Source organism: Rana temporaria, chromosome 5 (assembly GCF_905171775.1).
Source record: "Rana temporaria chromosome 5, aRanTem1.1, whole genome shotgun sequence".
In the NCBI taxonomy this organism is placed as follows: domain Eukaryota; kingdom Metazoa; phylum Chordata; class Amphibia; order Anura; family Ranidae; genus Rana; species Rana temporaria.
The window spans coordinates 91,207,394-91,279,482 of NC_053493.1; the positions used below are offsets into that span (position 1 = coordinate 91,207,394).

The window sequence follows — 72,089 nt, forward strand, 5'->3', positions numbered from 1 at the left end:
TTGGATTTTCTCCCCAATTTCTTGTGGTGTAATCGGTACATCTAGGGGGTTCTGGAAGTCCTTAATTTTTTCCTCCATGTCATTTAGTCTTTTGATGATGTCTTTTTGTTCTACAGTTAGAGCCTCCTATCACTCCAGTACTGACTTGTCTCTGCAGACACAATCATGGTGGTGTCAGTACTGTACTGATTTTATCACTGCAGACATGATTCTAGTTGGCTGACTATGTACTGATTATGGTTCTGCCAAAAAAAATCTGTTTTTCTCTCTATGATACTGATTGCAGTTCTGCAGACATGTTTCTGATGGTCTCATGATGTATTAATTGTGGTTCGGAGGACGTATTTTTAGTTGATGCACAATTACACTACTTGTGGTTCTGCAGGCATGTTTCTGGTTGTCTCATAATGTACTGGTTGTGGTTTTGTAGACATGTTTCTAGTAGATGCACTATGATACCGACTGTGGTTCTACAGACGTGTTTCTAGTTGATGCACTATGATACCGACTGTAGTTCTACGGACGTGTTTCTAGTTGATGCACTATGATACCGACTGTGGTTCTACAGACGTGTTTCTAGTTGATGCACTAGGTTGGATTGTGGTTCTGTGGACATGTTTCCTGTTGTCTCACTAAGATACTGATTATGGTTCTGTGAAGATGTTTCTAGTTGGTTCTCACTATGATACTGATTGTGATTCTGTGGACATGTTTCCTGTTGTCTCACTATGATACTGATTGTCTCACTATGATACTGATTGTGGATCTGCAGACATGTTTCTCGTTGATGCACTATGATACTGATTGTCTCACTATGATACTGATTGTCTCACTATGATACTGATTGTCTCACTATGACAGGGCTCGACAAATCCCGGGCGCCAGGGCGACTAGAAATAGGGTCCTGGCAACTTGGCTTGGAAGGGGGGGCAAAACAATTTTTTTTTTGTGAGCTGGCGCCATCTGGTGGTGAGCCGTTGGTATTACAAGTTAAGCATTACAAGTTAAACAGCAATTCTAATGTAATTTTTCACTATTTTTCACTAGTTTCACTGCCATCTTCTTCCCTCTAATTAGAACCCCCAAACATTATATATATTTTTAATCCTAACACCCTAGAGAATAAAATGGCGATCATTGCAATACTTTCTGTCATGCCGTATTTGCGCAGCGGTCTTACAAGCGCACTTTTTTGGGAACAAATTCCCCTTTTTTAATTAAAAAATAAGACAACAGTAAAGTTATCCCCATTTTTTTTTATATTATGAAAGATAATGTTACGCCGAGTAAATTGATACCCAACATGTCACGCTTCAAAATTACGTCCGCTCATGGAATGGCGACAAACTTTTACCCTTTAAAATCTCCATAGGCGACGTTTAAAAAATTCTACAGGTTGCATGTTTTGAGTTACAGAGGAGGTCTAGGGCTAGAATTATTGCTCTCGCTCTACCAATCGCGGTGATACCTCACATGTGTGGTTTTAACACCGTTTACATATGCGGTCGCTGCTCACGTGTGTTCGCTTCTGCGCTCAAGCTCGTCGGGACGGGGCGCGTTTTCTGGCTCCTGACTTTTTTAGCTGGCTCCTAGATTCCAAGCACATTTGTCAACCCCTGCACTATGATACAGATTGTGGATCTGTGGACATGTATCTGGTTATCTCACTATGATACTGATTGTGATTCTGTGGACATGTTTCTGGTTGTCTCAATATGATACTGATTGTGATTCTGTGGACATGTTTCACATTATGTCACTATGATATATATGAAGTGTTGTGGCCCACCTGTCACCCTGCCTGGCCCGACGTTCACCTCTCAGGCACTCCAAGACAGAAAAACAATCCATATGCTTGTTTTTATGTTTTATTGAGGGATTTGAGCTTGTATGGGGTATAGGAAGTATGGGATGCCCAATGGAATTTCGCCGAATTTGCTGGGACAACTATATACACTCAGGTATATACACTCCATTTCTCCTCATGCACATCACTTCATTTCTAATGTTCACTACTCTCCCCTTCTGCACATCGCTTCCTCTGTAATGTTCACTCCCCTTTTCTCCTGCACATCGCATCCTCTCTAATTTTCACTCCTCTCTCCTCCTGCACATTGCTTCCTCTCTGTTTACTCCTCTCTCCTCCTGCACATCTCTTCCTCTTTAATGTTCAGGCACAGCTAGAACAAAGTGGATAACCCTGACCCTGGCTCCACCAGGCCTTAGCAATTGCCCTTTACAGGCAGGGACCATGGGCCCCTATAGTGCAGCAAAAGAGAAAGTCTCTGTTGCTAGCTGTCCTACATGTGGCTACTGAGCCCAGTAAGCCATATTCAGGCCCTGCCAGCCCTCCTGGCTGCAGCTGCCCTTCTCCACTGCCAATGACACCACAGTCCATTCCTTTGGTTCTACACCCATCCTAGACTGTATCCTCCCAGCCAGGCCTGCCTAAACCTACCTAAACTATAAAAATCATACCTCTAGCACCTACCTACCTAGAGCATAGGTAGCAAACACAAGGCCAGCGGGCCGAATGCGGCCCTCCAGACCATTTCATGTGGCCCTCGCACCTCTCCTGCAGCTGCAGCCCTCCTCTGGTCTTCCTCAAGATCCTTACTTTCTGCTTTTAAGCAATGCATCCAGATTCTTCCCAGCAGCAGCATAAGGAAAGGGGGGTGCACTGTGATGTATGGGAGAGTGGGGAACTCAACTTCTGATGGTGGGTTAGCTCTTGGCGTCTAATGTAAGGAGAGGGGATGCGCTGGACATCTAATCTTATACATACAACCGGCCCTTTTGAGGGCAATCATAATGCTGATGTGGCCCACGATGAAATTGAGCTTGACACCCCTGACCTAGAGGGTGCTACATATACTACATGGCCTGCACTATATACTCTGACCTATATTATGTATAGTACACGGACTACACCATATACTCTGAACTGTATTATATATACTACACGGACTGAACTATATACAGTATATCACAAAAGTGAGTACACCCTTCACATTTTTGTAAATATTTTATTATATATTTTCTTATGACAACACTGAAGTAATAACACTTTGCTACAATGTAAAGTTGTGAGTGTACAGCTTGTATAACAGTGTACATTTGCTGTCCCCTCAAAATAACTCAACACACAGCCATTAACGTCTGAACCGCTGGCAACAAAAGTGAGTACACCCCTAAGTGAAACTGTCCAAATTGGACCCAATTAGCCATTTTCCTCATTAGTGTTACAAGGTCTCATGTGTGAATGGGGAGCCGGTGTGTTAAATTTGGTGTTATTGCTCTCACTCTCTCATACTGGTCACTGGAAGTTCAACATGGCACCTCATGGCAAAAAAACTCTTAGGATCTTAAAAAAAATAATTGTTGCTCTACATAAAGATGGTCTAGACTATAGGAAGATTGCGAAAACCCTGAAACTGAGCTGCAGCATGGTGGCCAAGACCATACAGCGGTTTAACAGGACAGGTTCCACTCAGAACAGGCTTCGCCATGGTCGACCAAAGAAGTTGAGTGCACGTGCTCAGCGTTATACCCAGAGGTTGTCTTTGGGAAATAGATGTATGAGTGCTGCTAGCATTTCTGCAGAGGTTAAAGCGGTGGAGGGTCAGTCTGTCAGTGCTCAGAACATACGCCACACACTGCATCAAATTAGTCTGCATGGCTGTCTTTCCAGAAGGAAGCCTCTTCTAAAGACGTTGCACAAGAAAACCTGCAAACAGTTTGCTGAAGACAAGCAGACTAGGGACTGGAATCATGTCCTGTAGTCTGGTGAGACCAAGATAAACTTATTTGGTTCAGATGGTGTAGCACTAACCAACAAGACCAGTTTTGTGTTTTTCAAGTGTTGTAGTGGGGCTGAGTGATCTTTGGTGACCTTTAATAAATCATTAATAACACACAAATTATAAAATATAGAACAGAAATTTAAACAGCACAAACCAGCACAAACGTGACACTAACCAACCAGCCCGGTTTCGTGTCATTTGGCCACTGTAGGGGGGCTAGGTGATGTCATAGTCTGGAAAAAACAATTGCTAATATCTTAAAAATAAAAGTAGCACAAATGTAAATATTTACGGCACAAACCAGCACAAACGTAGTACTAAAGAAACACACTTAAATTTTTATTTGTGCTGATTGTAGGGGGAAAAAGTGGTTGGGGTTTGATATAAAAAAAAGTGTTATAACTTAAAAACCATAACAGCACAAATAAAAATGTTAGCAGCACAAACCAACGAGACCAGTTTTGTGTCTTTTGGGTGTTGTGGTGGGGCTGAGTGACCTTTGGTGACCTTTAATAAAACATTAATAACGCAAAAATGATAAAATATAGAACGGAAATTTAAACAGCACAAACCAGCACAAACGTGACACTAACAAACCAGACCGTTTTTGTGTCATTTGGCTGCTGTAGGGGGGCTAGGTGATGTCATAGTCTGGAAAAAACAATTGCTAATATCTTAAAAATAAAGTAGCACAAATGTAAATATTTACGGTACAAAACAGCACAAACGTAGTACTAAAGAAACACATTTGTGCTGATTGTGGAGGGGCCAGCTTCGCTAAGCTCGTGCTCACACTTTTAATTTAGAATTGTTCCCAAGTTAATTTACTTTCTTTTCAAAATGAAACTTTGCAGTAACTTTGATGTTAAAATTGCCACCTTGAAATGAGTTTCTTTTTATAAACTAATATATTTTTCACTACAGGGAAGAATAAAGTCTCTGTAGTATTATACAAACGTTATCACAAAAGAAATGAATTTTAATGAAGATTAAAAGCTGTTTAAATGCCATTCAGTAGTGTAGTGAGTGTTAAGTAGAAATTTCTTGCTGTTTATTATAATTAGAATTAAATCTTAAATCGACAAATTCCAGAGACGAGTCCTATCATTTTTAAAGACATGTTTACCACGGGTCTCCGAAAGAATGAAAAGTTTTACTTCTTTTTGAATATGATGTACGATTAGGAAAAAACATTCTAAGTTCTAGAGTCAAACCTGGATTTAAACAGGTCAGGTAAGGTGTAGAGTAAAGCTCCATAAAAACAGGTGAAATTAGAAGCCTGGGGATGTAAGTGTCAGGATCTTCCTCCCATGTAAATTCATTTTTTTATATTTAAATCCAGATTTGCATGGTCCATGCCTAGGCAATCACTGATACAGAACTGCACAAACCTTTATGGATTGCGCAAATCCTAATTCAGACCCTCAATGAGAAATGCAAATTAAAATTCATATATGCAAATTCAGTTTTGCAATCTATTGTTTTCTTCATAATCCATTCTATTAAAGGTGTGTAGAGGGGAGGCAAGGCTTACAGTCTAGTAAGAAAGATGGCAATCTTAAAGCGGATCTCCGCCGGAATTTTTTTTATTAAAAGCCAGCAGCTACAAATACTGCAGCTGCTGACTTTTAATATTAGGACACTTACCTGTCCTGGAGTCCAGCGCGGTTGGCAGCAGAGGACGAGCGATCGCTCTGCTGCCCCCACCACCATCCACAGTGAGGGAACCAGGAAGTGAAGCATTGCGGCTTCGCTGCCCGGTTCCCTACAGAGCATGCACGAGTCGTGTGCGCCGTGCTCACTGGTCCCCGCTGTGTTCTGGGAGCCGTGTGTTTCCCAGAACACAAGGGGGGGATGGGATCTGACGTCCTGCCCGCAGTCTACCCGCAGACTGTGTGGCCAGAAGTGGGTGCAAATACCTGTCTTTAGATCCGCTCCGTGTGTCCGCAAAGCTCAGCGGGGATCCTCCGTAAAATCTGCTGACAGGGCGGTCCCCGCACACTGTGCAAGGACCGCCCTGTGTTTCCACCGTTCTCCCCTATGGGGGGTCGGACGAACACGTATGTCCGTGTTCATCCGATCCGGCAGACAGAAGAAAATTAGGATTTCTTCCGTCCGCAAATGCAGATCTTTGCGGAGGCAGACAAATTACGGATGTCAGCGGATGTTCATCCGTTGACACCCGTAATCACATAGGGACCCATGTATGTCCCGTTTTCATCCGCAAACGGACGGATGAAAATACGGACATACGGTCCGTACATGTGAAAGGGCCCTTTTTCTTAGAGGTAATTAGAATCTTTAATATTTGCAAACAAAATAAGGTTTCCTATTTAGAATAATAAGCTGTCAGGTTAGTAAAACATGTATTAGAACCAATTCAATCATACAGTTGGCAATGTATATAGGTTTGCAAAACAATGGGATAAAGGAATATTCCTGAACTTTGTTTTAGCTCATGGTTACTGTCAGGGGAGGGCTGGCAGCCTTAGGCCTGGGGGGCAAGTCTAGTCGAGTGGCCCATAGAGCGTGGAAAAATGATGGATCGAGGAAAACAGTCTAAGATTTTTCATGATCACAAGAGTCCACACAGAGGCCCCCCTTACATCAGAGTCCGCACAGAGGCCTCCCCTTACATCCGAGTCCGCACAGAGGCCTCCCCTTACATCCGAGTCCGCACAGAGGCCTCCCCTTACATCTGAGTCCGCACAGAGCCCCCCCTTACATCAGAGTCCACACAGAGGCCCCCCTTACATCAGAGTCCACACAGAGGCCCCCCTTACATCAGAGTCCGCACAGAGGCCCCCCTTACATCAGAGTCCGCACAGAGCCTCCCCTTACATCAGAGTCCGCACAGAGCCTCCCCTTACATCAGAGTCCACACAGACCCCATATACATCAGAGTCCGCACTTCCTGTCCAGTGCCCACACATGCCCGGGGAGTGTGGGCCGGGCAGACTCAGAAGGAGGAGGAGCAGATGAGCTCTATCTCTCCTCGTGTCTGTGCAGAGAGAGAAGGGGATGTCAGCGCTGGTGTACGCTGAGGCTGAGCTATGTGTGAGACGAGACATAGCTCAGCTCTGCAGCCATCTACCTCGGAGCTGACACAGGCACGGCTGCACAGTGGGAGGTGAGCAGCGGTCGTGACCTGTGTTAACAGAGCTCCAGCAGGCATATTCCTGCTCTGCAAAAACAGCATTTGGTAGTGGCGGCCGGAGGCTGTGCATAGTGTCACCAGCCTGGGGGGAGATTTCTACCCTGCCCCCCCTGCCAGCCCTCCCCTGGTTACTGTGAAATTGGATGAATGCATCAATGCAGTGCATGTTATCTCAGCTTGCAGAGTTTGGATTCATTAAATGAGTTTACCAAAAATGAACAGCCTCATGCTACATAACTAGGCTCAATTTCATGCCGAATAAACAAAATCATTTATGTATCTTAAAGCGGATCTCCACCCTCATTTACACTAGACGTCCATATTACAACCGCTGCAATCTAAGCCTGAATCAGCTATTTACATTTTAATTGTTAAATCTGTACCTTATTTTCAAGCAGTGGTTCCGGTCTGCCCCCCCTCGGGTTTTAGACGGGTTTTTTGGAGTTTCCGGCGCCACGCTGTGCCTGCTGGGAGCTATTTTCAGAGCTCGTAGGATTCGGCTGTAATGAGACATCGCGCGACTTCATTTTGGAAGAAGTGACGCCGATGTAAACAAAGGAAGGGGCGGGCGTTTTCTTTCTTTTTTTTTTCTTTCAGGCTGTGGGTCTTTGAGGCTGTGGCTGTGTTTCACGAGGCGATGTTATCATCACATTCATTCATACACCTGCCGTTGCGATGACAACAGAGACGCTCACGCCGACGGGCACATTCGCCAGTGCGCATGCACGAGATCGAGCGGTGGATGCTGGGACAGCATCCACCGCAAACAGGAACTACCTCCTTGTTGGATTCGAGCGCCCAAAGCCAAGATGGCCACGGGACGTGGAGTATAATATAAGTGTTTATTAGGGCAGAAATAACAGCGGAGGGGCGGACGAAAACGGGATACGTGAGTTTAGCACAGCAGTGCTAAAACACATTTTAATTTGCCAAAAAAAAATAAACGATTGAGCCGCGGGAGATCCGCTTTAAATAGAAAACTATGTTTAGATAGATTTTTACTCCAAAAACATTTAAAATACATTTGATAAAAATTTGATAAAAATCCCAAAAATCTATTTTAAATCCCAAATATCCGTTTGGAAATCAGTTTTTTTTTTTTTTAAATCATTGATTTATATCCACCCTGGTGTATACCCAACTTTGGGCTAGGTTCAGACTAGGGAAAGCTCTGAAAAGTGATCTGTGGTGGATCACTTTTCAAAGCACGGCTAAGCAGGTGAATACCTGTTTTTTTATTTTATTTTTATTTCTGCCAAATGGCAGTTTATAGTAGGGCTAATGAGTTGCAACAAGTGTGTGGCTTATATTTGCATTGTCGACTAATTGGCTGTAAAGCCACTATAGCCTATATGCATTCCCCAGTAAAATGTGCAAGTTAAACCACTTCAGTTCTAGAAGGTTTTACACCCTTCAAGACCAGGCCATTTTTTGTTATTCATCACTGCGCTATGGTAACAGGTAATTGTGCGGTCATGCGACGCTATACCCAAACAAAATATATATAATATTTTTCACACAAATAGAGCTTTATTTTCGTGGTACTTTCGTGGTTTTTAAATTTTTGCGATATAAACAAAAAAGACTGAAAATATTTGAAAAGAAAATATATTTTTTACTTCCTGCTACAAACATTTTTTAATGAAATAAATTACAATTTGAATTTTTTATAAATGTATTATGCTACATGTCTTTGATAAAAAAAAAAACACTAATAGCCAGATTCAGAGAGACTTGCGACGGCATATCAGTAGATACGCCGTCGTAAGTCCGAATGAGTGCCGCTGTATATTTAAGCGTATTCTGGAAACCAGATACGCTTAAATTTGGCCAAGATACGACCGACGTAAGTCTCCTACGCCGTCGTATCTTGGCTGCATATTTACACTGACCGCTAGGGGCGTGTACGTGGATTTACGCGTCGAATATGTAAATGAGCTAGATACGCCGATCCCCAAACGTACTTGAGCCCGTCGATGTAATCTACGTCGTTTACGTAAGGCGTTTTTCCTGCGTAAAGTTAATCCACCAAAAAGCTGGTCTAAGTCGTTTAGGGTATGGACGTCGGAAGTGCCATCGGATTTTACGTTGTTTACGTAAGCGTACGTGAATGGGGCTGGGCGTAGGTTACGTTCACGTCGAAAGCAATGAGTATTTGCAACGTGATTCTGAGCATGCGCGCGCATGCGCCGTACCAACGGCTCTCATTTACATGGGGTCACGGTTACTTTACATGTAGTAGGCCCACTACCGGCTTATTTTGAATTAGGCGGGGTTACACCGGGCCATTTACACTACGCCGGCGAAACGTACGGCGCGTCTGCTTTGTGAATACTGTTCTGGGCTCCCTGTTTTATGTCGGCGTAGCGCATATGAGATGCGCTACGCCGGCCAAAAGATGCGCCGCTCTACCTGAATCCGGCTAATTGTGTATATTGATTGGCGTACATGAAAGTTATAGTGCCTACAAACTATGGTATATATACTGAAATGTAAATATTAAAAAAAAAATGTATACTACTAATTGCGGTGATCAGCGACTTACAATTTGACAGTGACAGTATAATAAAGGGTTAGCCTTATCCTATGTTCCTATGTTTAACTTTTCAGATATGCAAATGTAAAGCAATAGTTTCAGACCAATCGCAAGTATAATCAAAGGAATTTACTTAGCTTGGTTTAAAGATGTATTTCAGATGACAAAATAGATAAATATGCATTCAATCCAGGGGAGTTCACAACTTCCTTTGAAGTTCCTGGAGGCAAAAGTATTTGATTCAGACTTCCTCAGTACCGTATCGAACTCAAATGGCCCTTTGCCTTATATGAGGTGGTATCAAAAAGTTTAAGACTAGCTCTGTTTACAAGTGTAGCAGGTGGCACCGCACTCCCCGCTGGCCGCACTGACACACACGCATGCTGACAGGCTCGATGGAAGGGACACAAAGCCTGTCAGCAGATGTGGGGGAATTCTTTCTCCTCCCTCTCCTCTTCACTGTGCTGTATGCGAGTGGCGCTCGTACAGACATTCTGCTCCCTCCCTTGCTTTCTCATTGGCAGGAGAAGGGCCAATCCAGACAGAGCCACAGGGGCAAAGCATCTTGGGACATGTAGTCCCCAACACCAGTGGTTCAATGGCAATCGTTGGGGGCAGGACTACACAGCCCAGGTGTAAGGGTGAGTGAAGCAAAGGAAAGGACACCAGGAGGCTGCCTAGGAGCTGGAAGAGACCACGGGACTAGGAGAAGACTGGATGCAGGGGAGAGGTGCTGCTGTCCAGGGTCGGTGTGACTGCTTCCAGCCACAGCTCCATGGTCGGCCACAGACATCCTGCCAGAGGCATCTCCAGGCACATCTACACAGACAGCGTGAAGAGTTCCAGTTGTTGGGTAGCCATTCGAACAATCTGAAGAGCCTGTCCCAGGACATCTTCTCCTTGGGCCTCCTGACGCAGGATTGGTGAGCAGGCACTTGCCCAATCTTCCACAAGCTAGAACACTAAATGCAGACACCAGTATTGTTTCCCTACTTCACCTAGTAGGAGAACCTGTGTTACACTTAGACCCTGCTGAGCAGTTACAGTATCCACCCTGCTTGGTAATCAAATACCTCCAAAATAAATTTTGTTTGGGTACAGCATTGCACGACCGCGCAATTGTCAATTAAATTCACGCAGCGGCGTATTGCAAAAAAATGACCTGGTCATTAAGGGGGCAAGTCCTTTTGGGCCGAAGTGGTTAAGTGAAATTGTTAATTCTGTGTAAAGTGTTCATATGCATTACAATCAGTTACCATTTTCTCTTCTTTCAGGGTTATTCGTCTTAAAGAATCCCCTGGAATTAGCCAGATTACAGTGTTGAATTTCCTTGCTCTCAATATTTTAGTCAGTAGGACTCAACTGAGTTATTTGGGATAAATTTAAATATTACTTATCATATTGTTACTGTTTTATTCTATGCCAAAAGAGTCTTTCAGTAAAAATACTTTCTGGTTCAATATCGCCTGTGTCTATTTACTATTGTGTGTGCAGTAACATTGATTGATAGGTGTGCCAGAGGGGTCGAGAGGCAGAGTACAGAACCAAATATACTCAAGCGGCTCCTTCGGGGGTGGCGCTACACAAGAAAGTAATTTTTTTTTATCTACATTTGCACACTATCACCTTCAAAATAGTCCCCTTGCACAGCAATAAAGTACTCCCAGCATTCCTGCCACTTCTGGAATGTGTCCGGGAAGTCTTCCTTCAAGCACTTTCTGCGATTCAGGTTGGCTCTCCAAATTGGTGTCAAAACGGTGACCTTTGAGCTGGATCTTCATCTTCAGGAAGAGGGCAAAGTCCGCAGGAGACCAATCTGGTGAGTAGGATGGGTTCAAAAGTGAGATCATGTTTCCAGTGAGTAAATCATGTTTGTTCTAACTTGCTGTCCATGATAAATTAGCAGACATGGTAACGCACGTGGGCAGAATAACACAGTTGCACAGCTGACTGTGTTAGGTCGTGCTCCCTGTGAATGTGCATGCAGCCCTGTGCTGCCATCTGTTGGCTTGTTACAAAAATGTGTCTCAAAATTTTTGATACCACCTTGCATATAGAAGCCCCAAAACTAGTTAAAATTGGTTTGAGCCACACCATGGAATAGAGAGATTTTTTATTTATTTTTTGAAAAGCCTATGGCGTGTGAACAGAAAAAATGTGCACACACATAAAGAGTGTTCACAAAAACGTGCAGACGGGTGCAACATCAAGTGGTCCTCCTGTGAAGAAGGGACCCAAAACCCTGACCCCCCCGGGCGTTAGGCTCCAGACGGGGACTAAGGTACTGTGGTCCGAGCAACCGAAGCCGACACGAACCCAACTTCCTTGGAGGGACTGCCGAAACAGAACCCTCCCAGTACTAGGTGGGGCTCCCCCGAAGGGAGACCCCATGAGAGCAGGCGGACTAAGTCAGAAGGCCATGTCCACCCACTCCCAAGACGTTCAGGGCTGGCTCGAGGACCGGCACCCTAATAGTCACACAGTTAGACAAAACGTGCACAAACAAAGAATAAAAAATTCCTCCGGTCCTAGCCAAAAGGCCCGGCCCAGGAGGCAGGTGCTAAAAAAAGCATGTAGCTGGTGCAGTGACCGTGGTATCTTTAAATCAATGTGACCCTCACTCACAGTGATTCTCAGATACCCCTGGACTGCCACTCCAGGGGCACATGCACCATAGGCTTTTCATTCCAAATCTAACCCCCCGACCGGCCAGTGTAGCCCTCCACCCCTGCCAGCTAGAGAGCCTTTCAAGGCTTTCTTAGGGAGAACTGCCGCTCCAGTTAGCAGCCTCCGCCAATACTAGCCCCTCCAGACCCTCCGTCAACCTGGCCGATTTGCATGGTCCTACCCCGTCATATCCCAGGGCATTACCAGCTCCTCCTACCGGATCGTTGACAGAGATAGCACTTACACCAGCCAGCCAGAAGGCCAGACTAGAACTCGGCAAAAAAACCAAGACCAAGTGCAGCCACCCATCCTCACCAGAAGCACCCTTCCAAATGACTCAGACGCAACCATTGGCCAGCCCCCAGTATCTATCGGGCAGCTCGGCGTAGTCCCTGCTGAAACCATCCTTTCAGGTGCAATGACGTCATTGGATTGCATCCACCCTTCCGACGGAGATGCTTCAGCGCTCCGATGACAACTGATAAGAACAGATACTAGGCCGAGAAGCGAATAATGAAGCAGATGTCTCACATATTAAACATGTTGTATATAGACACACTAACATAATTAAAGCTCACTTTTCACCCCTTATACCTCTGCAGCAATGCTGGAAGAACTCATACATATACTGTATTTCCCAAAGACAACCTCTGGATATGACACTGAGCACGTGGACTCAACTTCTTTGGTCGATCATGGCGAGGCCTGTTCTGAGTGGAACCTGTCCTGTTAAACAACTGTATTGTCTTGGCCACCGTGCTGCAGCTCAGTTCAGGGTCTTGGCAATCTTTTTATAGTCTAGGCCATCTTTATGTAGAGCAACAATTGATTCATTGTCCACAGCCTCTCTTCTATTCCCTTCCCTGACTCTGGTAGACATTGTGTATAGAGGTATACAGAGACAATGTCTAAAATGAAAGTAATATGTGTGTAGGAAGGCGGGGGCTGCCTGGGGACAGGGGAGTACCTGGGTAAATTCCTCTCTGCTTCCTGCAAAGTTGCCTCTAAGTTGCCTCATTATGTACAGGGATCAGACTTGGAGACGACTTCCATTGAAATCAATGGGTACAGGTCACCTAGAAGTCGGATTGAAGTAGTATAGGGACCTTTTCTGAAGTCGGAGCGACTTCAGTAGTGTACATTAAGACGGCTCCCATTCACTTCCATTGCTTTTCTTGACAGCGCGACTTTGGGAGACTTGGGGCGACCTGAAGTCGGATCCCAGGTCGCCCCAGTGTGAACCGGCTCTGAGAGTTTTTTGCCATGAGGTGCCATGTTGAACTTCCAGTGACCAGTATGAGAGAGTGAGCACCAGGAGTGGGACTACATCTTGGGCAGCTTCGCAGCATGTGGTTCCCAATGTATTCTGTAGGGTGGCTTTGTGGTCCTCAATCAATACATTTATGACTCATTGTTGCGTAGAACTTGATTCTTTATCCTCTGTTTATTTTGGATTGGATATCCTGTCTGTTGACGGTACAAATTAAAGCCTTTGGTTTAGCATTGATAGGGTGTATGGCTAGTTAGAAAAATTTCCTATCAAATACTTACCATCATTTTCCTTTCCTGATGGACTCCATGTCAGCAGGGGTTCCCTCCCAGTGTCTGAAGTAGGCTAGTTACAGAACGCGGCCTCTGGCTTGGAGCATAGAATTATGGGAGTGGGGTCCTATAGGGGAGGAGAGGAGGCTGGGTTAACCGATATGCTGCCATGGGGTCCATCAGGAAAGGAAAATTACAGTAAGTATTTGATAGGAAATTTTCCATTTTATCCTCTCGGTTTAGAAAAACGATTACAGCCCTCAAATTTACCACTCGCCTACTCACATTTTGTGAGTGGAAAATGAGGTCTTGCGAGCTGGGCTGCCTGCCTGGGAGAGGGGGGGGGAGAGCACCGCTGGGGGGGTTGATCGGGGGCCTTTCTCCCATCGATCCCCCCCGGGGGCAAGAGAGCATGGAGGAAGAGGAGAGCCGCGGGATAGCACGCGGTTACCGATGCTTACATTATAATTGTCTCCACTCTGCTCGACACAGCCCCGCCTCCTCCTGACCTGTACCTGTGATAGATAGAACGCTTGTCCACTGCTGTGATGCGTTCTATCTATCACAGGCGCAGGTCAGGAGGAGGCGGGGCTGTGTCGAGCAGAGAGGAGAAAATTATAATGTAAGCACCGGTAACAGCGTGCTATCCCGCGGCTCTCCTCTTCCTCCAGCCATGCATTCCATGGCCCAGGCGAGGCTGCAATGGACACAGTAAGGCTGCAATGGACACAGTAAGGCTGCAATGGACACAGTAAGGCTGCAACAAGCACCGTATGGCTGCAAAGGGCACCGTATGGCTGCAAGGGGCACAGTGACTGCAAGGGGCACAGTTTGGCTGCAACGGGCACAGTTTGGCTGCAACGGGCACAGTTTGGCTGCAACGGGCACAGTGTGGCTGCAACGGGCACAGTATAGCTACAATGGGCACAGTATGGCTGCAACGGGCACAGTATGGATGCAATGGGCACAGTGTGGCTGCAACGGGCACAGTGTGGCTGCAACAGGCACAATGAGGCTGCAACGGGAACAGTGTGGCTGCAATGGGAACAGTGTGGCTGCAATGGGAACAGTGTGGCTGCAATGGGAACAGTGTGGCTGCAATGGGAACAGTGTGGCTGCAATGGGAACAGTGTGGCTGCAATGGGAACAGTGTGGCTGCAAGAGAGGGCACAGTGTGGCTGCAAGAGTGGGCACAGTGTGGCTGCAAGAGTGGGCACAGTGTGGCTGCAAAAGTGGGCACAGTGTGGCTGCAATGGTGGGCACAGTGTGGCTGCCATGGTGGGCACAGTGTGGCTGCCATGGTGGGCACAGGTGAGGCTGCACTGATAAAGTTGTTGTTAATATTTATTTTTGTAACTTATTTTAGCATAAAACATTTAAGTGTAATTCCATGAGATAATTTATGGGGGCGGGGCAGGGTAGGGATTGGGTGGGGTAACTGGTGGCTAGTAACCCCTGAGGCCTGACTAGTAGCTCAGGAAATTTTGAGCCCTGACCTATTACACTGTATAAAAATGTTGAGCCTTGTTTTTTTTACAGTAACACTGAAATGACTGCAAGTAATGTCAACATGCTATAAAAAAAAGTATATGCAACATGCAGCCAAATGTCTGTTACAAACGTGATAAGTTAAGTTGGCCATACATGTATGAAAAATCAGTAGTTCATTCAATAATGCCAGAAATGACTTGACCAATGTTGTTTAAAAATACTTCATTTTGTTTTCTTTAACATTTGATTTTGCAAGGAACAGAATTTCTTAACTAAAACCACATTCATTGTTAGAACGTCCCAAAATCAAATTTTTCTAACAAAATTCTGTTTTGCCTGATTGCATATTGTACTCTGAGCTGATTAAATGATTAAATGAGGCCCAGTCGATAAACTAATACATGCTAAAAAAAGAAATAAGGGATTTTTAGCGTCAAACTTTAAAGAAGTACCAGTGCCACCTGCTGGCAGAATAATATATGCAGTAAAGTAGAAGACTAGCAGCAGCTGTTCTGGTTGAACATAATTTTGGGATGGGCGAATTGTCAAAGAAAGGCATTTGGGGCAGCAGAACACATTTATTAACCTAATGAGATAATTAAATGAACAAAACACTTTTCCTTTTGTTCTGATCGTATGTTTAACCACTTCCATACCAGGTACTTACGCAGCTTCCCGCCCAAGCCAATTTTCAGCTTTCAGCACTGTCGCACTTTGAATGGCAATTGCGCGGTCATGCTACACTGTACCCAAACAAAATTGGCGTCCTTTTTTCCCCACAAATAGAGCTTTCTTTTGGTGGTATTCGATCACCTCTGCGATTTTTTTTTTTTGCGCAACAACTAAAAAAAGGCTGAAAATTTGGAAAAAAAATTACGTTTTTATTTTTTTCTGTTAATTTTTTTGTAAATAAGTTTTCTCTTTCAATTACGGGCACTGATATGGCGGCACTAATGGGCACCGATGAGATGGCACTGATGGACATCGATGAGGTAGTACTGACGGGCACAGATGAGGTGGCACTGATTGGCGGCGCTGGTATGCGACACTGATGGGCACACATAGGCGGCACTGATGGGCACACATAGGCGGCACTGATGGGCACACATAGGCCGCACTGATGGGCACACATAGGCGGCACTGATGGGCACACATAGGCGGCACTGATGGGCACACATAGGCGGCACTGGGCACTCATGGGCGGCACAGATGGGCACTCATAAGCGGCACAGATGGGCGGCACTGATGGATACTTATGGGTGGCACAGATGGGCACTGATAGGTGGGCACTGGGCATGGATGGGCACTGTGGGGTGGCACTGATGGACACTGGGGTGGCGCTGATGGACACTGGGGTGGCGCTGATGGACACTGGGGTGGCAGCACTTATTTTTGCCAGGTTGCCAGTCAGTGCCCATTTGTGGGCACTGACTGGCATCTTTTTTCTTTTGACTTTTTCTTTTGACTTTTTTTTTTGACTTTTTTTTTTTTTTTTTGCCCACCCTGGTGCTCCAGGGTGGGCATCCCTGGTGGTCCAGTGTGGCGATCCGAGGGGGGGCTGCGCTGATAAACAATCAGCGCTAACCCCCCCTGTCAGGAGAGCCGCCGATCGGCTATCCTCTACTCGCGTCTGTCAGACGCGAGTGAGGAAGAGCCATCGGCGGCTCTTCCTGTTTACATCGTGATCAGCCGTGGTTGGACACGGCTGATCACGTGGTAAAGAGTCTCCGCCGGAGGCTCTTTACCGAGATCGGAGATGCAGGGTGTCAGACTGACACCCCGCATCACCGATCGCCGCGATGCGCGCCCCCACGGGCGCGCGCGGCATGAAATCCTGCAGGACGTTCGAGAACGTCCTGTCAGGATTTCATAACCACTTCCCGGACGTAAATCGGCCATAGGCCGGGCGGGAAGTGGTTAAGGAAATGCATATCCTAGTTTCACCATGAGGTTATTGATAAAAGGCTACAGCCTGGTATACACTAATCATTTATTTATTTTCGTTCAACCCAGCAGGTTGAATGAAAAAAAAAATTTCAGCTCCAGGTGGAGCTGCTGTACTAACAATTTGATGTTCGTGCAGCAATCTTCCCCGCTGTGCTGTTGTGTTCTGACAGTGGGACAGCCCCTGCCAGAACACTCCAAATAGCGCTCTCTGCCATTGCCGGAGAGCACTCATTGGGAACAGGTCAGCTGCTGGCTTCCAAACATGCTCGTCCAACAGCTGACATGTCGGACGTTTTTTATTGAACCGGCTGATGTCTCCCAACATTCGGCCGTGTACTAGTCATTAGGGTGGGGTATGCACAGCTTAAAGGGTCACTAAAGGAATTTTTTTTTTTTGCTAAATAGCTTCCATTACCTTACTGCAGTCCTGGTTTCATGTCCTCATTGCTTGTTTTTGCTTTGATGTTGCTGTAATACTGCTCTGTTCTGGACACTTCCTGGTTGTCTGGCTCCTTATGAAAAAAGTCATGGGAGAGTTTAGTTTCGTTTTCCTAGCCATGACTCTCTATGGCACTGTCCAGCACAGAGGCATGAAATAACATGCAAAGACTAAACTAGTTTCATTTTCGTTTTTGCATCTAGAGGCACATTATATGATTGATTTTTATCTATTTTTAATCGTTTTTAAAAGGAATCAGTTAACTATTATGTCTCTATACCCTGTAAACAGTCATTTCAGCAACAAAAAAAAAGCGGCTTCACTTGGAGGTGATAATCAATGTTTTCAGCTTCTCTCATTATTGAACACTGACAGGTCTGCACTAACCCGACTCACCCATAGTTGCCAACATTGAAAAAAAATGTATAGGGGATATTTTTACTTACCCTAAATAGCTGTTGCTATGCGGAAGTGCCGAATCTGCCTCTTCATCCTCCGCGGTGGATTCTCTTCCTCCTCCTACACTCGGTTTCCTCTTGTGAATGAGGCGCACTGCATTCTGGGAACTGTGTGTATCCCAGAAAGCAGCCGGCCCATTCACAAAGGGCCGCGCTGCTCGCGCATGCGCAGTAGGAAACGGGCAGTGAAGCCGCACGGCTTCACTACCTGTTTCCCTTACTGTGGATGGCGGCGCCTGGAGCTGCCAGGATCAAGGATCGGCCTCAGCGGGGGCCGACATCACTGGCGACTAAGATAAGTAAGTGTCCTTATTAAAAGTCAGCAGCTACAGTGTTAGTAGCTGCTGACTTAATTTGTTTTTTTGAACGGACCTCCGTTTTAATATTGGGAGTGGCTTATAAGGGCGTGGCTCAAATGGGTGTGGTTAAAGTCTGAGATGAACGAGGGATGGAGGGAGAAAGAAAGAAATAGGGAGAGAAGAAAGGAAAGAAAGAGGGATGAAGGAACAGCAGGCCCAGATCCTACACCACAATAGAAATATGTGTATTCCACAAAATCTAACAATCAACAGATAAAGATAATCCAAACACCTTGTCTTAGTGCTTCAATCATCCCGGTACCATGGTTGTTATGGTGTCAGGATGATGGAAATGCATTATTTATATTATTACATTGTAATATAAAATGAAATAGTTCAATCCACCTTACATCAACTGCCGGCAGCGGAGTCCCTCCTTACATCAGGTGTCCGCAGAGGATTCCTTCCTTACATCAGGTGTCCCCGGTAGAGTCCCTCCTTACGTCAGTTGCCCCCAGTAGAGTCCCTTGGCTCTGCCTCTCGTCGGCAGCAGGCCACTGGGTGGAGGGTTGGGGGCAGCTCCATTTGCAGGTCTCTTTCCCCGTGTGTTCAGTGGAGTATCAAAAACAGTCCCGATTCCCGGGACAAAGGCAAAATCCCGAGATTTGATTGGGATGGACTCAGGTCGGGATGAGGGTCCAATTATCGGGCTTGTCCTGGTAAAATCAGGACTGTTGGCAAGTATGCTCACCGTACAACCACACCGGACATTTTGTGTTACTCCTGTTATACAGGGTCTTATATGTGTGTAGCACCCTCTACCATAGCTAAGTGCTAGAGGTAAGGTGTTTTGAGTGATAACTGCCAGGCAGGTAAATTTAGGCTGGCCTCTGCTGCATGCTAGGCCTGCTTGTTTTGATCTGGGGGGCAGGGAGTGGTCAGTGTAGCAGTGGGTGTGACAACCTATCTTTCAGTTCTTGGGCACCTCCCCTGCTTCCAGAGAGAATGTTGTGGAACAAGGGCAGGGAATTGGAGTGACAAGGAGTTCATGTGAGGAGTCCTGACCCATCCCTAACCGGGTTTTTTGCAGGGGGCAGGCCTTCTACATAAACTCAGGTCCAGCCCACTGGAGGGAATTGTCAGCTGGATGAAGTGAAGAATGGAGTGTTAGACTGGAGCGGGGGGGGGGGAACAGGCCCCGGCGGAGGAGCTAGGAGGGAGCCTCGCCTTACACGGTGATGTAGAAGGTGTCCTGGAACAGGAGCTGGAGAAGCAGTCGGTACGCACGGTCCGGGTGAATTCTTCATGAAGGACTCAGGGCAGGAGAAGTAAAGTGAGTGAGGCACAGTGGATATCTGGAAGAGGCATGCCAGTGGAGCTGGGTGCAAGGCCAGAGGAGAGACTGTGGGATTTTGTGACAAATGGATGTGGCCTAAGGGCACAGGGTTTGCAAGTCGGGCTGGCTGGCATCAGTAGTCCATCTATCATTTATTTCTGCTAAATAACTAGGTCGTCAAGAAGGGGTACTGCAGGCCTCTGGCCTACCAGAATTCAGCAAGTTCAGCAACAGCCAGGGATTATTCAGAGTGGTCCCTGGTGCAGTTCAAGGTGATGGTGCGGAAAGACTAACGCTGTGAGAGGGAAGTTTGTGCAGGAGGAGAAGAGTCCTGGGGGTAACAGTCTGCAGGAGTTGTCCCGGGAGAGAAGTGTAAAGTCAGAGACTGTCAAGGTTAGAGTCCATCATTTTTCTTCAAGTGCTTTGAGACATGGATTGTATTCTTCTTTCAACATAAACATGAACCTCCATCATCACCAAAAATATAAATTGGTAAGTAATAAACAATTGCTTTTACAAGTAGGGCACTTTACCAGAAAGTATAAAAGCTCCCAAAAATATCTTGTATTTCTGCAAATCCCAGGCTTAAAGCAGAGGTCCAGTTGTGTAAAGAAAAAAGTCAGCAGCTACAAACACTGTAGCTGCTGCCTTTAATAAGCACACTTAACTGTCCAGGGAGCCAATGATGTTGGCCGCCCGAGGCTGATCCGTCCTCCGGATCGTGTGTCGGCGCCAACATCCTCACTAAGGGAAACAGGCAGTGAAGCCTTGCAGCTTCACTGCCCATTTTCTACTGTGCATGCATACCTCCCAACATTTTGAGATGGGAATGAGGGACACCTACTGCCAAACGTATGTACGCATAGGACACGCCCCCTGTCAAAACGCCTTAAAGGAAAATGAACCCCAAAAAAGGTTAATTAAATCCACAAGGGCTTTTTGTTACCACTACTATTCCTTTATATTGGCTTTTAAAATTTACAAATGCAGCAATTTAAAATTTGGATGAAAGGTTTAGCACTGGAAAAAAAAATTTTTGAAACATAAAAAGTGAATTTTATATGCAACTATATAGATCAGACCAAAATGAGGGACAAATGAGGAAGAAATAGGGACATTGCTCCAAATCAGGGACAGTTGGGAGCTATGCGCATGCGCGAGTTGCGTGGCGCTTTGTGAATGGGTGGCTGCCTTCTGGGACACCCACAGGACCCAGAAGACAGTGCGCCCCATTTTCCAGGAGGCAACACGAGGAGGAGAAGAGAGAAGATTACCGCCAAATAGGAAGTGGCAGATTAGGACGATCTGCCTAGCAACAGCCATTTCTCTGGTAAGTATACATTTTTTTTTTCAATTTTTTTGGAGCCTTTTTGGCTATTTTTTTTTAGGGAGGACCTCCGCTTTAAAGTGGTTGTAAACCCATTACAACCACTTTAACCTACAGGTAAGCCTAGATTAAGGCCCCATACACACGGGAGGATTTATCCGCGGATACGGTCCAGCGGACCGTTTCCACGGATAAATCCTCTCGAGGATTTCCGCGGATTTCTATGCGATGGAGTGTACTCACCATCGCATTGAAATCCGCGCCGAAATCCTCTGGCGATGACGTGTCGCGCCGTCGCCGCGATTATGACGCGGCGACGTGCGCGACGCTGTCATATAAGGAATTCCACGCATGCGTCGAATCATTACGACGCATGCGGGGGATCCCTTCGGACGGATGGATCCGGTGAGTCTATACAGACCAGCGGATCCATCCGTTGGGATGGATTCCAGCAGATAGATTTGTTTGGCATGTCAGCAAATATTCGATCTGCTGGAATCCATCCCAGGGGAGAAATATCCGCGGAAACAGATCCGCTGGAGTGTACACACCATAGGATCTATCCGCTGAAACCCATTTGCTGGGATTTTTCAGCGGATGGATTCCATCGTGTGTATGGGGCCTAAGGCTTACCTGTAGGTGCAACAAATATCTCCCAAACCTAAAAGGCATATTGGCAGAAATAGCGGCACCGATGTCTACGGCGTTAGTGGCAGCAACAGCGCGCATTGTGCGGGAGTGACGTGATCGCTGCTCCGGCCAGTCGCAGCGATACCCGGAAGTCACTCTGTGTATCATGGTGGTGACGGAGGAGGTGACCGAGGACCACTGCGGGGGCTTCGATCTAAGGAAAGTAATTCATAATGAGTTAGTATTTTTTTTTTTAGAGATGGTTTACTTCCTCTTTAATTAAAGTGGAGGTTCACCCAAAAAATCTATTTTTAACATTAGATTGAGGCTAATTACGGGAAGCACAATCGGGTGTTTTTTTTAAAATCAATGCAGTACTTTCCGTTTTAGAGATAGACGTTCTCCGCGGCTTCCGGGTATGGGCTGCGGGACTGGGCGTTCCTATTTGATTGACAGCCTTCCGACGGTCGCATACAGCGCGTCACGAGTTTCCGAAAGTAGCCGAACGTCGGTGCGCAGGCGCCGTATAGAGCCGCACCGCCGTTCGGCAACTCGTGACGCGCTGTATTCGACCGTCGGAAGGCTGTCAAGCAAATAGGAACGCCCAGTCCCGCAGACCATACCCGGAAGCGGCGGAGAACATCTATCTCTAAAACGGTAAGTACTGCATTGATTTTTAAAAAAAACACCCGATTCTGCTTCCCGTAATTCGCCTCAATCTAATGTTAAAATTTCGGGTGAACCCCCGCTTTAATAGGAACAACAGAATGGCTCAGTATGTGCTGCAGACTGCAGTCACTGGAGCTCCACTCTACACGGGAATCATGTGTCCTCCACTTCCTGTATTGGAGCTCCAGCTACAGAGATTCACAAAGTTCAGTGTGAAAAAAAAAAAAAAAGTGAAGTGGAGGCCACGTGCTTCCTGTCATCTGTGGAGCTCCACTCTGCAGCCAGACCGCTCTCTCCCAGTCCGTACACCAGTCGGACACTGATTTCTACTACCCGTACAGACACTCCCAACTTTACATCCGAACAAAGATAGCGCATGCTCCTGCCCGCCCATGGCCTTCTATATAATGTACATGTATTGGGAGGGAGGAGCTCGATTTCCTGTACTGACACCCCCTCCCTCACCAACACAACCCGCCCCACACAGCTCTCCGGCCATGCCGCTGACGTCACTAGGAGGACACGTGACCACTGCGCCGCCGCATCCAGCCAGCCAATGGAATCCACCAACGCTCGGGGCCTCGTCATCGTCGGCCAATAGCGGTCGTGCGGGGTGAGCTGAGTGTCGGTGCCTGCCGTGTTGTTGTTGTTTACGGTGGCGGGTCGCTGTGTGTTCCGGTGGGGAGCCGGGGAATCGGGTCGAGGCTGAGAAGAATGGCAGCGCAGGGCGCCGAGAAAGCCAGCAGCAAGAAGAAGACCGAAAAGAAATTCGCCGCCCGGGAGGAAGCCAAACTGCTGGCCAGTTTTATGGGAGTCATGAATGTCATGAGAAAGCAGGTAACCTGTCTGCAGGGGGCGCTGTCCTACTGAGGCCTGTCTGTGGGCTATGATGACATCAGAGGGCCAACACAGATCACAGCTGACCAATGATAGTGTGATGACACTCTGTATTACCTGTGTCATCTCACCATGTGTGTCCCCTGTACAGAGAGATGTAGTGTCACCCCAATCCACACATCCAGCGTGGGCTGATGGACTGGCAATGCCACATACAGACTGGCAGGCTTATTGAACATTTGCATGTGTTGGCAGCCTATAAAGAATGAATCCGCTACCTTAACCACTTCAGCCCCAGAAGGATTTACCCCCTTGATGACCAGGTCATTTTTTGCAATACGGCACTACTGCATTGATTTAACTGACAATTGCGCAGTCGTGCGACATACTCAAACAAAGTTAATGCCTCCCCCCTACCCCACAAATAGTTTTCTTTTGGTGGTATTTGATCACCTCTGCGGTTTTTATTTTTTGTGCTATAAGCAAAAAAAAGTGCGACAATTTTGAAGAAAAAACATATTCTTTCTGCTATAATACATGTCCCAGAGAAAAATATATAAAAAAAGATTCATCAGTTTAGGCCGATATATATTCTTCCACATGTTTTTGGTTAAAAAATCGCAATAGGTGTATATTGATTGGTTTGCACAAAAGTTTACGCATTTACAAACTACGGGATAAATTTAGGGACTTTTTTTTTTCTGGTAATGGCAGTGATCTGTGATTTTTAGGGAGACTACAACATTGCGGCGGACAAATCTGACCCTAAATATACAACTTTTGGGGACCGGTGACATTATTACGTTGACCGGTGCTATAAAAATGCACTGATCAATGTAAAAATGACACTGGCAGGGAAGGGGGTTAACGGTGTTCCGTCAGCGTGTTCTAACTGGAGGGGGGATGGGCTTAATGAAACATGACTGAGATCACTGGGGGCAGAAGATCCCTGTCATGTCACTAGGCAGAATGGAGACTCTCCTTGTTTACATTGGCAGTTCCCCATTCTGCCTCACTGTGATTGCAGGCCGCTGGCGCATATCGAGTCTGTGGGCACGCTCCCGCCCGCTATCCTGCTTTTATGAACTGACATACAGGTACGTCAGTTTGCGCAGTAGTGCCAGTCTGCCGACGTATATCGGCGTGAGGTTAAAGAGTTGCTTCACCTTTACCATAACACTTCCTCTGCGGGTAAGGGGCATTTGTAGCTCAAAGTAAACCGTGTAGCTTTGCCTAAAGTGGAATATGTCCTTGCTATAGATGTGTAGGTCATTTTACATACTGTACCTCATGAAGCGTGACTAAAAAACTCCCAGGACATTGCTAAGAGTGGCTCAGTGATTGGGCTCCATTCACACCTAGGCTATTGGAATCGCTGCAGAATGCGCAACGCGTTTGTGATGTCATTACTTCTTATTGGCACCCTAATCGCAGTGCGATTGGGCCAAAATGGCGCAGGACCCTTTTTTTTTTTTTTTTTCTTATTTTGTTTGTACTGGAATCGGATTGCATGGGTGTTCAGACCCATGTGATCTGATGCCAAAGTTTGCACTACTTTCTGCCAACCAATTGCGAGTGTTATTAAAGGGGTTGTAAAGGAAAACATTTTTTTTCATAATAAGCATCCTTTACCTGCAGACATTCCTCTTTTCACTTCCTCATTGTTAGTTTTTGCTCAGAAGTTGCTCTATTTCTTCTCTGTTCTGTTCACTTCCTGCTTGTCTGATTTTACTGACCACCGTGATGGGAGGCTTTACTGCGGTGGTCAGTAACGTGCTCGCCCCCTCCTGGGAACTACATCTGTGTGGCAGGACGCTCTCTCCGTGTTAGAGACTTCAAGAAGGTGTGAATTACTGGGCGTGCCGCAATGCATACTGGGAAATGTAGTTCTTACATGAACGAGCGCCGCAAACCAGGAAGTGAATGAGAGAACAGAAACTAGAACGCCGGAGGTGATATAGATGAAGGAATTTAATAGGTATTTACTAGTTTTTAACAGAATCATTACACTATTCTGTCGGTCTACCTTGCAGACATTAATTTTAGGCAAAAAATGTTTTTCCTTTAGTGACCCTTTAACTTCATATTGACACCCACAGCGGTTTGCAGAGAGCAGTGTGAACTGCCTGCGAGTCAGATGCGATGGAGGAACCCGGACAGGAATTGCGATGGTTCTCGCACAGGAATTGCGATGTACCCGCACAGGAATTGCGATGGTTCTCGCATCGCACCAGTGTGAACCAAGCCTAAGAAGTAATGACATCGCAAATTGGAATCGCGGGCAGAATCGTGGTGATTGAAATCCCTAGGTGTGCATGGAGCCTTACTGTTCACCTTCATCATCACAGGGCTGAGCTCCCCAACACTGAGCTCAGAGCTACATCATCAGGGGAGAGAGTATGTGAGCGGGTGAACAGTAACAGCCGGGCATCTCTTGGTAATGTCAACGTCTGGGGAGTTTTCCATTCAGGCTTCCTGAGGTACATAAATGGCCTACATCTATAGCAAAGGCATTTATTCCATTTTGGTCAAAGCTGCATGGTTTGTTTTCATCTACAGACCTCCCTAATCTACTTGGACCTATTTTTTGATAAAGGTGAACTTTGCCGTTAAAGCGAAAACTAAAGTCTTAAAGGGTCACTAAAGGAAAAAATTTTTTTTGCTGAAATGACTGTTTACAGGGCATAGAGACATAATAGTTAACTGATTCCTTTTAAAAATTATTAAAAATTGATAAAAAAACAATCATATAATGTGCCTGCAGTGTAGTTTCGTTTTTGCTGTTGTTTCCTGGTTCTCTGATGTACAGAGAGCCACTAGAGGGCAGTCAGCCAATAGAGAGCAGTGATACTTTGTCTAAAACTCCTCAGCACCAATCCAGTTTCGTTTTACACACAATAATCACATTAGTGACCACCGTGAGAAATCTCCCAGCACTGTGGTTATCAGGAAACAGGCAACCAGGAAGTGTCCAAAACAGAGAGGATTTACAGCAACATGAAAGCAAAAACGAACAATGAGGACATGAAACCAGGACTGCAGCAAGGTAAAGGAAGCTATTTAGCTAAAAAAAAAAAATTCCTTTAGTGACCCTTTAATTTAAAACACCGCGAGCAGGCTCTTTATGGCAGAAGAGGCATGCAATGTCTTTTCTGCTAAAAAAAGAAATCTGTTCAGTTATCTGTAGAATATATGTGCATGCGCAGCTCAGTTTGCATTCCGACACAGTGCCTGTTTGCGGGGATGACTACTCCTGTGCATGTGTGGGAGTGACATCATCCCGTGATGGCCAAAGAGGCTTATAGGAAGATGCTGGTGAGGGTCCCTGGACTGTTGCAGCAGAGGTACTGGGACTTTATTTCCCATACCACTTCAGCCCCGGAAGGTTTTACCTCCTTAACGACTAGGCCATTTTTTGTGATGCGTCGCTGTGGTTTTTATTTTAACCCCCCTCGGCGCTGACCGTACCTGATCCCTTCATAAAGAGTACCACCTATGTGGTAGATGTATACATTCATTGTGACAGCAATAAAAGTGATACAATTGATTTTTTTTTAAGTGCCTCTGTGCCCGCGAGCTCGGGCAGCAAAGAAAATGCACACATGTTGTGCCCACATATGTAAACTGTGTTCAAATCACACATGTGAGGTATCACCATGACTGTTAGAGCGAGAGCAATACATTCTAGCACTAGACCTCCTCTGTAACTCTAATCTGGTAACCATAATTTTTTTAAAGCGTCGCCTATGGAGATTTTTAGGTACCGCAGTTTGTCGCCATCCCACAAGTGTGCGCAATTTCAAAGCATAACATGTTGGGTATCTAAAATTGGGCTAACTTTTTTTACTTTTCAGTTTTTCTTTTTTTTTTTAAACTTATTTTATTGAGTTCAGTCACATCTTACCGTTCAGCAATACTCGTTAGTAACAGTGACGTACGTTTTTCCATTACAACAAAACAAAAAGAAAACACAAAGAAATATCCGAAGGTAGCCAAAACAATTAAAGCATAAGAAGGTTATTTTTGAGAGTAGGGTGGATGGCTCGCCTACCCTCCTCCAGTTATCTAAGCACAGCGCGTTTCGGGCTCTGGTATTGCCACGAGTGGAGAACCACCCTAGGCGGTACCAGGGGCGACCCCACCCAGGGTCCACGCCGAAGGAGGGGTGCCATTCAAGGCCTCCAACACCCTCCAGGCCCAGCCCCCCCCCCCCCCCCCCGGTCCCCGCATTTCACAATGAGAATCACAGCGCTGACGCTATCACTCAGGGCGCACACGTGGGTTGTGAGCCCTGCCGTGCATAGCCATCTCAGCATTTCGGGGGCATCAACCATGTCAACAGCAACTTCAGTTTTTCTTTTAATTCATGAAAGTGTCTTTCTAGTTTTCTAGCAAAAAATGCAGATTTTAACTTGCAAGCAACAAATGTCAGAAATGGGCTTCTGCATGAAAGGGTTAACTGACAATTGCGTGGTCGTGCAATGTTGTACCCAAACAAAATTGATGTTTTTTTTTCCCCACAAATGGAGCTTTCTTTTGTTGGTATTTGATCACCTCTGCAGTCTTTATTGTGCTAAGAACAACAATTTTGGGGGGAAATTATTATTATTATTTTTTTTACTTTCTGCTGTACAACATGTCTATGTAAAAAATCTAATTTCTTCCTAAATTTTAGGCCAATTTTTGTATTCTGCTACAGACAAATTGGACACTAATTGACACTTTTTCGGGACCAGTGACACCAATAAAAATGCATGGACACTGGCAGGGAAGGCATCAGGGGCAATCAAATTGTTTTCTAACTGTGTGGGGAGATGCTGACACTAGACAAAGAGATTGGTGTTCCTAATTAGTAGGAATCACAGATCTCTCTTCCTCTGACAGAACAACGATCTGCCTTGTTTACATAACAATAAAATAATTACAGCGCTTGCAATAGAATATATAGATTGAAAAAGGGCAAAAAAAACCAGAGCTGCGGATGGCATGTAAACTGACCATGGTGTCAGGGTTTAGCAACCATGATAAACCGTGGTCAGTTTACTGGGGGGGGAGGCATTGCCAGGCATTTCAGGTGATGGAAGGGACCAAATTACAGAACAAGCTGTATACCATGCATTAACATTAAAGTGTGTTTTTTTTTTTTCACCAAAAAATATGTTTTAAAGACAGCTGCGCAAATACTGTGTGACCTAAATTATGTCAATGACTGCAATTTTATTCTCTAAGGTCTCTGCTTTTAAAATGTGTGTGTGTGTGTGTGTATATGTATGTGTGTGTGTGTGTGTGTGTGTGTGTGTGTGTGTGTGTGTGTGTATGTATATATATATATATATATATATATATATATATATATATATATATATATATATATATATATATATATATATATATATATATATAATGTTTGGGGGGGTTAAAAAATTTCTAGTAAAAAGAGAGTAGTTTTTTACATATACATGACGAAGTGTCAGAATTGGCCTGGTATTGAGGCAGTTAAGCTCAATACAAGACATTTTTCTTTTGGGAATTAATACCACTTTAAAGTACAAAGAAAGGTTACACAATAACTTTGCTTACATCCTGTAATGCATCTTTTTCAATACTTCCCTTTTTTTTTTTTTCTGTTTCTCTGTGGTCAGGTGACTGCAATCTTCCACCTAGTCTTTATACTGTGGACGGTCATTTCACTGTGGTCCATATAGCTCCTATTCACAAAAATCACAAAACTACGTGTATTCTTCTCCCAGAATGCAATTCATTCCCTGACTGGAGAAAGAGCGGATTAGTAACAGGACTGGTCCTTATTTACCAAACACTTTACATTTTGAGAGAAGAATACAAGGGGGTTTGTGAATGTATGAGGGGACAGGAAAGGGGAGTCTGGTGGCAACTGTTGGGGAATTTGGAGGATAGATTTGCGTAGTACGTTGAATGATGGTGGGATGCAATATGTTTTAGATTCTACCAGTCCTTTCATATGGTCGAGCTTGCATGCAGACGAGAACACACACACAGCGCCCGCATATGAAAACGGTGTTCAAACCACACATGTGAGGTATCGCCGCGATCATTGGAGCGAGAGCAATAATTCTAGCCTCCTCTGTAACTCAAAATATGCAACCTGTAGAATTTTTTAAACACGTTTTTTAAGGATAAAAGTTTGTCGCCATTCCACGAGGGGGGTGCAACTTTGAAGCGTGACATGTTGGGTATTTACTCGGCGTAACATTATCTTTCACAAAAGTGTATTCTTTCCAAAAAAAGTGCACTTGTAAGGCCGCAGCGCATATATGGTGTGACATAGTATTGCAATGAAGGCCATTTTATTCTCTAGGGTGTTAAAAAACCCAAACATTATGATTCTTTTTTTTTTTTTTACTAAGTAATTTTCAATCAAACTTTTTAACTTGTAAACAATAATCTCAGACAGAGGTTCAGTCCTTCAAGTGGAGTTTCCATCCCAAATATTTTTTTTCATTATTGTGCTCATTAGACCTAAAGAGAGAATTTTTTTTTTTTTTTACTCATCTGAAAATGCCTGTTGCTATGCAGTCCCACAAAATCTGCCTTTGGAATCACCTATAATCCTGACATCTCCCTCTAATGCTCCTGGGAAATGTGTGTCATCATTTCCCAGGATGTAGTGCGCTACCCAATTATGACTCCCCATCCAAGACTTCCAGGAAGTAAGTGCTTGTGGGCTTCACAATGCCCACAAGCAAAATGACAACGGTGTGGACATAGTTTATAAACTATCTTTTTTGAATAACTATGCGGAGCGGCGGCGGATTGTAAAATAGTAAGTGACCGGATTTATATAAAAAAAAAAACGCATGATGAAAGGACATACATTTAAAAAATGCTAATTGTGGTTGGAACCCCGCTTTAAGTGGTTAAATAAACTGCAGTATAATGCACAGTTGGGTTGTGGATGCTTTGAATTTTGCCTGACAGTTCTGGTATCAGGTTGTTCTTTTCACTTAGGGCTTGTTCACACTTGACTAAATTTCTAATGCTGAAAGTGTTGCCCCCCCCCCCCCCTCTCCTGCCCAGACCAATTTTCAGCTTTTAGCACGGTTGCATTTTGAATGAGAATTGCACGGTCATGCAACACTGTATCCTTTTTGTTATGTTTGTTTTCAAAGGGGTTGTAAAGGAAAAAATATTTTTTCATAATAAGCATCCTTTTCACTTCCTCATTGTTCATTTTTGCTCAGAAGTTGCTCTATTTCTTCTCTGTTCTGTTCACTTCCTGTTTGTCTGATTGTTACTCACAACCGTGAAGGGAGGCTTTACTGCGGTGGTCAGCGACGTGCTCGCCCCTTCCTGGGAACTACATCTGTGTGGCAGGACGCTCTCTACGTGTTAGAGACTTCAAGGAGGTGTGAATTACTGGGCGTGCCGCAATTCATACTGGGAAATGTAGTTCTTGCATGAACGAGTGCCGCAAACCAGGAAGTGAATGACAGAACAAACTAGAACGGAGGTGATATAGATGAAGAAATTTAATAGGTTTTTTTTTTTTTTACAGAATCCTTGCACTATTCTGTCTGTCTACCTTGCAGACATTAATTTTAGGCAACATTTTTTTTCCTTTACTACTCCTTTTGATGATTGTGTTATGTGATGCCTAAAAGTTTAATTTGAATTGCATTAAAAACAAAGAATTGTATTTGGGTTTGTGGTTTTTCTTAAAAATGGTTCACATTTTACCGATTCCTTAGGGTATGCAATCTTATGAGCTCAACTCTGTATAGTTTTGTGCGATTCTGAAATTTCACATGAACAGGCTTTCCTTCCGGCTTTTGTTTTTCTTACATTCATTTAATAGAGCTTCCCTTGCTTTGGCCTCCTGATGAAAGCAGAGTGCTAAGCACCTTTTTGTAAAGGATATTTTGTCCTTCATAAATGTGCCTTTTCCTCTGCCTTTTTTTTTTTTTTTTTTAATTTTTTTATTATTTCTTTATTTTTTAGCTGTGTTCTTTTGCAAAAACAAAAATCCTTCCGTTCACTAGGTCTAGGGTACCCCAAAGAGTACTTTGCTTATCCGATCTTCCTTTCCCACAGGCTCCCGCTGGGCTACTACATCAGTCCCCGGAGCTTCTTCTCCCGTATGCTCTAGCGGTTGCATGCCCTCTGACATCAAGTACAATGCAGGACACATAGCTCTGCGTTGGACATGAGGATGCCAAGGGATAGTCCACAAGCTGTGGAGCAGCAGAAAGAAATGGCCACCAGGAGTAGAGGGATCAGGTAACCAAGGCCCCTTCCACACAGGGCAGACGGATGGCTGGTCCATGTCCACTCTGCTTATGTAGAGCGGGCACAGCCCGGTCTCCTCTGTGTGGTTGTATGTAAATAGACCACCTGTCTGTTTTACACCTGTCTGTCATCTGATCTGCCAGCGGGATGGGGAATGGATCCCCATTATTTTGTTTTTAGCAACCAATTCAGATCTGGTGTCAGCTGCTCCATAGAGGAGGCGGGAGGGTCTGCTCTGGTCCGCTCGTGTGAAGGGCCCCTAAAAGTTGCTTTTCCAGAACCCTAGACCTAAATGGGCATATTTAGTCCTTGCGGTGCAGGGGCAGCCCCATTGCAAGGGAGGATTATACAGCTTTAACCAGCACCATCACTTTCATAATGTAATTGTTTTCTGGATTTGGTGTTTTCTCTTTCCTCTACTTATTTTTTTAATTTTTTTATGTGTTTTAGAAAACCTTGTGTGATGTTATTCTTATGGTGCAAGACAGAAAGATCCCAGCTCATCGTGTGGTATTGGCAGCTGCCAGTCACTTCTTTAACCTGATGTTTACCAGTAAGTATATTCTGTGTGCATGAATCACTTAGATGCCAGATATTATGGGGGTGTTTAGTAACCACTTAAGGCAGGGTTGACAAATTTGCTTGGAATCTAGGAGCCAGCTAAAAAAGTTAGAAGCCAGAAAATGCACCCCCGTCCCGACGAGCTTGCGTGCAGAAGCGAACACATACGTGAGCAGCGCCCGCATATGTAAACGCAATTTGGAAGCGTGACATGTTGGGTATGAATTTACTCGGCGTAACATTATCTTTCATAATATAAAAAAAAATGGGGATAACTTTACTGTTGTCTTATTTTTTAATTGAAAAAAGTGTAATTTTTTTCCAAAAAAGTGCGCTTGTAAGACCGCTGCGCAAATACGGCGTGACAGAAAGTATTGCAACGATCGCCATTTTATTCTCTAGGGTGTTAGGATAAAAAATATATATAATGTTTGGGGGTTCTAATCAGAGGGAAAAAGATGGCAGTGAAAAATTACATTAGAATTGCTGTTTAACTTGTAATGCTTAACTTGTAATACCAACGGCTCACCACCAGATGGCACCAGCTCACAAAAAAATTTTTATTTTTTTATTTATTTTTTTTTTTTGCCCACCTTCCAAGCCAAGTTGCCAGGACACTATTTCTAGTCGCCATGGCGACCTGGCGCCCTGGATTTGTCGATCCCTGACTTAAGGACCGCCTCCTGCACATATACGTTGGCAGAATGGCACAGCTGGGCACAAGCACCTACCTGTACGTCCTCTTTAAGTGCACAGCCGCGGGCACGCGCCCGCGATCCGGTCCGAAGCTCCGTGACCGTGGAACCCGCGGCCCCGATCGCCGCCGGAGTCCCGCGATCGGTCCCCGGAGCTGAAGAACGGGGAGAGCCGTGTGTAAACACAGCTTCCCCGTTCTTCACTGTGGCGCCGTCATTGATCGTGTGTTCCCTGATATAGGGAAAGGCGATCAATGACGTCACACGTCCAGCCCCGCCCCCCAACAGTTATAAACACATATGACATTTTCACTGTAAACAATGCATTTTTATATAATGTTTTGCTGTGAAAATGACAATGGTCCCAAAAATGTGTCAAAATTGTCCAATGTGTCCGCCATAATGTCGCAGTCACGAAAAAAATCACTGATCGCCGCCATTAGTAGTAAAAAAAAAAAGAATTAATAAAAATGCAATAAATCTATCCCCTATTTTGTAAACACTATAAAATTTTCGCAAACCAATCGATAAACGCTTATTGCGATTTTTTTTTTGATTTTTTTTACCAAAAATAGGTAGAATACGTATCGGCCTAAACTGAGGAAAAACATGTTTTTTTATATATTTTTGGGGGATATTTATTATAGCAAAAAGTAAAAAATATTGCTTTTTTTTTTTTTTTTTAAATTGTCGCTCTATTTTTGTGTTATAGCGCAAAAAATAAAAACCGCAGAGGTGATCAAATACCACCAAAAGAAAGCTCTATTTGTGGGGGGGGGGAAAGAACGCCAATTTTGTTTGGGAGCCACGTCGCACGACCGAGCAATTGTCAGTTAAAGCGACGCAGTGCCGAATCGCAAAAACTGGCCAGGTCCTTTACCTGCATTTTGGTCCAGGTCTTAAGTGGTTAAGAAACACACAGAATGAATTGTGTGCCTATTCCCTGGAAATGATGTCTGCTACTCTTCTTTACACATTTGGATTTGGAATCTCAATGCCATCATGTAATCTAAGGATTGCAAAAGAATCTGTGATATTTGTGTAGAAATTGATGACTGTGTAGCAGAATACAATGCTTACAGCCAGCTTGAGGAGGAGCTTCACAAATTTCTTGAAAAATTAAACGTCAGCAGCTACACAAACTGTAGCTGCTGACTTTTTTTTTTAGTTGGGCGGATCAGTAATGATCCGCCCCGTGAACCTCCGCTTTCTCAGCGGGGATCGCTCCGTTGATCCCCGCTGAGCCGGCAGATGACAGGGCGGTCCCCGCACACTGTGCAGGGACCGCCCTGTCTTTTTTCCGCTCTGCCCTATGGGGGATCGGATGAACACGGACCGTCTGTCCGTATTCACACGATCTGCCAGATGGATGGGAAAAGTAGGTTTTTCCTCCGTCACACTTTGGCGGAGCGGGTCGGCTGTCAGCGGGCATGTCACCGCTGACATCCGCGGCTCCATAGAGGAGCACGGAGCGCCCGTTCAGGTCCGCCTAAAAAACTGGCAGGCGGACCTGAACGGGCGCTCCGTGTGAAAGGGCCCTTAAAATCGCCTGTCCAGGGATCCAGCGCTGTCCTCGCCTGAACCGGTTTCCTCACCGGTCTTTGTGTCCCAGCATCTTAAAGTGTTTGTAACCATGAAAAATAAGATCCTGTTCCTTTAAGGCATGCTGTATAGCACAGTGCTTGTGCTATATAATTTTTCCCTTCCTATCTTGTTGATCCTGCCAGTTCTTGTGGTCACCCTGTCTGTGCTGACCACAGTAATCATTACTGATCCATGATTAATGTGGTCAGGTTATGTGCCTCTGTCATCCCGCTGCTCTGCTCTGACAGTCTCTCCCCCTCACTCCCTGTCAGAGCAACTCTCCTCCCCGCCCCTCCCGCTGCTCTTCAGCTGTATATGTATATATGTGTGTGTGTGTGTGTGTGTATATATATATATATATATATATAATGTGTGTGTGTGTGTGTGTATGTGTATGTATATGTATGTATGTATGTATGTATGTATATATATATATATATAAAAATAATGTTTGCAATATTAATAGCAACATACTCGAGTGGATACTTGTAAGGTCATAGTGACTTTACAAACCCTTTAACTGTGGGCAATCGGCTACAACCCCTTACGGCTTCACAGCCGGCTGCCCACTGCGCATATGCTTTGTGAATGTCCTGCTGCCTTCTGGGACCTGTGGCGTGTCCCAGAAATCTGTAGAGAGGGAGAGCTTCTGCTTTGATCTCCTAGTAAAAACGGAAGAGGAGGAGTATCTCCTTTTACCGGGTTTATTCACATCAGGAAATGCGCACACACGGAAAGATGTCCAGAGCCGCCATATAATTGCTATATGGTAGGTGGCAAGTGGTTAAAGATGGCCTCCACACTCCTGTATTACTAAATGCCCAGCTAGTGATCTTCTTAAAGGGGAGTTCCAGCCAATTTGTATGTTTATTAAAAGTCAGCAGCAACAAAAAGTGTAGCTGCTGGCTTTTAATAAACAGACACTTACCTGCTCCAGCGTTCCAGCGCCGCGCCGGCCGGGGCTCCGCTCCTCTCCCCCCCCTCCCCGGCCGGCGTCTTCATTGTCACTGTGGGCACCCGGCCGTGACAGCTTTCGGCTTCACGGCCAGGGACCCACTGCGCAATGCGCGAGCGGCACTGCGCATGCGCGCGCGGCCCGGCGCTGCGCCGTGTCATTGGCCAGGAGATCGCCTAGGACCTGTGACGTGTCCTAGGCGATCGCCTACAGCAGCCCCTTCCTGTAGGCGACTAAGCTTAATCGCCTACAGGAAGGAGGAAGTGGGACAGGAAGTCCCACTGTTCCTGAAGCCCCCATTCCCCCCCCCCAAAAAAATGCAGCAACAACCAAGGCACAAATAGGTCTTGATGTAACTATAGGAGTCCTGATTACAAGAATTTAAATGAAACGAGGAATTAACAGTTCTCCAGCTAACCAAAGAGAGATCTTGGTAAATGTTGTCTAAATCTTGCTGAGAAGATGATCCTGCACTGAAATGCAGCATCTTTTCGTGAGATTTAAAATACTCAACATACCATGGGATCTTTTCAGAAGGGTAGTCACTTCACTTCTTTTCACTTTGTAAACAGAGAAAAGGAATGTGTTTTATCCCCTACAAGGGTTTTTATGTTTTTATAAGTTTAATATAGCATTTAAGCCAAGGGGAGATCAGGGACAGTAAAAAGTGATATGGAATGCAGCCCAGATTCCACTCATTTTGACCCACTGATTCATTTAATTTGGCATGCCTGCCTTGGTTACAAGCCTTGTCTGATTACTACCAGACAATCAAAACCTGATCATAACATTGTGTCTTCAACAGCTGGAGCTCGCTACAAGTTCTGCTCAGTCAGACCGATAATGAATTCAGTTTGAGGTAGTCTTATGATTTTTAGCAGTTCAAAATTAGTCAACTCATTAACTATCAACTCAGAGAAGGCTTTCCCCATGTGTTGAATATATAATAGGCAACCACTAAGAATTATTTGTTTTAATAAAGCTGATGTATATTGTAATCTCCTTTTATTCCTATGTTTAGGTCTTAATGGAAAAAGAAGTTGTAGAATCCTAATGCATGAGATCCTTTTTCAGTAAACAGACCGTCTGTTGCTCTGTGAAAGAACAGCCTTTGTGGCAGAAGTGTGTGCACATGGATTTCTTGAAATTCTGTATTACATTTGCATTTTTATGTGTTTTTTTTTTCCCCCATAGCCAACATGATTGAGTCAAAGTCTTTCGAAGTAGAACTTAAAGATGCAGAACCAGACATCATAGAGCAGTTGGTGGAGTTTGCATACACTGCAAGGTATTGCATATCTTTTACTACCTTCTTTGCTTAAAGGGGTTGTAAAGGAAAACATTTTTTTTCATAATAAGCATCCTTTACCTGCAGACATTCCTCTTTTCACTTTCTCATTGTTCGTTTTTGCTCATAAGTTTCTCTATTTATTCTCTGTTCTGTTCACTTCCTGCTTATCTGATTTTACTGACCACCGTGATGGGAGGCTTTACTGTGGTGGTCAGTAATGTGCTCACCCCCTCCTGGGAACTACATCTGTGTGGCAGGACGCTCTCTACATGTTAGACACTTCAAGGAGGTGTGAATTACTGGGCGTGCCGCAATTCATACTGGGAAATGTAGTTCTTACATGAACAAACAATGCAAACCAGGAAGTGAATGAGAGAACAGAAACTAGAACTCCGGAGGTGATATAGATGAAGGAATTTAATAGGTATTTACTCGTTTTTTAACAGAATCATTACACTATTCTGTCTGTCTACCTTGCAGACATTAATTTTAGGCAAAATAATTTTTTCCTTTAGTGACCCTTTAAGTTTCTCCAGTAAGTTGTTTATTTGCTAATACAGATAATGATATTTAAACCTCAACTGCAAACGCTTAAGCCCCATACACACTATCAGTTTTCCTGCAGGTTTTTCTCTTCAGGTTTACCAAAACCATGTAGTGCAAGGGCCTGCCTGATTGCATACAAATTGAAACTCTTAAGGTTTGACCTCATATTAGATGGTTTTGGTAAACCTGAAGACAAAAACCTGCAGGAAAACTGATAGTGTGTATGGGGCTTTAGTGTCCATTCACATTTGTGTGACTTAAAAATCATGGGTTTTTTCATTGCAACGTTACCATGCAACTTGTTGTGATTTTTGTTTCAACTTTTATTACATTGGCTTTGACCAATGGGATCATTTTTTGTTTGTGCTGTACAAAGTCGTTGACTATGTGCAGAATGAAAAAATGTGTAGTTTCATTTTGGTTTCTTTATTTTCAAACACATTTTCAGAACGATTTGAATTGGTCGAAAATTGAGCGACCGATTCAAATTCTGTGTGAAGAATAGCTGGTTGCTAAGGAGTGGACTGGGAAGATGGCTGCTGCACACTTAACCGATGACTCAAGTAGCTGTCTGCGGATTTCCCCACTGACAGTTGAATGTAAAAAAAAAATGTCCGCAATAAAAAAGACAGCATGGGGTCCCCCCCATGCATACTGTTTTTTTTGGGGTCTAGTATTAAGAGGAGCCCCACACACAAAAGAAAAATTGCGTGGGGTCCCCAAAAATCCACACCAGACCCTTATCCGAGCATGCAGGTCAGGAAAGGGGGGGACGAGCGGGGCTCTGCCACCCATGAGATTAATTATAGGCTACATAGTACCCCCTCCCTACTCGCTTACCAAAAAAGTGAAACCTGTAAATGAAAACGCAACAAAAGTTTTGTTTTTGACAATTCCTTTATTAAAAAAAGTCCCCTGGTGTGGATCCATCGTCAATCATGACGCCCGCCGCCCCTGCTAATCCAAAAGGGGGGCGGGAAGAGAGTCTCCACTTCCGACAAAGGCTTTCGCTGCCTGACCGTTCTTAAATAACTAAGAGGGGGACACCCAGTGATGTCGCCGGGAGGCACCCTCCTTTGTGCTGTCATCGACAAGGGCATGCTGGGTCTGTGATGTTACCAGGTGGCCCCACCCATTGATTATTTAAGAGCTGGCAGGCGGCTGGTCAGCGGTGGCGGCAGGCTTTGTGATTGACAATGGATCTACATCAGGGGATTTTTTTTTTTTTTTTAAATAAGGGATTGTCAAAACAGTTTAATGCCATTACTAGTTCATATGGGGGGGGGGGGGGGGGGGCAGGATCTGGGGCTTCCACATTTTGATAAGCCCCCCCCCCCCCGAAGTCGCATGACAAGTTGCACAAGTGTGAATGGGGTCTTAGGGCTTGTTCACACCAACAATCATACCGAATGCACATGCAGGGAGAAACCATGCCAATGCGATCCAAATATTTCAATTTTAGAATGCTGTACTAACACATCCAATGTTGGTGCACCAGTCTCCCCACTGAGCTACTGTGTTCTGACAGGGGGACTGCTCCCCCCCCCCCCACCAGCACACAGTGATCAGGACTTGCAGCCATTGGTTTTCCAGCATTCTCATTTGACAAAAGCTGGTCGGCCAGCAACTGTTGAATTCACTCTTTTCGGCCAGTGTGTACGTAGCTTTGGACTGGATTCACACCGATCTTTGTGTTAAGCTGGCTATGTACTATACAATTTTTATACATTTTTCTTGTACAACTTTCCTTTAGATTTACCAAAATTATATAATCTGGTCAAACCTAAACACTTTCAAATTGTATACAATTAGGAAAGCCCTTGCACTACATAGTTGAAAGTAAATCTAAAGGCAATTGAACAACAAAAGTTGTATAATATGTATTATAGTGTGAATTTACCCTTTACAGTAAACCGCAGTGCATAGATGTAAAACCAGCACCTTCAGCAATAACATTTCTACTTTTTTTTTTTGATGCTTTTCATGCAGCAAAATGTATGAGCTTTTCTGCTTGAAAACTGATGTGCGAATTGGCCCTAACCACATGACAACTGGGCACTTAAACCCCCTTCCTAACCAGACCAATTTTCAGCTTTCGGTGCTTTCACAATTTTTGAATGACAATTACTCAGTCATGCAACACTGTACCCATATGAAATTTTTGTCTTTTTTTTTTTTTTTTTTCCACATATAGAGCTTTCTTTTGGTGGTATTTAATCGCCACTGTTTTATATTTGTGCTATAAAAGAAAATACTGAATTCTGTAAAAAAAAAAAAAGCATTTTTCGTCGTTTCCGTTATAAAATTTAGCAAATTGGTAATTTTTTCTTCATAAATTTTGGCCAACATTTATCCCGCTACATATCTTTGGTAAAAATAACCCAAATGGGTGTATATTTGGTCTTTGTGAAAGTTATAGAGTCCACAAGCTATGGTGCCAATCTCTGAAAAATGATCACACCTGATGGCCTGATGGTACTGATGGCCTATCTAATTTCTTGAGACCCTAACATGCCAGGAAAGTACAAATACCCCCCAAATGACCCCTTTTTGGAAAGTAGACATACCAAGGTATTTAGTAAGAGGCATGGTGCGTTTTTTGAAGTTGTAATTGTCCCCCGCAGTTCTTTGCAATTTTTTTTTATTTTTTCACAAAATTGTCATATTAGCAAGTTATTTCTCACACACAGCATATTCATACCAATAATTACACCCCAAAACACATTATTACTCCCAAGTATGGCGATACCACATGTGAGAGACTTTTACACAGCGTGGCCACATACAGAGGCCCAACATGCAGGGAGCACCATCAGGAGTTCTAGGAGCATAAATTGCACATCCAATTTCCTGACTACCTATTACACTTTTGAAGGCCCTGGAACACCAGGACAATGGAGGCGCTCCAAAAATGACCCCATTTTGGAAAGAAAACGACCCAATGTATAATCTGAGGCATAATGAGTCTTGAACATGTCATTTATTTCTAATGGCTTTTGGAAAATGTGTTCTTTTAAACAAAGCTGTCCATTCATACAATATTTTTAACATATAGCATGTACATACCAAAAATTACACCCCAAAATAGATTCTCCTACTCCTCCTGAGTATGACTTCTACAGCCTGGCCACATACAGAGGCTGGGGTATGGTTGGGTATCACCGGCGGAGGCTGCAGTTGTCAGAGCAGCGCTGTGGGCACTACACATCCAGCCCACAGCGCTGCTGCAACTGTTCTCTCCCCTCTCTGCTTACAATGTACCGATTTGGTACAGAGAGGGGAGGTACCGGACATGATGCCGGTTTGTTTACAAGTGATCGCTCTGTCAAACGGAGCAATCACGTGGTAAACAGCCGCTGTCAGCGGCCATTTACTGTGATGCGGATACTCCCCTGTACGCTCCCCAGGGGATGCGCGGAAGCACAATTATGGGAGGACATCAATGTATGCCCACCCAGAGTTATCAAGCTGCGCAGTAACCGTTATTCGGCTATGGCGCAGTCGGTAAGTGGTTAAGTGCACATTTTAACTCATTATTTTGGCCCCGGTGCCTCTCTCCTGTCTTAAACTATGCTGCCCTCCCCAGATGTATAACTATCCCCATGCTACGACTTCTGACATCTGTTTACATCCATCCCAAACATCTGTGTGCTTGCAGCGTCTGCACAGTAGGTTCTCATAGATGTTTATGGGACCGTTTACTGAAAATATTTGGCTTCCAATGTCTGAGGAGCTACCTGGCATTTTTGCATGTCCCTTTATTATTTTACTACAAAATGGCTCTGAAACTTTAAAATGCTAAATTTTTTAATTATTGAAATTGATATGCTTTTACACGCTTTGTAATGTGTTCTTGTGTGTTTAGAATTTCAGTAAATAGCAACAATGTACAATCCCTGTTGGATGCAGCTAATCAATATCAAATAGAGCCTGTCAAAAGAATGTGCGTTGACTTCCTTAAAGAGCAGGTGGATGCATCAAACTGCCTAGGTAAGATGGAATTTTTTTTTATAAAGGTGTAAAAGCATGCAGCGACTCTCTCTAAAAATAATACATTTTGCCCTCCATAAGTGTAGTGACTGATGAGGTATTTCAAACTGAAATATATCTCCCATTGTGTTTTTAGAGCTTGGCATTGCCCCACCTGGCCTAAGATAAATTGGAATCAAATTCCTGAGAAGAAAGAATTTGAATTTGTTTTATTGTATTCATTAATGTTCTGTTTGCAAACCTAAAACGGAAAATTTCCTATCAAATACTTAGCATAACTTTCCTTACCTGAGGGACTCCATGGCAGCATACATATGGGTTGACCCCACTCCCATAAATCTTTGCTCTGAGCCAGAGGGTGTGTTCCGTAACTAGCCTACTTGTGACTCTGGAAGGAACTCCTGCTGCCATGGAGTCCATCATTAAAGGAAAATTATGGTAAGTATTTGATAGGAAATTTTCAGTTTTCCTGATACTCCATGGCAGCATACGTATGGGAAATAAGCCATACACACCTGGGTGGGCAGTTGCAGAGCAAAAGGAAAAGGGTTTGACACTGTCACCTGACAGGATTTGTAAATCAAAATGAACAGAAGATAGAGGGCGGCTCTATACAATAACAAGCCATAAATGTATTGATCAGGGACAACAAGGCCGCCCTACCGATTACATTGGGAACCGCATGCTGTGAAGCCATTCAGGATGTAGATACACTCCTGGTCGGGTGAGCAGTCACCATCTCCAAAGGAGCCAAGCCCTTGTCTCAGTGAGCCTGTCGGATGGCCTTGACAATCCATGCCACAATAGTCCTAGATGAGGCACGTTTCTCTTTGTTCTTTCCGGCAAAAAGAATGAACAGGCGTTCTGAAGCATGAAGGAAGCTGTAGCTTGTAGCTATAACTTCACAATATCTGAGAGATTCTTAGAACCAACGGAAGACACTGCTGAGAGTCAAACTCAGGATTCCGTTTACTAGACATACACTTTAACCAACTAAGCCAGTGTGTGACCTCTCCCATGACTAGAGGACGCAAGTAAGTACTCTAAAGGTTGGCAGAACTATTTCTTGGTTCCCATAAAGTACCCTTGGGAATTGAGTTAAGCATAGGTAACAGCGCCGCTTGAATGGGAAAGAACGTTAAAGTTCTCCATGACCAGTGAATCAATCTGAGGCTTGTTATGCCAATGTGATAGCCAGGGGAAAGGCAAACTTGATAAAGAGGCCTTTAATGGAGATGGCCCTAGAACACTCCGCTCCAATTCCCGAGAGGGAATTGAGAACACGAGGGAGACTATTTGGAAAACCTCTGCTTTCTCCAAGGTCTGAGCCCAGTTACTTCCTTAAATTGTTGCACAGGAAAAGATACCTAGACCTAGAAATCTGTAAAGGCTAATAAAGCTGACACTTGTACTCTGAGGTAACTGACCAATGGAGCCAGATCTAAATTCGACTGGAGGAAGCCCAGGCTATTTAGAACTTCTAGATCACTACGTGATCCGACAGCAGACATGTATTGCAAAAACTTTGTCCAGATTCTCCCATAAACTTTGTGTTCACTCTTGGCATTCGAGAGAGACCATTCGTTGTCCAAATGGACTCTGGAAAGAAAGTCTGTTAGAATATTCTGGACTCTGGAGACATAAGCCGCTAAGATTTAGGCTTGATTCTTCTGAGTCCAAGACATAATTGACTCCTGTAATAGAGAACAGGTTGTGAGTCCCCCTTTGTCTTTTAACGATAACGATAATTTGAGGCTGTGTTTAGGGGCGGGGCATGGTGGGGCAACTGGTGCGAGTAACCCTTAATGCCTGGCTAGTAGCTCAGGAGTTGAAATTTTGAGCCCTGGACTAGAACTTTATATTTTCAGCTTGAACTTTGAGCTTCACTCATAAGCTGTCACTGGTGGCATTCCAGTTTGTTCCATGACTGGGTCTGAATGATAAGCTGGTGCTGGTAGCTAGTGATTGGGTTTTTGTGGAAATTCTTTATGGAAATGCTTTAAAAAGATAGGTTCACACAAAATTGATAATATATGTGGGTTTTGGGGCTGTCTTTTTGGCCAGCTTGTTTTTAGGTTTGAAATCTTTATAACACAACTGTTAAAATGTATGTTTAATGTGCTTCTAGGCATTAGTGTGCTGGCAGAATGTCTTGATTGCCCAGAACTTAAAGCCACAGCAGATGACTTTATCCATCAGCATTTTACTGAAGTTTACAAGACAGACGAGTTTCTACAGCTTGATGTGAAACGTGTCACCCACCTTTTAAACCAAGACACTCTGACCGTCCGTGCCGAAGACCAGGTATAGCTGAATTTTACAATGTGTTTATAGCAAAACATTCCAGGTATTGCTAGAGCTGCATTTTTGTGTACTTGTTGAGGCTTCCTGCATTTTCCGCTTTGAGAAATGTTTCTCAGCACTGGGCCTATGGGAGGGCAGTTGCATGTTTGATGTGCTTTTTGTGTTTGGTTTTCCTCAAATCGCCACTGTCACTATTCAATGTGGTAAATGTAATGCATATTGCATGCCTTTCAAGGCTAGAATATGACTGTACTCTGCATTTTTGTTTTTCTAAATGTTGTGTATTTGTTAGGTTTATGATGCAGCTGTGCGGTGGTTAAAGTATGATGAACCAAATCGACAACCATACATGGTAGACATCCTTGCTAAAGTCAGATTTCCTCTGATCTCCAAGAACTTTCTAAGCAAGACGGTGCAGGCTGAGCCTTTGATACAAGACAATCCAGAATGCCTGAAGATGGTGATCAGTAAGTGAGCGCTTCCCTTTTTATAACCATTCTCTAAGATGGTGCGTAGTCAGCCAAAGGCTGTAGGGCTTGATAGATCAAAAAGGGTACAATTGAATGCTAACTATCTTGTTCAATTGTGTTTATTGAAGGTTTTGGCAATATAACAAGACCAAAAATGTGACAGAATAAAGTACAAACATTGATATGTGCTGCATCTATGCTAAACAAAAGGTGGATCCATTAGGTTACATAGCAGGAAAGATTGTGTACAGGGAAAAATGCATAGAGAAAATGAATGGTTGCTTACAATGACATACAGGGGTTTATTTACTAAAACTGGAGAGTGCAAAATCTGGTGCATGGTAGCTAATTGGCTTGTTCAATTAAGCTTTGATGGGGGGGGGGGGGGGGAAGCGGTTTCTAAACAGAGCTGCACCAGATTTTGCACTCCAATTTTATTAGATCAACCCCACAGTTTCCATAAAAAGTCAGTTTAGGTAACAAAATGGTTATACTTTTTTGATCTTTCTTTAACCTGACCGACTCGTAAACTTGTGCATTTAACCTATCAGTGTCTGTGATATTTCACTTTTTGTGGCTAAAAAGTCCAACCTGACAGTTTTCAGCTGTTAAGGACTTTAGGCCTCATTCACACTACGTGCCGTTCGGGTCCGTCTGTCACAGACCTGAACGGCCGCTCCATGCATTCCTATGGAGCGTCGGATTGCAGCAGGGACATGTCCGCTGACATCCGATCCGCTGAAAACAGACGTATGGGGGGCCACGTCCCCATCCGTCCATGCGAATCGTATTGGGTAAGATCTGATAAACGGACATGCTGTCCGTTTTCATCAGATCGCTACATAGGACACAGCGGTGCCCGACAAGCCCCTCCCCGCTCAGTAAGCAGAGAGGAGCTTGTCATCCGTTGGCTCAGCGGAGATCTGCGGACTGATCTCCTGCTGAGCTGACGGGAGCAGGCGGACTCCGTAGCGATGGAGTCCGCTAAGTGTGAATGAGGCCTTAGGAAGTTTTTCCTGATTATTGTGATTATCAGGCCAATCTAATCTGCTTATGGTTTACCATTTACTGATGAAAAGATGAGGGTAAAAGTATATTTTACCATATCTCCTTTAAAATAGGAGATATACATCACATCCAGGACCATCCTAAAAGTTTATTACCTAGTTTTAGGACAGTGGTTGGAGCCATTTACATTCCTTGGCATCAATTGTGCATTTAGTTCTGCTTTACAGCAAAAATATAGCCCTAAATTCTGGCATTTTGGTTCATGTTGTGTTACCTGTCCATAAGGTGATTAGCTGATGTGATTATTGTCATAATGAAAAGTGAAAATTTCCAGTTTGTGATTTTCTATATATGTACATCTACTTCTGCCTGGACAGTAGACTGGGCACTCCTGAGCACTCGCAGCCCTAAAGGTTTATGGATTTCATTTGTTTCCTTGTGTCTTATAGGTGGTATGCGCTATCACCTTCTCTCTCCAGAAGATAGGGAAGAGCTGGTCGATGGCACGAGGCCACGGAGAAAGAAACATGATTATCGGATCGCTTTATTTGGTGGCTCACAGCCTCAATCCTGTAGATACTTTAACCCAAAAGTACGTACTTACTAAAGTTGCATCTCCGGTTTAAAGAACTCCTCTATCCTTTTTCTCTACAATGTTCTGCTAGCTGACAGGCCAGAATACATACTACTGTATAGTGGTTGTGACCTGCTTATCAATCACATTGACCATGTCATTGGCATGAGGATATTGCAAAAAAATAATTTTTTTTGTGCTTGCAAGAGTTGTAATTTTTGTAATATACAGGCTTCAATGTGTCCAGATAAATAAAATGCAGAGAGCAGCAGGTACAACTAATGGCCCCCAACCCCCACCTTGCTGTCCTGTTTTGCTCACTGGAGCAGAGTGAAGAAAGCCCAACAAACTCCAAACTGGTCTGGTCAGAGCTTACACAAGGCCAATTCGCTCACTAGAGCATTTGAAACAAGTGGAGAGAGTTGCGCTTATTTACACTTTTACTTAAGCCAGCTAATGGGATGACAAGGGAGCAAATGGAAGGCAAGTATAATGCCGTTTTTCGGCATGTAAAAAAATTAAATTTTTAATAGTCTTTTTCAACCCGATTATTGTTAAACTGGCCTTGCCTACACACGATCGTGAAAAAAAAATGCTCTAGCAAAGCGCGGTGACGTACAACGGGACTATAAGGGGAAGTTCCATTCGGATGGCTCCACCCTTGTGGCTGCTTTTGCTGATTTCGTGTTGGTAAAAGACGATTTGCGCTTTTCAGTCTGTTACAGCGTGATGAATGTGCTTGCTCCATTACGAACGCTAGTTTTACCAGAACAAGCACTCGCGTCTCGTAACTTGCTTCTGAGCATGCACGTTTTTTCACGTCGTTAAAGCCCACACGACCATTTTTTACGACGTTAAAAACTACGTGAAAAATTAGAGCATGTTCTAAATTTTTTATGCCCGTTTATTACATTATGAAAAATGCTCTGGAGCCCACACAATCGTTTTTAATGACATAAAAAAAGAACTTAATTTTTAAGTGATGAGGCAATAGTATGTTAACCACTTGAGAACCGAGCCTCGTTTTTGAGATTTGGTGTTTACAAGTTAAAATCTGTTTATTTTATTTTTTTTCTAGAACATTTCTTTTAAACCCCCAAACGTTATAGATTGTGCGTGTTGTTGTGTGTTTTTTTTTTTTTTCTTTCTCCCTAATGAATAAAATAGCAGTCGTTGCAATACTTTATCACACTGTATTTGCACAGCGGTCTTGCAAGCGCACTTTAAAAAAATTAAATAAAACTTTTTTGAATTAAAAAAAGACAGTAAAGTAAGACCAATTTTTTTTTTTTTTTTTTTTTTTTTATATTGTGAAAAATGTTACGCCAAGTAAATTGATGCCCAACATGTCACACTTCAAAATTGCGCCCACTCGTGAAATGGCGACAAACTTTTACCCCCAAAAAAAAAAAATTCTACAGGTTGCATGTTTTGTGTTGCAGAGGGGGTCTAGGTCTAGAATTATTGCTCTCGCTCTAACGAGAGCAATAACGCGTGGTTTGAACACAGTTTTCATATGCGTTCGCTTCTGCACGCAAAAAAAGAAATGGCTGCACATCCTGGAATTCCGATTGCCTTTTATTGTTCAAAGTGACAACACCAAAGACACCAACACGAGGTCACGTAGACGCGTTTCACACAAACATCTTGTGCTTAATCAGTAATTTCCCACGAAGGCGGACCAGGGCTGGCACTCTACGAGACATTCCACCTCAGGTTATCATACACCTGGCTTTTTCTTTGTATATTGGCTTCTGCACGCAAGCTTGTCGGGACAGGGCGCGTTACATTTTTTATTTTACTTGGTAAAAAAATAGTGTCACTTTTATTCCTTTTACAAGGAATGTAAACATTCCTTGTAATAGAAATAAAGCATGACAATCTCTTAAATATGAGATCTGGTGTCAAAAAGACCTCAGATCTCATATTTACATTAAAATGCAATAAAAAAAGTTAAAAAAAAAATCCCTTTTTAAGAGCTATAGTCTCCGCAATGGTATGGTGCCGAGCAGGGGCCATCTTCCCCCTCACCCAGCTCCATACCACAGACCAAGAAGGATGCAAACTCCTCTGCCGATGTTGGCGGCTTCGGTAGGCAGGCCCCTCTCCCGCCACCGATAAGTGATCACTTTTATCGTAAAGTCGCCCGCTGAAGAAGATACTGGGGTTATGGCAGCTAGCTGCTGTCAAAACGATATTCCTCTTCATCTGGCAAAACTGAGTAAACCCCTCACATTTTTGTAAATATTTTATTATCTTTTCATGTGACAACACTGAAGAAATTACACTTTGCTACAATGTAAAGTAGTGAGTGTACAGCTTGTATAACAGTGTAAATTTGCTGTCCCCTCAAATAACTTGACACAGAGCCATTAATGCCCCACAGATGCTCAATAGGTTTTAGGTCTGGAGATGTGCTTGGTCAGTCAATCACTTTTTCCCCTCAGCTTCTTTAGCAAGGCAGTGGTCATCTTGGAGGTGTGTTTGGGGGCCCTGCAGCCCAGTCTCTGAATGGAGGGGGAGGCACAGAGATGAAACAAATCTCCATACATAAGTTTTATTTGTATATCTGCTGTCTTCAGCTTGCTATATTCTTTCGAAAGTGCACATTGTGTTGGAGATTTTTTTTCTTCCTGTTCAGCACTGAGTTGATTCTTGGCATACACATAGACAAAAGGAATGAATGAATGTGCGGAGCTATGCTGTGAATAGACCAGCTCTCTGATGATCTCTTTATAGCACCCACCCTGACACAAATTTCAGGCTGGTTTTATCTTGGTTGTCAGAACTCGTCAAAAGTTATCATGCTGATAACGGAAGAACAGAGCAGTAGAAACGCAGGGGACTTGGTGCTTTGGAGAGAGAAAAGTAAACACTACAGATATGTGCTTGGGTCAAATTTCATGAATCAGGTTCACATCCACTTTAATGCTAGAAGTGGGCAGTTGTGGTGGCTGCGGTAGCATTCACTTATGTACACAAAATAGTGTAATGTTTAAGCTGTACCCATTGTACACAAACAGATATCCCCATTATTAGCCATTGTTGGTTTACAGATCTGAGAACTCTTCTAAAAGGTATTCTTTTTATGTTTGTTTTATTTATTAATTTATTGCATTTATAATTTTGCTTTTATCTTCATTGAACAATGTGGCCTTTTTAAAAATTGTCAATCTTATGCTTTATTTTGGCAGGATTATAACTGGACAGATATCCGATGTCCATTTGAGAAGCGCAGAGATGCAGCCTGTGTGTTCTGGGACAATGTGGTCTATATTTTAGGTGGCTCTCAACTCTTTCCTATTAAGAGAATGGACTGCTACAATGTTGTAAAGGACTCCTGGTACTCTAAACTGGGGCCACCAACACCGCGAGACAGCCTGGCTGCATGTGCTGCTGAAGGCAAAATCTACACATCTGGGGGCTCAGAAGTAGGTGAGAAATCGCAGCTTTTATTTCTCCTATTTTCAATTCGGGGTTCACACCATGCCCATGCATGACTCACAGGAACACGCTGTGCAATTTCGGATCATTCATTTTGAATGGGATAAATTAAAATAATACTGGATTATATGGTACAAAAGTACCGTGTGGGCAAACGCACCCAGTTTTGGAATGTCACTAACTTCCTATTTACACCCGCTGCAGATTGCAAATTGAGTGTTTTAAATGCGGTCTGAAAGGCACAGTGCATTCCTGTGCGATTTGTGCCAGCCCTCAAGGTATCTTTCTGCAACCGGTTAATTGTTTATACCCCATGTTTGTTTTATGGTATCACATTTTGTAGCACTGTTCACCATCGGTCTGTCCCAATGGAGTATAGACCTGATTTGCTTACCACACACACTTTTTTTTTTTTGCATCTTAATAATGAGTATTTACAAAGTGAAGCTTTACCACATTGACTTTTGCAGTCCCTTGAAAAAGTATTCATACCCCCTGAAATATTTCACATTTTGTCATGTTACAATCAAAAACATAAATGGATTTTATGTAATAGACCAACACAAAGTGGCACACAATTGTGAAGTGGTAAGGAAAATGAAAAATAATTTTCCAATATCATTTTTCTTTTTTTATCTTCTTTTTTTTTTTTTTCAAATATTTGAAGTGTGGTGTTAATTTGTAATTATCCCCCCTGAGTCAATACTTTTGTAGAACCACCTTTTTGCTGGAATTACAGCTGCAAGTCTTTTTGGGGATGTCTCTACCAGCTTTGCACATCTAGAGTGAAATGTTTGCCCATTCTTCTTTGCAAAATGCTCTGTCAGGTGAACAGCAAATTTTCAAGTCCTGACACAGATTCTGAATTGGATTTAGGTCTGGACTTTGACTGACCCATTTTAACACATGAATGTGCTTTGATCTAAACCATTCCATTGTAAATCTGGCTGTATGTTTAGGGTCGTTGTCCTGCTGAAAGATGAACCTCCACCCCAGTCTCAAGACTTTTTGAAGACTCTAACCGGTTTTCTCCTAAGATTGTCCTGTATTTGGGCTCCGTCTTCCCACCAACTATGACCAGCTGCCACCACCATGTTTCACAGTGGGGATGGTGTGTTCAGGGTGATGATCAGTGTTTTAGCTTTTTACTTTTTATGCCAAAAAGTAAAATTTTGGTCTCATCTGACCAGAGCACCTTCTTCCACATGTTTGCTGTGTCCCCCACATGGTTTCTTGCAAACTGGACTTCTTATGGCTTTCTTTCAACAATCGCTTTATTCTTGCCACTCTTCCATAAAGGCCAGATTTGTGGAGTGCACGACTAATGGTTGTTCTGTGAACAGATTCTCCCACCTGAGCTGTGCATTTCTGCAGTTCCTCCAGAGTTACCATGGGCCTCTTGGCTGCTTCTCTGATTAATGCTCTCCTTGCCTGGCCTGTCAGTTTAGGTTAGACGGCCATGTCTTGGTAGGTTTCCAGTTGTGCCATAATCTTTCCATTTTTGGATGATGGATTTTACAGTGCTCAGTGATATTTGGGAACTTTTTTAATTAACCTAACCCTGCTTTAAACTTCTCCACAACTTTATCCCTGACCTGTCTGGTGTGTTCCTTGGCCTTCGTGATGCTCTTTGTTCATTAAGGTTCTCTAACAAACCTCTGAGGGCTTCACAGAACATCTGTAATTATACTGAGATTAAATTACAGACCGGTGTACTCTGTTTATTTTATTTACTAATTAGGTGACTTAGGTGAATTAGATTAGGTGAAGCAATTGGTTCCACTAGATTTTAGTTGGGGGTATCGGAGTAAAGGGGCCTGAATACAAATGCACGCCACACTTTTCACATATTTATTTGTAAAAAAAAAAAAATAGGAAATGATTTTTCATTTTCCTTCCACTTCACAATTATTATGTGCCACTTTTGTGTTGGTCTATCCCAATAAAATACATTGAAGTTTTTGGTTGTAACATGACAAAATGTGGAAAATTTTGAAGGGGTGTGACTCTGAATACTTTTTCAAGGTACTGTACTAAAGAAAATGAGTACAACTGCACTTGCCGAGTGCACAGTCTATTTTCCTTTAGTAAATCAACCCCACTGGCTCAGATACTAAGGGGCAGATTCACAGAGCAAGTACACCGGCGTATCTACTGATACGCCGGCGTACTTTCAAATTTCCTGCGTCATATCTTTAGTTTGAATCCTCAAACCAAGATACGACGGCATTTGGGTAAGATCCGACAGGCGTACGCCTTCGGATCCTAGATGCAATACTTTGGCGCCCGCTGGGTGGAGTTCGTGTCGTTTTCAGCGTCGGGTATGCAAATGAGCTTTTTCCGACAATCCACGAACGTACGCGCGGTTGTCGCATTCTCTTACGTCGTCTCTAGTCTGCTTTTTCCGGCGTATAGTTAAAGCTGCTATTTTGTTAGGTATAGATAGACTTGCCATGTTAAAGTATCCCGCGTCAAATTTAGAATTTTTTTTTTTTGCGTAAGTCGTCCGTGAATAGGGAAGAAAGAGAATCACCGCTCCAGGTGGGTCACTATGTAGAGTAGACTGACTGGCAATGATTAAGCACTAGCTTAGTGCGAAACACGTCGGCTGTTCCCTTTTCCCCGTTTGAATAAAAAGACAACCTTTTGGTTATTGGAGTGTGGCTATCCATTTCCTCTCTTCTTATTTCATGCATCGTCCGTGAATAGGGATGGACGTAAGTCACGTCTATGTTAAAAAAAAAAAATGACGTCCTAGCAACGTCATTTAGCGCAATGCACGGCAGGAAATTTTGCGACGACGCATGCGCAGTTCATTCGGCGCGGGGACGCGCTTCATTTAAATGAAACCCGCTCAATTGGAAATCTGCCGCTAGAAATACACTACGCCGCCGTAACTTATGGCGCAAATTCTTCCTGGATTCGAATTTAAGCCAGGTAAGATACGGCGGCGTAGTGCATGTTAATCTGCCCCTTGGCTTTTAAGCTAATTATTTATGGAAATATCTGATATTTACCTCTCTGCCTAATCGCCTGAATTTGCTAAATGTCGCATTGAGCACGATTGGTTTAGTTTGCTGTATTATCAGTAAATCTTGTTTAGAACAAGCCTTCAAAATCAGTAATTCGTTTTGGCAGTTAGATCTGAAAGTGTGTGGTCATCTTGATATACACAATATATTTTTCCCTGTGGGAGTCTTCACCTGTGTATTAACCCTGCGGCCATTCTTTAGTACAACTCCATATTTTTATTTCATTGGACTTTACTTTGGATCGCTGATTCATGCTCGTTTTTTCCATGTTTACAGGAAACTCTGCCCTCTACTTATTTGAATGTTATGATACCAGGACAGAAAGCTGGCACACAAAGCCCAGTATGCTTACCCAACGCTGCAGTCATGGGATGGTGGAGGCTAATGGGCTTATCTATGTGTGTGGAGGCAGTCTGGGAAACAACGTATCTGGACGAGTGCTGAACTGCTGTGAGGTGTATGATCCAACAACAGAAACGTACGTGTGTTCAATGAAATGTTTCTATAGGGAGGAAACTGCTGAAGGGAGTGTTCACATGTGGAAGAGCAATGTCCTAGATCTGACGCCAAGAATTTCCTTCAGTAGACCTCAGATAATAAAGATCAGTCAACAATGGTACATTTGGCAATGTGTTTGATTGGCACAAGTTGGCATAATGTTCTGCAGATTATTCCCCCTGTAGGTAATTCACAATTCCTGTTTAGTTTGCTATGGCCAACATAAGGCAATCAGTGCTGCCTTGTCAATGCATTTCCTCACACCAGGATGTTTTGCTCATTTGTACGAATTCTTGTGTGTCCAGTAAATGAAGCTGATCTTTATGATCTGACATCCAATAGAGGGGTGAGTGTGAGCCCTCAGAAGCTTGTTGGTGACTGGTGTGTGGGGGATATATATATATATGTAATCTCTATCTCTTTCCAACACACCAAAAATAAAAACTGCAGAGGTGATCAAATACCACAAAAAGAAAGCTCTATTTGTGGGGGAAAAAAGGACGTCAATTTTGTTTGGGAGGCACGTCCGCGCAATTTTAATTTAAAGTGACGCGGTGCTGAAAGGAAGGGGGTATATGTGCCCAGTAAGCAAGTGGTTAAAGTGTATAAGTTACTTAAAATGCACTAACATATTTAACAGTTAAACTGAGAAACTTGTAGTAGTGGAAATGACTTGTTTAGTAAATGAGCTGTCAGAGGAAACTCTAGTCTTATGGCAAGACTTTCTGCATTCAGGGAGAACATCTGTACACTATATTCTAGGGTTGCACCCATATCGTACTGACACTTTTGGTCAAGTAATCACTGATGTTGCAGACCAATACTTTGCTGTGCGATTTGCGTCAATAGAAAAAAATTGCCACAGATCGCACTGCAAAGTGTGTGTGTGTGTGTGTAAAGGGATTAAAGCGCCCTTTCGTCAGTTTAAATAATGGTAACTCGCAGTACATGTCTGGTAGAAAATCAGGGCTGCTAGAGGGAAAAGTTCCTGGACCCGTGAGTATAGGGTGGAAGTGATGTCAGCTTGGGGGTGGATGGCCTCTACATCTTCTCCAGCCCTGTGAGCACCTTCAGCGGTCCTAATTTCCTACCAGATATGTACTGTGAGTTCTAAACTGCCCACTAGATGGCACTTTAGTCCCTTTCTACACACACACCCCCCTGTGGAAGAAATTGCATGTGATTCGGACAGGAATCACACCGCATTCCTGTTCAAATCATGTGTTTCTTTGCAGCGCGATTTGCACCCATTCATTTTGTATTGATGCATATAGCACCACAAAGTATCTTGAGCATTTAGATGAGTATCAATACTCACTCTAATGTCTGGTATTGGTGCATCCCTACTATATACACATTTATGCTGTGTGCTGGAATACATCTGCGTATTATACAGGATTTATATAGCGCCAACAGTTTGCGCAGAGCTTTACTACATGAGGGCAGACAATAGTTACAACTCGATACAGGAGGAATTGGAGTCCTGCTCGTTGGAGCTTACAATCTACAAAATTTGTACCATTGTAATTGGGATGTTGCAGAAACTACGTTTTTATTTAGAGAGAGATATGGATCTCTTTCTGACAGCACCTGTTATGCTTTTTGTGTTTTTTATTTCTTTAGAAAAATTATTAACCAATTTTATTCATCTAGGTGGACTGAACTGTGCCCAATGATTGAAGCGCGGAAAAACCATGGACTAGTCTTTGTGAAAGACAAAATATTTGCTATTGGGGGACAGAATGGTTTAGGTATGTGCTCTCCTCAAACAGCATATTTGATAGTTTTTGGACTGGTAAAGTCCAGTTGTACATTTGGCATCCTACCCTCATAGTGCCAGTGTGCCACTGGAAGTCCAAATATGATTAAGACTAACCTTCTGGAAGCTGGTATTTGCACAGGGTTGGGACACCCTGTCTGTTATTGCTGAGGTCTCTTTGTAAATAATGCATTATTGATAGACGCTGCAGAAATAACCAAAAATCTCTGCATTGTTCAGCAATTAGGTTGTGGATATGTGTTCTCTATTGCCCTGGTGCCTGTGATTGCATCACACTTCTCAGCAGTATTGTTGTCTGGTAGCAGTGTCACATGCTGTGCAGTAGTCAATGCTGACCGTGATTTGTGGTATATTTTTTCAGGTGGCCTGGACAGCGTTGAATATTACGATATCAAACTTAACGAATGGAAGATGGTGTCTCCAATGCCTTGGAAAGGGGTAACGGTGAAATGTGCAGCGGTCGGCTCAGTTATTTATGTACTGGCTGGTTTCCAGGGAGTGGGCCGTTTGGGACATATACTAGAGTACAACACAGAGACAGACAAGTGGCTCGCCAACTCCAAAGTGCGAGCCTTTCCTGTGACCAGCTGTCTAATATGTGTTGTGGACACTTGCGGGGCAAATGAAGAGACGCTAGAAACATGAAGATTTTGTAATGTGGAAAAAAATCTTCTTCCCAGTAACCAACTATCTGTAAACCTGTCTTTGTCCTTTTCTATTTATGGGCATCACATTTCATCATGTACTATATTACAGAGGATGGGCAAAAGATGAGGTGATTGTAACACTATGGACTGCAAGCTCTCCACAATCTCCCGAATGGACGTCTTGCCCCTAATCTGCTCCTGCACTCCCAGGAGTTTAAAACGTTGGAGCAGTTTGCTAGTTTAAAACGCAATTTTTTTTTTACGGTGTATTAATGTGGACTTCAATGTTTCATATAGTGCACTTGCTGAATAGTTTGGGCTCATAACTATATGCACACATAAGCAGATCAAAGGAAATGCATATTTCTTCTGTATATTATGTTCTAGAATGTACTGGCATGGGCAGGATTGCACTTAAAGCAGAGTTCTGACATTTTTTTAATTTTTTTTTTAATTGAAGACGGCAGCTGCTGACTTTTAAAATAAGGACACTTGCCTGTCCAGGGTATATGCGATGTCGGCACCTGAAGCCGATCTGTCTCTCAGGTGCTGCTGCCGCCATCTTCAGTATGGGGAAGACTTGCGGCTTCACATCCTGGTTCCCTACTGCGCATGCGCAACCCCACTGGTCCCTGCTGTCTTCTGGGACCTATGTCTCCCAGAAGACAGCAGGGGGGACGGACAAGGCGCCGGAAGTAGCGTAGATACCTGCGGGTGGCTCGGGTATCTATGGACGGAAGTGGGAACAAAATACCTGTATTATATGGGTATCTGCTCCCACCTCCCCCTGAAAGGTGCCAAATGTAACACCGGAGGGGGAGGGGGGGGGGGAATCCAAAAAGCGGAAGTTCCATTTTTGAGTGGAACTCTGCTTTAATCATCCTAATGGTGAAAGGGGTTTTTATACACGTGCTGCAAAGTGTCTTGGTAGACCAATATTGCAAAAAGGTGTCTGTGTACCTTGACTTGTAGAAATGGCCTGTGCTTATACTATAGCAAAATAGGGTTTGCCTTGTAGGGCTGGAGTCTCATGCTCATTCCATCATGGAAACCACATCTATGTTCCCCATGTTTGCATGGAATTCTTAACGGTTCATCACCTTTCCCTAAGCAAAAACAAAGAATAATGCACAGGGCATCAAACTGCCTTATACGATGTATTTATATACACTGAGTGTGGGCCCCTAATAGAATTAGTAACATCTGATAGACTTTTAAAGTATTTAGGAACCTCCTCCCAATATTACAGCTTAATTGTGTTATATTGAACAATGTTTGTTTGAAGTTTGTATGGTTTGCGATTTTATTTTCTTTGTTTTGTTTGTTTTTTTTGTTTTTAAATAAAAAGGTAAACCCAATTTTGACTAGTCCTATATTATTATTATTATATATTTTTTTCAGAAGACCAGTGATGTATTTTATACATATATTGATACTTTAATGCAGGGGTTTCCAAACAAAGGGCCAGTAAATGGTGGCCCATCTTTCTAGGGGGAGGAATGGTGGCCCATCTTTCTAGGGGGAGGAATGGTGGCCCATCTTTCTAGGGGGAGGAATGGTGGCCCATCTTTCTAGGGGGAGGAATGGTGGCCCATCTTTCTAGGGGGAGGAATGGTGCCCCATCTTTGGTGTTAATAGGGGGAAATAGAGTGGCACGCACTATGCCTCCCAGTAAAATCAAGCAAAGGGCTGTAGTTTGGAGACCACTGCTCTAAAGGATTTATACTGTTGACTGCTAACATTATTTACAGCCTGTCGGCCAGGTTTCTCCATGCTCACCAAATCGGCAACAAATTACTTTTTTCTGCTGGTAAATAAATACTAAAGAGATCATTAGAGGAGTGGCGTTATATTCCTATGTTCGACGGGTGACACACTTCTCTGTCACACCCACCCTGATCGCTGTTGGAAATCTCACCTTCAATTGTGGTACATCTTGTCAACTGAACACCACTTCCCAGAAACCTGTGCACTTCTTCTGTTTTTCTGTGGCAATACATTGCTTTCATGCAGGCTGGTGTAGTATGCAGGAGACGCCTCGAAGGATGGAGCTTCAGAAAAAAAACACATGACACTTTGCTACAATGTAAAGTAATGAGTGTACAGCTTGTATAACGGTGTAAATTTGCTGTCCCCCTCATAATAACTCCACACACAGCCATTAATGTCTAAGGCTACCTTCACACTGAGGCGCTTTGCAGGTGCTATATCGCTAAAATTTTTGGCTGCAAAGCACCCTGAAAGAGTCTCTCCAGTGTAAAAGCAAGATGGCCTCCACACTGGAGCAGTGCGCTGGCAGGATGCTCAAAGTCCTGCCAGCCACATCTTTGAAAATATCGGCGATTTACCTCCGGCAACACCCCAGTGTGAAAGTAGTTTAAACCGCTGGCAACAAAAGTGAGTACACCCCTAAGTGAAAATGTCCAAATTAAGCCCAAAGTGTCAATATTTTGTGTGGCCACCATTATTTTCCAGCACTGCCTTAACCCTCTTGGGCATGGAGTTCACCAGAGTGTCACAAGTAGCCACTGGAATCCTCTTTAAACCTTACTCGCCTATAACCCAACTGTTTGATTGCTAATAATATTGGGAGACTTGGACAGACCAATGTAGGACCGAAACAACTAATCGATTAATCGACAACTAATTGATTATGAAATCGATTACAATTTTCATAATCGATTAATCGGCCAGTAACATAATGGGGTTAAAAAAAAAAAAAATTAGCCCTTTATAGTACAAAAAAAGCAAATCGCTACTGTAAATATTACTTTCACTGTCCCACAGTAAAAAAATGAACCCCTTACAGTAGCGATTATTTGCTCCTTTTTGTACTTATTTTATTTAACCCCCATTATGTTACTAAACATCTCAGGCCTGGGTTCACACCTCTGTTTTTTGGTGCTTTTTGCAGAAACACACTACAGTTCATTTACATGTTTTCCTATGGGACACGTTCACATCCATGATTTTTTTTCCGCTGCTGCATATTTGGAAAGGGCAAGGACTTTTTAACGCAAAACGGTGCTATTTTTTTTTTTTTTTTGGTTCAATATACTTCAATGGAGAAGCTGCAGAAAAGAATGTAATGTGTTTTTGCGGCAATTTGTGTTTTGTAATCTGCCCAACAACAAATTGGCCCAAAAAAATTTAAAACATTTTTTTTTTTTTAAGGCGATTATCCGATCAATCGAAACAATAATCGGCCAACTAATCGATTATGAAAATAATCGTTACTTGCAGCCCTAGACCAATGTAGGTAGCAGCCTAAACGAATTGGTATGTCAGGGGAACAGCAGAATCTGAAATATCGTAAATTTATAAGTTACAATAAGGTATGATTATTAATGCAATAGTGCAAAGCACATGCTATTTGCACAAAACCCCACCTGAATCGGCCCTCACACTAGCGTGATGGTATTACGCCAAAGTTGTCCTACATCTTCCACAACAAGGCGGTGGCAGGGAGCAGAGGGAAACGCAAAAGAGGGGATGTGATAACGGTGGAGGATTAAGTCCCCTAAGCGGCAAGTTTACCACCTGTCCATATGTTAAGACAAAAAGGAGGTATAAATCTCTGCATAATAGTATTAAGGGTTCTATCCCATCTGGGCCAAAGTCTACCTGCTGCTAAGTCCGAACTCCTCACAGGCTCAACAGTCCTAACATGTCTTCTGCCATGTGGACATTTTGTATCACTCCCCATTGCGTCAAACATGCGGTGTATGACGCAAAGCGGATGCCAAAAAAGGAGGGTCTGCGTGTCAGGGTCTAATACCCGGAAATTGGAGGTCCCGAAGAGCTTCCAGAACGCAGGTCCAGTGCCAAGGATGAAAATGGTTTGTGGGCGTGTAGGAAACAAATGTCCCCTCCCCAAAACACGCCCACAGTGCTGGACACCGCTCTTAATGTCTCAAGGAAGCTATGATGCAGAGGCACCTCAGTGTAGGCGTACATCGGGAAACATCCACCCACCCCAAAACAGAAGAGAGAAAGGGGAGGGTGTATAACAGAAACCTAATGGACACCCTTGGGTGTCCATGCGGGGATCTAAGGCCACAGCATCAGATCAGCCTGAGAATACACGGCAATAAAAGTTACCACTTGCTGATGAATACACTGTTTTGCATACTTTTATGTTATTTCTTAACCACTTCATTACTGGGCACTTAAACCCCCTTCGTGCCCAGACCAATTTTCCCCACAAAGAGAGATTTCTTTTGGTGGTATTTGATCATCTCTGCGATTTTTATTTTTTGTGCCATATACATAAAAAGACCGAAAATTTTGAAGAAAAACACTTTTCCCTCGGTTTAGGCCGATACGTATTCTACATATTTGTGTTAAAAAAAAAAAAAAATCGCAATAAGCGTATATTGATTGGTTTGCGCAAAAGTTATAGCGCCTACAAAATAGGGGATAGATTTGATTTTTTTTTTTTTTGTCAGGCCTGCGATATTGCGGCGGACATATTGGACACTTTTGAGACAATTTTGGGACCATTCACATTTATACAGCGATCATTGCTATAAAAATGCAATAATTACTGTATAAATGTAAGTGTCAGTGAAGGGGTTAACACTAGGGGGTGAGGAAGGGGTTAAATGTGTATCCTGGGTGTGTTCCAACTGTGTGGAGGGAGGGGACTGACTGGGGGAGGTGACCGATGCTGTGTCCTTATGTACAAGGGACACAGATCGGTCTCCTCTCTCCCTGACAGGACGTGGATCTCTGCGTTTACACACAGAGCTCCACGTCCTGCTGTGTCACCGACGATCGCGGGTACATTGCGGCCGGCAGGCACACGCATCGGCTTCCCAGCGATGCGTCGGGCACATTGTTTCCTCGCTGCGCGCCCCCAGCGGCGCGCAGGGGAATGTCAACAACAGGACGTCCACTCTGCACTTGAGAGCCGCGCTGTGGAAGTCTTTCATCCATAGCGCGGATCCCAAGTGGTTAAATAAACAATTTTGTATATCTTTATACCAAATTTGAAGTGATTTTATATATGGTGCGCCTCAAAGTCCCACATCTCCAATCCAATTTATGTTATAGTACTATAGGGATGTTGGTGCCATATTTATCTTAGAATATTTTTACTGATTCCTGCCATACCCTTTGACCATGTTGAACTACTGCCCTGCGGCCCAGTCTCCAAAGGGAGGGGATCATACTCTGCTTCAGTATGTCACAGTACATGTTGGCATTCATGGTTCCCTCAATGAACTGTAGCTCCCCAGTAATGGCAGCACTCATGCAGCCCCAGACCATGACACGCTCACCACCATGCTTGACTGTAGGCAAGACACACTTGTCTTTGTACTCCTCACCTGGTTGCCGCCACACACACTTGACACCATCTGAACCAAATAAGTTTATCTTGGTCTCATCAGACCACAGGACATGGTTCTAGTAATCCATGTCCATAGCCTGCAAACAGTTTGCTGAAGACTTTCTTGAGCATCATCTTTAGAAGAGGCCAATTTGATGTAGTGTAGATGTAATGTGCGGGCTGACTGACAGGCTGACCCCCCACCCCTTCAACCTCTGCAGCAATACTGGCAGCCCTCATACGTCCATTTCCCAAAGACAACCTCTGGGTATAACGCTGAGCAGGTGCACTCAACTTCTTTGGTTGACCATGGCGAGGCCTGTTCTGAGTGGAACCTGTCCTGTTAAACCGCAGTATGGTCTTGGCCAGTATGAGTGATAATAGCAAATTTAACACACCTGCTCCCCATTCACCCCAGAGGCCTTGTAACACTAATGCGTCGCATGACACCAGGAAGGGGAAAATGGCTAATTGGACCTAATTTGGACATTTTCACTTAGGGGTGTACTCACTTTTGTTGCCAGCAGGTTGAAAATTAATGGCTGTGTGTTGAGTTATTTTGAGGGGACAGCAAATTTACACAAGCTGCACACTCACTACTTTATATTGTAGAAAAGTGTTATTTATTTCTTCAGTATTGTCATGAAGAGATATAATAAAATATTTACAAAAATTTGAGGGGTGTACTCACTTTTGTGAGATTGTGTGTGTGTGTATATATATATATATATACTCTAGTATAAGCCGAGTTTTTCAGCACATTTTTTGTGTGCTGAAAATGCCCCCCTCGACTCACCATTTTGCGCCTGATCTCCCGGACTTTGGGGACCCGGTACTGGCCGAACTTGGCACACGTATAGATCCACTCTTCCTCTACAAGTGTGCAAAGTTTGTTGTCCGAGGGACCTACGGCCGAGGAGCACCGATTTTTCAAAGTCGGGCACCCGTTCCATAGGCTCACATGTTAAATGGTAATTTCTCCGGTAAATTTGGGGACCCGGTACCGGCCCGCTGTAGGTCCTCTGGACCCGGAACTTGGCACACATGTACCCCCAGTTCTCCTCTAGAAGTGTGCAAAGTTTACTGTCCGGGGGACCTACGGCCGAGGAGCTGATTTTTCAAAGCCGGGCATCCCTTCTATATACTCCCATGTTAAACGTAAGTCTAGTCATGGGCACAGCGAGGCATGCAGATGGACACCCTAGGCTTATACTTGAATCAATAAGTTTTCCCAGTTTTTTGTGGTAACATTAGGTGCCTCGGCTTATACTCGAGTATATACGGTATATAATTATTAAAATGGATACAAATTTTAGGTCAGATGCCACTGTTCTAGAACATGGCATTATTATTATCTTTTATTTTATCCGATATTAAAACTAGCTTGCACATAAAGTGGTTTTCGAGGTCAATGAAAAAGGCAACCAAGCATGACATACAGTGCATCTGGAAAGTATTCACACCGCTTCACTTTTTCCACATTTTGTTATGTTATAGCCTTATTCCAAAATGGATTAAATGAATTGCTTTCCTCAAACTTCTACAAACAAAACCCCATAATGACAACGTGAAAGAAGTTTGAAATCATTGCAAATTTATTAAAAACGAAAAAAATAAATGTACATAGTATTGAGCAAAGGCTGAGAATACTTTGTTGTGCCTTTGATACCAATTACAGCCTCCAAGTCTTTTTGAGTATGATGCTACAAGCTTGGCACACACTTTTTTTTGGGGAAGTTTCTCTCATTCTTCTTTGCAGGATCTCCTAAGTTCCATCAGATTGGATGAGGAGCGTCGGTGCCCAGACATTTTCAGATCTCTCCGTTCCATCGGGTTTAAGTCTGGACTCTGGCTGTGCCACTCAATGACATTCACAGAGTTCTCCGGTAGCCACTCCTTCATTATCTTGGCTGTGTGCTTGGGGTCCTGTTAGAGGATGAACCTTTGCCCCAGTCTTTATTTATTACGTTTTTTTGGGGGGGGGGGATATGTATTATAGCAGAAAGTAGAAAATACTTTTTTTTTCTCCCCATAAATTATCGTTTTTTTTTGGTTTATAGCGCAAAAAAAAAAAAAAAAAACGGCAGAGGTGATCAAATACCACCAATAGAAAGCTGTATTTGTGGGAAAAAAAGGACATCAATTGTTTGGGTACGTCGCAAGACAGCACAATTGTTTAACCACTTAAGGACCCGCTCATGTACGTCCTTTTTTTTAAAAGATGGATATCTCGGTAACCGCAGCAGCTGCTGCCTCAACCGAGATATCCATCTTTACTGTGAGCGGTCCTGTAAATGATAACGGTGGTCTCCGCGGCGGATTCACCGCGAGATCACCGTTATCGGCGGTGGGAGAGGGCCGCCGCTTACCAGAGCCGTCGGTAGCGGCGGAGGCGATCGGGTCCTTTCCTCTCCTCGGCTGGGATACAAGTGAGGGCAAGATGGCCCCCACCCGTCCCCATAGCAGGGCGGAAGTGACGTCAAATCGTCACTTCCGTCCATGCTTCTTAAAGCAATATTTTCTAAATGTAATTTTTTCAAATTTTTTTTTTTTGTTTTGCATTTTTGTCTAATTATGAGATCTGAGGTCTTTTTGACCCCAGATCTCATATTTAAGAGGACCTGTCATGCTTTTTTCTATTACAAGGGATGTTTACATTCCTTGTAATAGGAATAAAAGTGATCCATTTTTTATTTATTTTTTTGTGAAAAAAAAAGCGCCCCGTCCCGACGAGCTCGCGTGCAGAAGCGAACGCATACGTGAGTAGCGCCCGCATATGAAAACGGTGTTAAAACCACACAAGTGAGGTATCACCGCGATCGTTAGAGCAAGAGCAATAATTCTAGCTCTAGACCTTCTCTGTAGCTCAAAAGATGCAACCTATAAAAAAATGTAAACGTCGCCTATGGAGATATCTAAGGGTAAAAGTTTGACGCCATTCAACGAGTGGGCGCAATTTTGAAGCGTGACATGTTGGGTATCATTTTACTCGGCGTAACATTATCTTTCACAATATATAAAAAAATTGGGCTAACTCTTATTTTTTAATTAAAAAAGTGATTTTTTTTTTTTAAAAAAGTGCGCTTGTAAGACCGCTGCGCAAATACAGTGTGACAAAAAGTATTGCAATGACCACCATTTTATTCTCTAGGGTGTTAGAAAAAAATATATATAATGTTTGGGGGTTTTAAGTAATTTTCTAGCAAAAAAAAAACAGTTTTAGTCTTGTAAACGCCAAATCTGAAAAACAGCCAAGGTCCTTAAGTGGTTAAGTGACGCAGTGCCGTATTGCAAAAAATGGCCTGGTCATTAAGGGGTAAATCCTTCCAGGGTTGAAGCTGTTAATGACCAGGCCAGTTTTTGCAATGTGGCACTGCGTTACTTTAACTGAAAATTGCGCAGTCGTGTTACGATGTATCCAAATAAAAGTTACGTCCTTTTTTTCCTCAACAAATAGAGATTTATTTTGGTGGTATTTGATCACTTCTGCAGATTTTACTTTTTGCGCTATAAACAAACAAAAAAAAAAAAAGACGGCATTTTCTACTTTCTGCTAGAATACATATCCAAAAAAATAAAATGTGAAACAAATTTCATCAGTTTAGGCAAATACGTATTCTGCTACATGTTTTTGGTAAAAAAAAAAAAAAAAATCCCAATAAGCGTTTATTGATTGGTTTGCGCAAAAGTTATAGCGTCTACAATTTTTTTTATTGTTTTTACTGGTAATAGTGGTGATCTGTGGTAAATAGCATGATTGCGACAGACAAATCTGACCCTAAGTGACACTTTTTGTGGACCAGTGCTAAAAAAAAAAATTTAAAAAATGCACTGATCACTGTATAAATGACACTGGCAGGGAAGAGGTTAACACTAGAGGCGATCAAAAGGTTAACTGTCTTCCCTGGGTGTGTTCTGTGGGGGGGGTGGGCTCACTGGGACAACACAGAGATCGATGTTCCTGATTACTAGGAACAGACGACCTCAGTGTTGTTCCCTGTCAGAACAGGGATCTGCCTTGTTTACATCCCCGTTCTGCCTCTCTGTGAAGTGATCACGGGTGGCTGGCGGACATTGAGTCTGCAAGACCCGCGCTCCCCCGACGTGCAGAGGGCGCCCTCCCATAATATCTCATGCACGAAACAACTTGGTTTAAATTGCATTTGGATCAGTGTTTAGCTAGCCTAAAGCAGAACTTGACCCCAATGGAGAAGTTTTGCTCTTCCTCATCACCCCCCCCTATATTTGGAATGTTTTTTTTTGGGGGGGTGGATCATGCGCGCGGGAGATTTCGTTTCCGGCATGGGTCGGCGGCGCATGCGCCGCATTGCGAGGGGAATATCTCCTAAACCGTACAGGTTTAGGAGATATTCCTTATACCTACAGGTAAGCCTTATTATAGGCTTACCTGTAGGCCAAAGTCAAAAAAGTGGGTTTACAACCACATTAAAGCAGATCCAGCCCTTTGCTTTGCCTTTATCTGGCCCTTGGGGCACTGTTACGAGACACTATTCTGCCAGCTGAGACCAACAATGGGGCACCATTTCTCCCACTGACACCTATAATGGGGTAATGTTTATTCCCAGTGATGGCAGAAAAATGTCCACTCCCTCTGGCCATAGTCCGGCCCCCTAAATTATAAAGGACAATAAACTAGCTTTGTTTAGAAAGTTTGAAGATCTCTGGCCTAGGGGTTAAAACAGGCGCCAAAGAGACATTGCATAACTTACTGTCTGGGCCTGTCAGTAGCCTCTGAATCGGGCTTCAGACTAAAGGGAGATTTAGATGCACATGCAAATCTACCCTAAGGCTAGGTTCTCACTTCTGTGTGTGGCTGCTGAAATCGCAATTCCCACATCCGCAACCACCTGCAGTGAAAACGCACGGGGCTGCCTTTCATTCCGAATGGCACCTCCATGCATGTAAAATCGCAGTGCATGCGTGGCAACCGCAGGGAAATTGCATGGGAAAAAAGACCACGCAATTTCCTTGCAGCTGTGTTTTTAAAAAGGTGCTTGCAACTTTTTTTTTGTTGCAGAAACGCAGGCGTGACATGCGCAAAACGTATAAGTGTGAAACTAGTGTAACCGTATGGAAAGTGTGAAATAAGAGCATACAATTACACAGAACAAATAATGCAGTTCTATTTATTTTGATTGCTTTAACCTTCTTGCGCCCGCGCTGTAGACAAAAGACGTCTACAGAGCGGCGCTCAATTGCCGGGTGGACGTCCTCTTGTTTACTTCCGCAATGCGTGCCGCTGTGGGCAAGCATTGTGGAAGAGCTGTGCCCGCCGTGTGACGCGGGTGCCGATGCGTGTCCCTGGTGGCCCGCAATGTCTGCCAGGTACCCGCGATCAGGGAGTCACAGAGCCAGGGACGTGGATCTCCGGGTGTAGACACAGAGAACCACGTCCCGTCAGGGAGAGGAGACTGATGGTGTGTCCCTTGTACATAGGAACACACCATCGGTCACCTCCTCTAGTCAGTCTCCTCCCCCACAGTAAAAAATCACTCCCAGGGAACACATTGACCCCTTGATCGCCCCCTACAGGTTAACCCCTTCCCTGCCAGACACATGTATGCAGTAATCAGTGCATATTTATAGCACTGTTCGCTGTATAAATGTGACTGGTCCCAAAAATGTGTCAAAAGTGTCCGCCGCAATATCGCAGCCCTGACAAAAATTGCAGATCGCTGCCTTTACTAGTAAAAAAAAAAAAAATGTCATAAATCTATCCCCTATTTTGTATACGCTATAACTTTTGCGCAAACCAATCAATAAACGCTGATTGCGATTTTTTTAGCAAAAATATGTAGAAGAATACGTATCACCCTAAAATGAGGGAACATTTTTTTTTTTTATATTTTTGGGGGATATTTATTTTAGCAAAAAGTTAAAAATATTGCTTGGGCAGGAAGGGGGTTTAAGTGCCCAGTAAGTAAGTGGTTAAATACATACAAAATGTTATGATCAAACTTAGGTAAAAAGTAAACAACACTTTATATACCAAAAAAAAAACTTGACAGGTTTCTTTGATGTTGTGTATTCTTTCCATTCAGTGACCACAATGGTTGGAGGCAAACTAATTCTCTTACCTTTGGGTCTGTGTGTGGTGAAGAGATGAGCTCGGGCGTATTATTTGGATATACCGTATTTATTGACGTATAACACGCGCCTTCACTTTAAGAGCAAAGTTTTTTTTTTTTATAAAGAACCGTGAAGCAAAATAAGGGTCAGTGCCCATCTGCAGACCCACTATTGCCATGAATGCACCCGCCATTGCCAGGAATGCACCCGCCATTGCCAGGAATGCACCCGCCATTGCCAGGAATGCACTTCCAATTGCCAGGAATGCACCCGCCATTGCCAGGAATGCAGCATTATATTTGCTAGGAATGCACTCACGAGCGCCAAAAATGTATTACAAGAGAATCTCCTGTTTACACAGTGGCCTCTTTAATAGAGATATTCTTATTACAGAGGCTGCCCGTAAACAGGAAGTCCTCCTGTGTATGTACGGCGGTGGCATCGTCCTGCCTCCTCCCTGTCCCGTTTCAAGGCATATACATCTTTTGTGGCCCCGGCACTGGGAGATCGTCGGGGGCCACAAAAGATATATATGTCTAAATAACCCGGTGGGCCGTTCAAAACCGGAATGTGGGCCGGACTTTGGACATGCCTGTGCTAGGGGTAGTGGAGGACTGACCCAGGTAAAGGTGAACCCCACTGTCCCGCACTCCACTCCCCCAACACCCCGACCTCGCCCCATCATACACATTGCACTCAACACTACCCAGTGGGCACAGATTGCGTTTCCCTTCACTCCCTAATCCACCCAGCACCCTACACCACCGAGCACACCTTACTCTGCACCCCTAACCTTACTTCACCGAGCACCCCTCACTCTGCACTCTACTTCACCAAGCACCCCTCACTCTGCACCCTACTTCACCGAGCACCCCTCACTCTGCACCCTACTTCACCAAGCACCCCTCACTCTGCACCCTACTTCACCAAGCACCCCTCACTCTGCACCCTACTTCACCAAGCACCCCTCACTCTGCACCCTACTTCACCAAGCACCCCTCACTCTGCACCCTACTTCACCAAGCAACCCTCACTCTGCACCCTACTTCACCAAGCAACCCTCACTCTGCACCCTACTTCACCAAGCACCCCTCACTCTGCTCCCTACTTCACCAAGCACCCCTCACTCTGCACCCTACTTCACCAAGCACCCCTCACTCTGCACCCTACTTCTCCAAGCAACCCTAACCTTACTCCACACATCAGCAGCCCTCATCTTACACCACTATGCCCCCTACTTCACCCAGCGCCCCTCACCTTACTCCACTCTGCACCCTACACACATCATTTCTCTCACCTTTTCCAGCGCCCTATTCCAGACTAGCCCAATGCACCTTTCTGTAGCTGCCCCTACCAGTGGCGTAACCAGAGTTATGGGCGCCCGGGGCAGAATTTTTTTTTTGCCCCCCCCAGTATAATCATTTTTTATTGTGGCGTTTTTTTCTCTTTGCATATCTGTTTTTTTTTTTGTTTTTTTTTTACCTCCGGAAGGAGGTAAAAATTATTGTAGGCCGCAGCAGGAGGGGGCTTTTGGCAATGGCATCAGCAATCAGGACAGGCATGTTGTTACTGTAATAATAAGTACTGTGTCGACTCTGACTGTCTGTGCTTAGGCCCTCAGTGCAGCAGGCATGCTGCGTGTGTATTTGTCTTGCTTGCTGGAGAGTGAGCCTGGTCGGGCAATGCATTCACTGTGGCACTGGCATGTGATGGTGCCTGGTGGGGTGGCAGCATGGAGGTAGTCTGAATCTCCTCCTCTCCCCCAACTAGGTGGTGGCGTGGCGTGGCGGTGCCGACTCCTAGTACTACCTCCTGTCAGGCTCACTCACCTGCAACTTCAAGCACTCCTCCGGCTCCCAGACGAAGTCCACTGCACATCCGCTGTCAGGGTGGAGGAGAAATTGGCGGCGGGATCCGGATGCAGAAGCGCGGGCGGGCGGGACTCCTCTAGGGGGCAGCCTTTGCGCATGCGCCCGCCCACGTTCATGGATTGGCCAGCCCGCCAGCACATGACCACACATACGCCCAATCACAGGGCGCCATCTGCAGCAAAATGGTGGCCGCTCGGCGCTCGGTTTAGGGTTGCGACTAGTTCCTGGCCAGTAGAAGGACCCTGTCCTTTCTCAGGGTAGGATATAGCTTGCTCAGTGTGAATGAGCTATTTCCTATCCAGCTAAAGGACCGTTTAGCCCCCTAGTGGTCAGGTCCTGTATAGGGATAGAAACTATCCAACTCACAGTGAGAGAGCTAGTTCCTATCCTGGGAAAGGACCTTTTAGCCCCCCTAGTGGTCAGGTCCTGTATAGGGATAGAAACTATCCAACTCACAGTGAGGGAGATAGTTCCCATCCAGCTAAAGGACCTTTTTCTCCATAGTGGTCAGGTCCTGTTAAAGGATAGGAACTAGCCAACTCACAGTGAGGTAGCTAGTTCCCATCCAGCCAAAGGACCTTTATCCCTCCAGCCCTTTACAGGGATAGGAACTAGATGGTTCACAGTGAGAAATCTAGTTCCCATCCAGCTAAAGGACCTTTATCCCTCCAGCCAAGAATGGTCCTTTACAGGGATAGAAACTAGACAGCTCACAGTGAGGGAGCTAGTTTCTATCCTGTGTAAGGACCTTTTTCTCTATAGTGGTCAGGTCCTGTATAGGGATAGGAACTATCCAACTCACACTGAGAGAGCTAGTTCCTATCCAGCGAAAGGACCTTTTTCTCCATAGTGGTCGGGTCCTGTTAAAGGATAGGAACTAGCCAGCTCATAGTGAGAAATCTAGTTCCCATCCAGCCAAAGGACCTTTATCCATCCAGCTAAGAATGGTCCTTTACAAGGATAGGAACTAGACGGTTCACAGTGAGAGAGCTAGTTCCTATCCAGCGAAAGGACCTTTTAGCCCCCTAGTGGTCAGGGTCCTGTTAAAGGATAGGAACTAGCCAACTCACAGTGAGAGAGCTAGTTCCTATCCTGGGAAAGGACCTATTAGCCCCCTAGTGGTCAGGTCCTGTATAGGGATAGGAACTATCCAACTCACAGTGAGGGAGCTAGTTCCTATCCAGCTAAAGGACCTTTTTCTCCATAGTGGTCAGGTCCTGTTAAAGGATAGGAACTAGCCAACTCACAGTGAGGTAGCTAGTTCCCATCCAGCCAAAGGACCTTTATTCCTCCAGCCCTTTACAGGGATAGGAACTAGATGGTTCACACTGAGAGAGCTAGTTCCTATCCAGCGAAAGGACCTTTTTCTCCATAGTGGTCGGGTCCTGTTAAAGGATAGGAACTAGCAAGCTCACAGTGAGAAATCTAGTTCCCATCCAGCCAAAGGACCTTTATCCATCCAGCTAAGAATGGTCCTTTACAAGGATAGGAACTAGACGGTTCACAGTGAGAGAGCTAGTTCCTATCCTGTGAAAGGACCCTTTTCTCCATAGTGTTTAGGTCTTTTTAAAGGATAGGAACTAGTAGCCAGCTCACAGTGAGAAATCTAGTTCCCATCTAGCCAAAGGACCTTTATCCCTCCAGCTAAGAATGGTCCTTTACAAGGATAGGAACTAGATGGTTCACAGTGAGAGAGCTAGTTTCTATCCTGCGAAAGGACCTTTTTCTCCATAGTGTTTAGGTCTTTTTAAAGGATAGGAACTAGCCAGCTCACAGTGAGAAATCTAGTTCCCATCCAGCTAAAGGACCTTTATCCCTCCAGCCAAGAATGGTCCTTTACAAGGATAGGAACTAGATGGTTCACAGTGAAAGAGCCAGTTCCTATCCTGTGAACGGACCTTTTTCTATATAGTGGTCAGGTCCTGTATAGGGATAGGAACTATCCAACTCACACTGAGAGAGCTAGTTCCTATCCAGCGAAAGGACCTTTTAGCCCCCTAGTGGTCGGGTCCTGTTAAAGGATAGGAACTAGCCAGCTCACAGTGAGAGAGCTAGTTCCTATCCTGGGAAAGGACCTTTTAGCCCCCCTAGTGGTCAGGTCCTGTATAGGGATAGAAACTATCCAACTCACAGTGAGGGAGATAGTTCCCATCCAGCTAAAGGACCTTTTTCTCCATAGTGGTCAGGTCCTGTTAAAGGATAGGAACTAGCCAACTCACAGTGAGGTAGCTAGTTCCCATCCAGCCAAAGGACCTTTATCCCTCCAGCCCTTTACAGGGATAGGAACTAGATGGTTCACAGTGAGAAATCTAGTTCCCATCCAGCTAAAGGACCTTTATCCCTCCAGCCAAGAATGGTCCTTTACAGGGATAGAAACTAGACAGCTCACAGTGAGGGAGCTAGTTTCTATCCTGTGTAAGGACCTTTTTCTCTATAGTGGTCAGGTCCTGTATAGGGATAGGAACTATCCAACTCACACTGAGAGAGCTAGTTCCTATCCAGCTAAAGGACCTTTTAGCCCCCTAGTGGTCAGGTCCTGTATAGGGATAGGAACTAGCCAACTCACAGTGACAGAGCTAGTCCCTATACTGGGAAAGGACCTTTTAGCCCCCTAGTGGTCAGGTCCTGTATAGAGATAGGAACCGGCCAACTCACAGTGAGGGAGCTAGTTCCTATCCTGTGAAAGGACCCTTTTCTCCATAGAGTTTAGGTCTTTTTAAAGGATAGGAACTAGTAGCCAGCTCACAGTGAGAAATCTAGTTCCCATCCAGCTAAAGGACCTTTATCCCTCCAGCCAAGAATGGTCCTTTACAGGGATAGAATCTAGACAGCTCACAGTGAGAGAGCTAGTTTCTATCCTGTGAAAGGACCTTTTTCTCTATAGTGGTCAGGTCCTGTATAGGGATAGGAACTATCCAACTCACACTGAGAGCGCTCATTCTCATCCACTCAAAGGACCTTCATCCGTTCAGGTAACAATTGTCCTTGATAGGGATAGGAACTAGAGGGTTCAAAGTGAGAGAGCTAGTCCCCATCCAGCCAAAAGGCCTATTATCCCTCCAGCCAACAATTGTCCTTTACAGGGATATGAACCAAATGGTTCACAGTGAGGGAGCTAGTTTCTATCCAGCTAAAGGACCTTTTTCTCCATAGTGGTCAGGTCCTATTAAAAGGATAGAAACTAGCCAACTCACAGTGAGAGGGCTACTTCCCATCCACTCAAAAGGACCTTTATACCTCCAGCCAAGAATGGTCCTTTACAGAGATAGGAACCAGACAGATCACAGTGAGGGAGATAGGTCCGTTCGCAGGATAGAAACTTTCCCCATAGTGGTCAGGTTCTATTAAAAGGATAGGAACAAGCCAGCTCACAGTGAGAGAGCTAGTTCCTATCCAGCTAAAGGACCGTTATCCCTCCAGCTCAAGAATGGTTCTTGATAGGGATAGGAACCAGACAGTTCACAGTGAGGGAGCTAGTTTTATTGCAGCAACTCCAAATGGTACTCAGTAGTGTGTATGGCCCCCACGTCCTTGTATGCATGCCTGACGTCGTCGGGGCATGCTCCTAACGAGATGACGGATGGTGTACTGGGGTATTTCCTCCCAGATCTGGACCAGGGTATCACTGAGCAACCTGGCAGTGTCGGATGGACTGAAGCATAATGGAATAGACAGGAAAAGGATCTATCCAATTCACCTGCACCACATGCCTGTATGAAGATATAGGACACAAGATGAGATGCTCCCGTGGGAGCGGGGATTTTTTAGGTGCAAATAAAAGTGTTGAGAGAAAAAAGTAAAATTACATATTTTATTTTAATTCATTTAAAACGTGAAGACAAAACAAACAACGATGTTAAAATGAACATAGTCCAAGGTTTACAACACTTTGGGGGTGATAATCTCAACATGTTTCGCTGGTAAATTTAGCTTTTTCAGGGGTTAATAGATGGAACATGAACAACAATACAGTATTAAGGATCATTTCAAGCAGTCCAAATAAGCAATGACAAA

General features: G+C 44.1%; 1 protein-coding gene across 1 annotated transcript; it reads left to right on the top strand.

The window, feature by feature from the left end:
- Positions 1–22,824: 22,824 nt before the first annotated feature.
- KLHL7 (kelch like family member 7) lies at positions 22,825–55,257 on the top strand. Its single transcript, XM_040352844.1, has 11 exons — positions 22,825–23,138; positions 31,854–31,956; positions 36,393–36,486; positions 40,901–41,025; positions 43,154–43,329; positions 43,622–43,796; positions 45,257–45,399; positions 48,576–48,816; positions 52,134–52,335; positions 54,009–54,106; positions 54,497–55,257. The coding sequence occupies exons 1-11, from the start codon at positions 23,016–23,018 to the stop codon at positions 54,778–54,780; spliced, it is 1,764 nt and encodes a 587-aa protein (XP_040208778.1). The 5' UTR covers positions 22,825–23,015; the 3' UTR covers positions 54,781–55,257.
- Positions 55,258–72,089: the final 16,832 nt, after the last annotated feature.

Coding starts and splice junctions, on each gene's coding strand:
- KLHL7 (XM_040352844.1), top strand. CDS start 23,016: ATGGCAGCGCAGGGCGCCGAGAAAGCCAGCAGCAAGAAGAAGACCGAA. Junction 23,139..31,853: donor TGAATGTCATGAGAAAGCAG/GTAACCTGTCTG, acceptor TATGTGTTTTAG/AAAACCTTGTGTGATGTTAT. Junction 43,330..43,621: donor CCGTCCGTGCCGAAGACCAG/GTATAGCTGAAT, acceptor TGTATTTGTTAG/GTTTATGATGCAGCTGTGCG.